Source organism: Carcharhinus amblyrhynchos, chromosome 8 (genome assembly GCF_965287045.1).
Source record: "Carcharhinus amblyrhynchos chromosome 8, sCarAmb.v2.hapA, whole genome shotgun sequence".
Taxonomy (NCBI): domain Eukaryota; kingdom Metazoa; phylum Chordata; class Chondrichthyes; order Carcharhiniformes; family Carcharhinidae; genus Carcharhinus; species Carcharhinus amblyrhynchos.
In genome coordinates, this window is record NC_137331.1 from 34,374,353 (window position 1) to 34,446,441 (window position 72,089).

Genomic DNA, 72,089 nt, shown 5'->3' on the forward strand with positions numbered 1-72,089 from the left:
CTCACTCACTCAGCGCCCCTCTCCCCAACACCCTCCCTGTCACTGACTCACTCACTCTCTCTCTCAGCAGCCCCTCTCCCCAACACCCTCCCACTCACTCACTCACTCATTCAGCAGCCCCTCTCCCCAACACCCTCCCACTCACACACTCACTCACTCAGCGCCCCTCTCCCCAACACCCTCCCTGTCACTGACTCACTCACTCTCTCTCTCAGCAGCCCCTCTCCCCAACACCTCAGTCCCACTCACTGAGCAATCCCTCTTCCCAATTCCCTCCCTGTCTGCCACTCAGTCACTCACTCAGCAGCCCTTCTTCCCAATACTCCAGCCCCACTCAGGAATCCTTCTTCCCAACCCCCTCCCTTTCACTCACTCACTCAGCAACCTCTCACCTCAGCACCCCCCCTCGCCCCCACCCACACACACACACACACACCCCCACAGGAGCCCTTTTTCCAAAACCCCACTCAATTCTTTGTATCTTTGCGAGATGGCAGTATGAGGGTGGCCAAGCAGGATGTGCGCACCCAGCTGTCCTCTCCCCTGTGTACCAAGCAGCTGCATCTCCCACTGGGCAGTGTTTGGGCCAACAGTGGTTGCTCGTACATCACTGCCCGACCGTCACTCACATACTGTCTGTCCCCTTTCCTACTGCTCTTCCAACCAGGGGTTGTTTCTATCTCTTGTGTTTGCAGCCAATAGGCACTCACCAATGAGCCAATTAGCAGCAAGCACAGGAGACAAACAAGCTGTGATAGGAGGAGCAGGGTGGAGAGTGGTGAGTGACACATCAGCCTGAGCACCAGGGCCTCTTGCGTTTGGGAACCCCAGGACTATGGAGGAGAGGAAACATTCTCATCTCCAAAAATCCATGCTGACACAAACAAAAGTATCCCAGTCACATCTGCCGTACACCACTTTGGGAACCACTTCTCTAGATAGCTTTTTTTTAAATTAAGAAAGCTTAAAGAAACTCTGTTTATTGTTGTGGTTCTGGCCAATTATCTGTCACTATGACGCTGAATTATTTAAAAATAACTGAAGATAATGTAAAGGTGAACTCTTGTGACTTTGATTATAATTAAAAAATGCCTTTGTCCATGACCTGAGTCAGCCTCTGATTGATGACCTAATTTCCAAGGAATATCAATGTGGTCATTGCTCTCACACACTTCTCTTGCCTCAGATATTATTAGAATCAAAAGACTGACATTTAATGTGGTAGTGATTGCATCTCTACCTCAGAGCTGGGAGCTCCAGAATTAAGTCCCACATCAAGCCTTACTGGCCATGGAAGGCGTGCGATCGTAACATAAACATCCTTAGTGAAGCAAAGACATTTCCGACCACTGAGGTTGAATTTGGAGAATTGTTCCATAAGACTCTGGTTGGATCTGGCCTCCTGCTGACAGCCCTGCTCCCCCTCCTCTCTCTTCCAGCAACATGTCCTCATTGTGTGACTCCTCTGTTTGTTCACCCTAGTACCTGGTAGATCATGCAGAGATGCAACCTATCAGACCCATGTTTGGGAGCAAGTGATCTGAGGAGAATCCTTGAAATGAAGACCAAGTCAATAACAGCACAAAACTTCCAAACACCTCTACCAACTCAGCAAGAGCCAGTATTAACCCATCAGTGGTTGATCATCCCTGATCCCCCCATCAGCAGCATGGATGGGGGAATCGTTTCTGACCCATTATGTTCAGCTGCACCAAGTTAAAGCAGGGCACTTGCTGCAGTGTTAAGCTCCAAAATGGCAGTGTTGATATCAAATCAATATTATGCCAAAATTGACGTCATGATCTACCTCCTCTGCATATATCCAGGCACTATTTACTATGCACAATGTGAATTCTTTCTTTCTAACTTTACTCAATTAAAATTGATACATGGCACATTCTAAAAACATTTCGTTTTTGGGCAACTGGATTTGATAGACTTTTTTTTATTATTTGTTGAGGATGTTATTCCAACAGTGCCAGGGATAGAAAGCAATAATACATTTTGTACATGAGTGGTGGGGGTGGAGGTGGGGTGGGTGGGCGGGAGTGCCAAACGGGCATGAAAAAGAGAGAATTGCATTCGTTTTTTGGGTGAGATCCCAGACACAATCTTATGCATTTAGAGAAAAAAACGAGACAAAGTGTGATTCTTGTCGGCAGTGGAATTGGGCAGAGACTATTCATGCTGGGAAGCTGGCTGCTGACATCAAGAGGGCGCCACTGCACATGCGCCAATCTCCCTGTGCACCATCTCTCTCCCCCCTGCACCTCTCAACATCACACCCCTCACCTCCCCCCCCCCCCAATTGGGACCCCTCCCACCTTCTCCCCCGGCTGATTGTTGCCTCCACTCCCCGCCTCCCTGCCAGGCGATCGTAGCCCCAGCAATCTCCAATTGGAAAGTGCACAGCAACCAGCACCCCCCCCCCCCCCCCCACCTCCCCTTTGGCCTGCCCCCATCAAACCACAGCTCTTCCCCTTAGGCTTCATCCCTTAGCAATCCCTTGGTGCCCAGTATTGCAAGAACAGAAAAACTGGGTATGAAGCTGGTTTTCCACCTCTCTTGCAATGTTTCTGGATCACATGCTGATCAATTGGTGGTAAGAACTGGTGAGATCACCCCCAAGAAAATTATTCTTTTTGCATTGGAAATGAGGAATATGTTACATGCAAACATCTCAATATTATTGGATAGATTTCTTGTGTTGTCTATGGCAATGGACCTCACCTTCCTGACAATGTCTTTTTCATGTGGGTTAGCAATGGACAAGCTCTTAGATAATACACTGTCAACTAATCCAATAAGGCGTATGTTTGACACAAGCAAGCTGAAAACATTACAACACCAAATCAACATATTGGATCAGATTATCTGGGCAGTGTCAATGCCACTCACCTTTATGCTGTCCACGAAGATTGCTGTGACCTGACCTTTTCCCAATTTTTCAGCTGGGATCAGAAGCATTGGGGGATTAGTGCATCTGTTCATGGAGAGGACTGTCGAATGCAGGAAAAGATGGATGAAAACTGCACATGTCCCTTTTCACAACAGCAGATGCCTTGAACTCACTATGAAGAAAGAACTGTCCAAAACACATGACCTGCCGCCCAGTTGTAAATTCCAAGCCAATGTATGAGGCCCAGATTAAAAAATAAACAAAACCCCATTTAAACCACTGAAGCAGCAAAAGAAACACTTTTAATCAAACAGCCTGGCAATGAAAAAACCCAGAGCTTCTTAACTGCAGAGAACATATTCTAAAAAAGAACATTACTTAAAGGCCTACTTGTGTCACAATTTTTTTTTACATTATCACTGTATACTCCCTCAAAGGCATACTTGAGAGCACCAACTCATTTCCCTAAAGCTGAACAGAATTTAACAAGGAGTAGAACAAAGAAAAAATACAGCGCAGGAACAGGTCCATACCCGGGATCAACGTAGTGAACTTTCTCTGAACTGCCTCCTTTGCCAATATATCTTTCCTTCAATAAAGGGACCAAAACTGTTCACTGTATTCCAGGTTTGGTCTAACTGGTGTCTTATATAATTTTAGCAAGACTTCCTTATTTTTATACTTCATAAGAACATAAGAACATAAGAAATAGGAGCAGGAGTAGGCCATCTAGCCCTTCGAGCCTGCCCCGCCATTCAATAAGATCATGGCTGATCTGTCGTGGCTCAGTTCCACATTCCCGCCCTCTCCCCATAACCCTTAATCCCCTCTCTTATCAAAAACCCATCAACCCGCGTCTTAAAAATATTTAGCGAGGTAGCCTCCACCACTTCAACGGGCAGAGAATTCCAGAGATTCACCACCCTTTGAGTGAAGAAGTTCCTCCTCAACTCCGTTCTAAACCACCCCCCCTTTATCTTGAGGCTGTGCCCCCTAGTCTTACTGTCCTTTCTGAGCGGGAAGAGTCTCTCTACCTCTATCCTATCCATCCCATTCATCATCTTATATGTCTCAACGAGATCTCCCCTCATTCTTCTAAACTCTAACGAGTACAAGCCTAGTTTATTCAGCCTCTCCTCATAGCTCAACCCCCTCAACTCCGGTATCAGCCTAGTAAACCTCCTCTGCACTCCCTCCAAGGCCAAAATATCCTTGCGTAAGTACGGCGACTGAAACTGCACACAGTACTCCAGCTGCAGCCTCACCAATGCCCTATATAGCCGCAGCAAGACCTCCCTACTTTTATATTCAATCCCCCTCGCTATGAAGGCCAGCATCCCATTTGCCTTCCTGGCCACCTGCTGCACCTGCAAGCTGGGTTTTTGCGACTCATGCACAAGGACCCCGAGGTCCCTCTGCACCGTCGCCTGCTGCAGTTTTTCACCACGTAAGTAATAATCCTTCCTACCTTTATTCTACCAAAGTGGACCACCTCGCACTTGCATGTCTAAGGAAGGATATTCTTGTTTTCCAGGCAAGGAAGGAAAGAAGATTCACTGGATATTGTAGTGCGAGGTAATAGACGAAAAAGCTTTAAATCACAATGGTAATTTATCAAACAACAGCAGCAAAACAATACACATGAGCTCAACTCTGATACCGTTTCTGTGTCTCCGGCTCCCAGGCTTGGAAGGAGGGTACCCCATAGGTCGAGGCTAACACGCTCTTTACCAATAGGTCCTGTGTGGGTCACGTGACTCACAAAAAGGAGCCATACTATCACACTCAGCTAATTCTTGAAATAGGAGGATTGTCCTTTAAGGAGAGATTGAGTAGGCTAGGCCTACGTTAGATATAAAATTCACAAGGGGTTTGGTCAAGGCAGATACTGGGAGGATGTTTCCCTTGGCTGGACATATGCGAACCCACAGAATCATATCATAGAATCATACAATGTCTACAGTCAACCCATCGAATCTGCACCAACAACAATCCCACCCAGTCTTATCCCCATAACCCCTGCATTTACCCTCCTATTACCCCAAATCATCTAGCGTGCACATTCTTTTGAGTGTGGGAGGAGACCAGAGCACCCGTAGGATGCCCACGCAGAGACTGGAGAGTGTGCAAACTCCACACAGACAGTCACCTGAGGCCAGAATTGAACCCAGGTCCCTGGCGCCGTGCTGACCACTGTTCCACCCCATGTAGGAGGACACAGGAGAATTTATATTCTATGGTCCATTAAACCAAGAATGTGGTATGCTTCAGGAAGTTCTCTCTCATTCTGTCCTCCCTCTGCTCCTGCATCCCCTTTAGAAATGTGCACCCCCCTAGAACTAAAGAAAAGTCAGAGTGCCTTCCACTCACTTGGTTTCCTTTACTCTTTGATCTTCCCAGTTCCTGTCCTGACCATCTTCATTTTAAAAGATTGCCAGAGTTTCGTAATTAAAATGATTTTGAAAGCGGGGCATTACCTTTGTGACTGGGACTTGTTTTCCCTGGAGTATAGGAGACTTAGGGATGATCTTATAGAGGTCTATAAAATAATGAGGGGCATCTCATAGTCAACATCTTTTCCCAAAGATGCAGAGTTTAAAACTAGAGGGCAGAGGTTGAAGGTGAGAGGGGAGAGATACAGAAGAGTCCAGAGGGATATTTTTTTCACAGAGAGGGTGGTGAATGTCTGGAACAAGCTGCCAGAGGTAGTAGTGGAGACGGGTACAATTTTGTCTTTTAAAAAGCATTTGGACAGTTACATAGGTAATTTGGGTATAGAGGGATATTGGCCAAACATGGGCAATTGGGATTAGCTTAGTGGTTTAAAAAAAAGGGCAGCATGGACAAGTTGGTCTGAAGGGCCTGTTTCCATGCTGTAAACCACTATGACTTTATCGGTCCATGATTTAAATGTTCAAGCATGACCTCGAGAGGACAAAAAGAAAAAAAAATTTTCAACTGTTTGACCACCAGGTGGTAATAAACATTAACAACTGCTTCTACACCAGATCTTGTGTTCTATTCTGGGTTTTACAAGAACATTATCACTGCAGGATATATTTGCTGATACTTTGGACTCACACTCCTAGGGTAATGATCTGCAATTAAAAAGAAACAAAACAGCATTTACCATGTAAGTGCTCCTTGCTGGCTATATTAAAACTGGGGGAGTGAAACCATTCATTTCTGCATCTGTATTCTTTCCAAGTTTTAAGAATCCCTTCTACTTGAATAAAGTTAAAAGGAATATGTAAATGAACATTTATTAATATTGTTCTAGATATTGTATTGAGAAGAATGGTGATGGGAAAAATGCTCACCTTTACTATGGAGTACATGGATAGCCAATTCTGAAGTTTTTCTATAGGCAGCAAAAAGCAGAGATCTGGTGGTTTCAGTTTCAGTTATCCTGCTCCCTCAGGGGTTATGCTATAATAGTAGGCAGAGTTTAATTCCTGGGAGCAGGCTGAAAGGTGGAGGAGGGTCCTCTTTAATTGGGTGGAAAGGGAGGGGTTGGAGAGTCCGTTGCCCTCCTCGGTGAAATCGGAGTGTGGAAGATTGGTGACAATCTGCCTGGCTGGCGGTCAATTGAGGCCCTGTACGTGATCAATTGCTGGTTACTTAGGGGCCTCATCCCATTACTGCTGCTGGTGGGAGAGAGGCTTAATCTCTAGAGCAGGGTTACTGAGACTGAAACCTCCAGATCTCTGTTTCTTGCTGCCTACATGCAAACTCTGGATTTGGCTGCCAATGTATTCCATAGTAAAGGTGCTGTCTATAAATGGGGCGAGAGTCTCTTATGGCTGGGCATCCATCACTCTCAGACACTGGATTCTAGAACCTAGCCACTCAAAGTGGAATAAAAGCTTTTCCTTTTGTCGCTATTGCTTCTTTTGCCAATTGCCTCAAACCTGTGTCCTCTGCTTCTTAAAACTTCTACTCAAGGGAATGGTTTCTCCCCATCTATTTCGTCCAGTCTCTTCAAGATTTTAATACCTCTAAAAAATCCCCTCTCAATCTTCTAGCCTCCACTTAGAATAGTCCTGGTTTCTCCAATCTACCTGCCCATCAAAAGTTCTGATGTGGAGATGCTGGCGTTGGACTGGGGTAAACACAGTAAAAAGTCTGACAACACCAGGTTTTAGTCCAACCGATTTATTTGATAGTAAACGCACAAGCTTTCGGGTTAGTCCCTTTGTCAGGTGAATGGAGAGTTCTGGCCTCAGACAGAGCATATAAAGCACAGACAGTTTACAGATTACTGATTAGAATGCGCCATCAAAAGTTCCTCATTCCTGGAATCATTCTCATTAATCTTTCCTGCAACCTCTCTAATTTTTCCTAATGTGCAGCACCTGGAACTGGATACAATACTTACAAATGAAGCTGAATCAGTGTTTTACAAAGCTTTAACATAACCTCCTTGCTTTTGTACTCTATTAATAAAGCCCAGAATTATGTACACTTTGTGAACCATTTTCTCAACCTGTCCTGCCACCTCCCACAATTTGTGCACATTTACCTCAGGTACCTCTGCTCTTGCTGCCCCAATTAGAATTTATTTCAGATTGTCTCTCCACATTCTTCCTGCCAAAATGGATCACTTCACATGCCTCCACATTAAATTTCATCTGCCACCTGTTCGCCCATTCCAGCAATGTGTCTGTAGATTTTCCCAAGCTGTGCAAAATTAATTTGTCAAAAATGCTACAGCATTTGCACTTAATTGATTCTCTCCAATAGCAGCAGTGGTAGAGTGTTTAGCACTGCTGCCTCTCAGCACCAAGGATCCTGGTTCAATTTCAGCCTTGGATGACTGTCTGGAGATTGCATGTTCTCCCACAGTCCAAAGGTGTGTGGGTTAGGGGGATTGGTTATGTTAACTTGCCTCTTAGATATGTGGGTTAGATGATAAATGTGTGGGGTTTTAGAGATAGGATGGGCCTGGGTAAGATCTTCTGCTGGTCTGTCTCATAGAGACACCCCAGGTGGTGCAATGCTAATAATCCCTACTTCAATGTCCGTAAAACAAAAGAGACAGTCATTGATTTCAGAAAATGGAGTGGAGGACATGGCCCTGTTTCCATCAATAATGATGAAGTGAAAATGGTTGAGAGTTTCAAGCTTCTAGGTGTTCAATCGTCAACAACCTGTCCTGGGCCCTCCACAACAACACTATAGCTAAAAAAGCCCACCAACTACTTTCTCAGGAGGCTAAGGAAATTTGGCATGTCTGCTACAGCTCGCACCAATTTAACAGATGTACCACAGAAAACATCTTTTTTGAATGTTTCGCAGCTTGGTATGGCTCCTCCTCTGACCAAGATCGCAAGAATCTACAAAAGATTGTGAATGTGCCCAGTGCATCACACATGCCAGCCATTGAGTCCGTCTACACTTCCCGCTTTCTCGGAAAAGCAGTCGGCATAATCAAGGCCCCCACCCACCCTGGACATACTGTCTTTCACCTTCTTCTGTTGGGAAAAAGATACAAAAGTCTGAGATCATATACCAACTCACTCAAGAACAGCTTCTTCCCTATCAGACTTTTGAATGGGCCTACATATATTCTGATCTTTCTCTACACCCTAGCTATGTCTGTAACACTACATTCTGCACCCTCTCCTTTCCTTCTCCCCATGTACTCTATGAACAGTATGCTTTGTCTGCACAGAGTGCAAGAAACAATACTTTTCACTTTATATTGATACACGTGACAATAATAAATCAAATCAAGTAGCAGTTAAGCCAGTCCACAGTGGTTGGTGTGTAACCACTGTCCAAAACTGCACAGTTAAAGGAATCTAAATGCTCATTACTGGATTCAAACTTTCAGTCACCAATACTATTCCATAATGACGATCACCATCATGATTTTCAGTCTCTGATAAATCAGTCTTATGGGTTCCTTCAAGTGGTCCCTTTGCTCTGGGCAGTTCATTGCATAATGATACTGGGAATCTCACCGAAAATGCCAATTAACCATGCCCTGTGCATTTTCTGCATTTAGACACGAACAGTCACCATCCCAGGTACACTTTTTATCCCAACCTTCAAACTAGCTAGGGTTATGAACATTTTCAACCCTCCTGTCATGAACCCTATCTCTGTTTTGAAGTTTCCATCCAATGTTTGACTGACCTTGAAACTGTGCCATTATTGAATCCTCGATCCTTTGTTTCATAATGTTTTTCTGTACGTTTGTCAAGACAGCGATTGGGAATGACTGTTTTCTAGAAAGGGCTGCAGCCATTTGATCCCGGAAAGAATCTTTACCCCAGTTAGTATTATCAACATAGTAACTTAAACATCAATATGGATTCCAGAATTTCCAGTTTAAATCTCCATTGTCTCTTGCAATATTTATCCAATCCATGATATATTCTTCAGTGGACTAATCTTCAGATTTCCTCAACATATTCAAGATTTTCCAGGCTCCATATGCTTCCTAAAGCTTATTCTTTTTGTAAAACTTATCCAAGAATTGTCACGAAAGGTCCAATCCCTCTTTTTGATCCTGGTCATCCACTTTCTGAAAATACCTTAATCCTGATCTTACTTTTGGTACAGTAAGAAGTCTCACAACACCAGACTAAAGTCCAACAGGTTTATTTGGAATCACAAACTTTCAGAGCACTGCTCCTTCATCAGGTTAAGTTGGTGTTGCGAGACTTCTTATTGTGCCCATCCCAGTCCAATGCCGGCATCTCCACATCATTACTTTATGTGGTAAGGATAATGCTAATGCCATACCTGGCTTCTTCTGGGGTATGGGAGTAAACTGGGTTCACATTTCGTCTTCAGCTTTCCATCGCTGATATGTTTCAGAGTCAGAGAAAAATTGGTGAATGGTCAAAAGGCACAAGTCAGGAGCAATTTTGCACTGTTCTTCTACCATTCCGCAACTTAATTTATCAGCAGCAGTGTACTTGGGTTCCTCAGAGGTCTGAGACAAAATGCTTCACATACAGTGAAGTCAGTCAGTCATCAAACTTTAGGTTCAGTCTGTCCTACCATTGTTACTCACAATAAATGGTTGTGGTGGAAGAATCACTTCACACTGGTCTTTAGGTTCCAGTTGCTTTATTACAAGCCTCTACTTCAGACATACAAGAAACTGAACTCCTAAAGTGTTGCAACTGTTTCTATTTATAACACAATCGATGTTATAGGTTTTACTGGCAATTCTCTTAATGAGGTGATTACCACATTGTCATTAGTATTACATTGACAAGTTCATACTTTGGTTTAATTCTCATGCCTTAATGGATGCACTTTGAGAGCCTTTTCCTCTCAGTCTGGTGACTACAACCTTGGACTTGGTTCTATGTTTACGGCCATAGTGACACACACATTTGGATTGAAACTCGGATGTTAACAAGGGCAAGAGATATCAGGGAGCGCCCAGAGTCTGGTGAATTTCGAAAGAAGTCTTGGTAAATTGCATTTAAGAAGGGTCATTTTCTATTATAATTTTTTTATTCATTCGTGGACATGGACATTCCTGGCTGGGCCAGCACTTATTGCCCATTCCCAGTTGCTCAAAGGCAGTTGAAAATCCACCATATTGCTTTGGCTCTGGAGTCACATGTAGGCCAGACCAGGTAAGGGTGGGATATTACATTCTCTAAAGGACATTAGTGAACCAGCTGGGTTTTTCTGACAATTGGCAATGGTTTCATGGTCATCAGTAGATTCTTAATTCCAGATATTTTTTATTGAATTCAAATTCCACCAGCTGCCATGGCAGGATTCAAACCTGGGTCCCCAGAATCGGGCGGCATGGTGGGACAGTAGATAGCATTGTTACCTCACAGTGCCAGGGACCTGGGTTCGAATCCTGGCTTAAGTTACTGTCTATGTGAAGTTTGCATGTCCTCTTTGTGTCTGCATGGGTTTCCTCCAGGTGCTCCGGTTTCCTCCCACAGTCTAAAGACGCGCTGGTTAGGTTGATTGGCCATGCTAATTTGATCCTAATGTCAAGGGAATTAGCAGGATAAATGTATGGCGTTATGAGGATAGGGTCTGGGTGGGATTGTGGTTGGTGCAGGGTTGATGGGCTGAATGGCCTCTTTCTGTAGTGTAGGATTCTATAATTCTAAACATTAGCTCAGTTTCTGGATTAATAGCCTAGCAATAATACTACTAGGCCAGCAACCTAAAATGCTCATTTGCTATTTAGTAGGATTGACAATGTAAATTTAAAATAATTATAGTTTGCCTGCTTTAAACTTGGCTAATTTATTAGCTGTTGGTAAATGAATTTGAAAACACATTAAAGCTAGTATTTTCATGAATAGTGTTGGGCAAATCAGTGCATTATTAATTAAATTGTCACGAAGTACTTTGGAACTGAAACAGGTCAATTGGCCCATTGATTGCTCTGTATGCCAACTCTTGCTGTTGGTCTATATCCTTTGATACGCCAAGAAACTAACAAAAAAACTATCGATGTCTGTCCTGTAATCTGCACCTTTTTATTCAAGTCCTGAAGATTATAAAGAGCAATATTCTGTTAGCCTTTTTGATTATTTTCTGCAGTCTATTTACGATATTTTATTAACTGGTGTACATGTGCCCCCTTTTTGGACCACCACTCTTTCTAAATTTCCATGATTCAGAAAGCGTCACATCCTGTTCTTTTTAGGTTCAAAATGGATGACCTCGCATTTGCCTACATTGACATCCATTGCCACAGCTTCTTCCATTCACTTAATGTGTCAAAATATCTTTGTAATTTTAAACTTGCATCTACGCTGCTTAAAATACCGTCTATCTTTGTATCAACGGTAAATTGAATATATTATTTTCCATCCCATCATCTAAGTCTTTATGGAATACAGTGAACAGCTGAGGCTCCAACACAGATATATGTGAGACACCATTTGTCACATCCTACCAATTAGCATACCTGCCCAGTATCTCTAGTCTTTATCCTAAACAGACTCCTAACCAGATCAATAACTTGCCTTCAATTCCATGAGCTTCAACTTTAGTTATGAGAGATTCATCAAGTGTCTTCTGCAAGTCCATATATATTGCATCCATAGACATTCTCAGTTACCGACAGCTAATAAACTGACCAAGTTTAAAACCGGCCAAACCATAATTATTTTGGTTACTTCTACAAAAGATTCAATCAATTTTATCAGGTATAACCTACCCTTTACAAATCCATGCTGGCTCTCTCTGATTGGCAGAATATTTATGCTTAAGAACATAAGAACATGAGAAATAGGAGCAGGAGTAGGCCATCTAGCCCTTCGAGCCTGCCCCGCCATTCAATAAGATCATGGCTGATCTGAAGTGGATCAGTTCCACATTCCCGCTCTCTCCCCGTAACCCTTAATTCCCTTGTCTATCAGAAACCTATCTACCGGTGACTTAAATATATTTAGCGAGGTAGTTTCCACCGCTTCAACAGGCAGAGAATTCCAGAGATTCACCACCCTTTGAGTGAAGAAGTTCCTTCTCAACTCCGATCAAAACTGCGCCCCCCCCTTATCTTGTGGCTGTGCCCTCTAGTCCTGCTATCCTTTCTAAGCGGGAAGAATCTCTCTACCTCTACCCTATCCATCGCCTTCATTATCTTAAATGTCTCTATAAGATCCCCCCCTCATCCTTCTAAACTCCAAGTTAGAAGGATGCTTAGTCATGCTATCCTTAATCTAATAGTTTAATTTAATCTTCTGGGTCCAGTATCATTCTGATGTACCCTATCTAAAGCCAATACATTCTTCCTGAAGTGTTGGATTACTGAGTACAGTACTCCAGATAAGGTCCGACCAGTATAACGTTCTGTATAATGGAAACAAATGAAGAGTAATTCACCTCCTGATTCCTGAAAGGCTGTCCACCATTTACAAGTCAGGAGTGTCTTGGAATATTGGTCTAATTGCAGCTCCAACAGCACACAAGATCAACACCATCCAGAACAAAGCAGCTACTTGATGGGCATCCCATCCACAACCTTAAATACTCATTCCCTTCATCACTGATGTACAGTGGCTGCAGTGTGCACCATCTACAAGATGCACTGCAGCAACTCACCAAGGCTCCTTTGATGGCATCTTTCAAATCCCTGTCCTCAATCGCCTAGAAAGACAAGAGCAGCGGACACAAGGGAACACCACCACCTGCAAGTCTCCGTCCAAGCCATTCACCATCCGTTCATTGTGGAAGGGTCAAAATCTCTCCCTAACCGCATGGTGGGTGTATCTACACCAGAGGGACTGTAGCCATCCAAAAAGGTGGTGGTCAAGAGCAATTATGGATGGGCAATAAATGCTGGCTTAGTTAGCAATACCCACATCCCATGAATGAATAAAAAACTTTCTCCCCTTTGTAATCCAGCCCCTTGAAATGAAGACCAACATTCCAAAAGCCTTTTTGATTTTTTTTTGCACCTGTTTATTAGTAAGTGATTTGTCCACTTGGATTCCCAAATATATTTCCTCCTAGAGTCTCCCTACAAAATACAAGGATTTATCTTCCTCAGGTTCAGAGTGGAAAACCTCACACTCACACAGAAATGAAAATGTGTAATTGTGTCAGTTCCATGTGATGACATTATGATGAAAATGATACAATGTTATTCTCGCTCAAGTAAGGTTTCCAAACCTTTTTAATCAGAGACTTTAATCTTTTGAAGATAGAGAACCAGAGTAACACAGTAACAACGAAATGGTGGCTTTCCCAAAAACGATCTTATACAAACTAGCACTGCACTAGAGGAGGATGAAACAAGACAAAACATGCCCAGGGTTTGCTGAGATGGAGAACATAGAGTGGTAACTAGCATACACGTCTGGATTTCTTGCACAATCCAGGTAGGTTTTTCAGCTCCTGCTATGAGCCACCTGAGCAATTTTGATTGTTTTACATTTCTTAACAGTGTCATTATTTTCATTTGTCTGAACCACTTACTTTGCTAATCAGGATTGTTCAACCAAACAGATTCGGGGCGACAGTGAAAACAGTCACCTAGTGTAAAGACCACAAATCAGCAGAAACATTCCATGGAAACAGTGCTGGTACTAGAGAGGGAATGTGTTTGGTCATGTTCTATCGGCAGCATTTCAGCTTTTAGGCAATTAATAGAATCCACAGAATCATAGAACTACTACAATGCAGAAGGACGCCGTTCAGTCCATTGTGTTAACACCAACCCTTCAACAGAGCAACTTACCCAGGCCCATCCCGTAACCCCACCTATTTATCCAGTTAATCACCTTAACATACACATCTTGGGATACGAAGGGGCAATTTAGCATGGCTAATCCACCTAACTTGCTCTCTTTGGACTGTGGGAGGAAACTGGAGCACCCGGAGGAAACCTACGCAGACACAGGAAGAATGTAAACTTCACACAGACAGTGACCCAAGGCAGGAATTGAACCCAGGTCCCTGGAGCTGTGAAGCAGCAGTGCTAACCACTGTGCTACTGTGCCGCTCTTTTGAATTGTCACTTGACAATTCATTTTTGCATTTGTTTCGTATCTGAAGGGTTTCGACAGAGAAGCCAATGTTTTTACTATCAGGGAGGTTGGTAATCAGAAGATTAGGATTATTGTCAAAAGAAACAGAGGTATGATGAGGTCAACAATTTGATTTGTAATGAGTTATGATCAGGAGTAATGTTTAGAAAAGATTGGATATATTCCTGAAAGGGAGAATGAAGTGTTATGAGGAAAGAGCAGGGAAGTGGGACCAATTGGATCATTCTTTCAAAGGGCATCACAAACATGATGGGTCAAATGGCCTTTGTCTATCTATCACATGTGCTAAAGGATACTGAACTTCAAAACATATCTTATACAAATCATACTCCTAGTGCAAAGCATTGCCTGTCAGGCTACAGTTTTGTAAAAATATCACCACGCTGCTCGGTAATTTTGCTTAGTGCTGTTCAAAGTAGCTGAGCTCGTAGGCCAAGAAAAGAGATTGCATTTCTTGGTGCATTGTGCAGAATGAAACAGAAATGTTGCTGAGATAAGGAACAGTTATGAAATAGAATTGGACACACAGGGGTGTGAGCCTTACAATAACTCTAGGGATAGACATTGCATAAAGAACTCCCTCTATTTACAGAATGCAATACCCCTTTTGAGTGATGGAGAAAACCAGAAGGTTCATGCTATACTCTGGCTCTGCTGCATTCCCTAACCAGGAGCATTGAGGAATCCTGTGCAGAGCATGGCTCCTGCCCCATTCTGTGATGCACAAGCTCTCACGTTTTAAGTCCTACATTTTGGTGTGCGTGAGACTTGACCCCAAGCTATGACTGTAACACTACATTCTTCATCCTTTGCTTTCCTTCTCTATGAACAAGATACTTACAACATCAAATTAAAGCCCAACAGGTTTGTTTCGAATCATGAGCTTTCAGAGTGCTGGCCACTCACCTGATGAAGGAGCAACACTCAGAAAGCTCGTGATTCCAGATAAACCTGTTGGACTTTAACATGGTGTTGTGAGACTTCTTACAGCGCCCACCCCAGTCCAACGCCGGCATCTCCACATCAATGTTATACTTCGTCTGGATAGCGTGCAAGAAACAATAATTTTCACCGTATGCTAATATGTGACAATGATAAATCAAATCAAAACTCATAATAGCACATTATATATATTTAATTGATCAATATATTGCAATGAAATGTCTAATTGTAAGTTAGATAGAATTTAAAAGATCTGCACCATGCTAATCAGGTATAACTGTGGGTTTTGACATTATACATTCGAAGGAAAGGCTGTCTTAATAGAGTTTGACACAAACTGCATGTGTTATTTTTAACAACTGACTTCTTTCTTGCATTAGGTTTATATATTTACAGTGCAAGACTGATTGTTTTACAAGAGAACAGGGAATGGCACCAGCTAGGTGATTCCAGATCAGAGAATGTGCAGCATTAAAATACCTGCTGATAAGATGTACAGGACCCATATTTTCTTCACCTTGCTCAGATATTGTGTGTGCCTGGATGTTATGAATTAGCAGTAGCAATTATTTGCGATCCCTACATAACACAAAAAACAGACAGCCTTACAGCGCCTAATCTGCCATTGATCTGCCCTCTGGTATGTGTTGGTTAGACTTACCCACACAAGATATATCAAGATAAATGAGGCTCTTTTTCATTCGGCAGGATGTCAGATAAAGATGCCTTTTCTTCTCTCACATGTTGGTCAGATCCAGGGAGTGCATGTTCTCCGATTCCTCACCTGATAACACAGTGGCAGTACCGCAAGCAAACGGAGTGCAACGGCTCAAAAATTCTTAGCTAGCTACATCCACTTTCTCAACGACAACTAGGGATGTGCATTAAGTGCTGGCCTCAGCAGCGACCCTCACATCCTCTGAAGAAGGAACCCCATGTATTTTGTTTTAAATTGTGCAGGTATATAGGGACCCTGGTAATGAAATGTTGTCCTTTGACATCCAAAAGTTTTGCTTCCATGTAAAGACAATGGGGAGAGAAACATAGAAACTAGAAGCAGGGATAGGTCATTCAGCCCCTTGAGCTTACTCCACCATTCGGTTTGATCATGGCTGATCACCAAACTCAATATCCTGATTCCCCCTTCCTCCCATATCCCTTGATCCATTTAGCCCCAAGATCTAATTTCTTCTTGAAATCACACAACATTTTGGCCTTAACTACTTTCTGTGGTTGTGAGTTCCATACATTCACCACCCTCCGGGTGAAGAAATTTCTCTTCAGTTCAGTTCTAAAAGGTTATCCCCTTATCCTCAAACTGACCCCTAGTTCTGGACTCCCCCATCATTGGAAACATTCTTTCTGAATCTGCTCTGTTTAACCCTGTTAGAATTTTATAAGCTGCAATGAGACCCCCCCCCCAACTCTTCTAAACTCCAGTGAATTTAATCTTAACTGACTTAGTCTCTCTTCATATGATGGATCAGCCATCCCAGGAATCAGCCTGGTAAACCTTAGCTGTACTCCCTCTATAGCAAAGATGTGCTTCCAATCTTTTTGGCCAAGCAAATAAGCAAGGACATCCTTCCTCAGATAAGGAGACCAAAACTGCACACAATGCTCCACACCCAATTCACTAATTGAAATGTAAAATTAGGTTGCTGTTCAGGGGGAAATCAAGGATCCAATATTGACATCCAAGGACTGAATGATGCCGTCGACTGCATTGGCCATGTTAGCATAACGCCCCATGCAATTTGACACACTGCCCAATTAAAATAACCATGAAGGCACAGCAACTGGACACAAGAGTTGCTCCTAAAATCGTGTCCCACTCCCATTTGATATTAGTGCAGCTTAGACAATATTATAATTTCAACAAGAACATGCTGGCAGTGTCCAAGCAGTGCCTGTGATGAGTGGAACACATCAGCAATAAGGTGGCTGGGGGAACACAAGGGGATAGATTGCTCAGCGTGGGCTGAGCTAGTGGCTGGCAGCCTTGCAGAGCGCGCCCCCGCGCCCTGAGCCTGGGAGCGCGTGCACGGGAGGCGCGCGCCACGCCCTGGGGGCGCGCACTGACTTGCATAGGAGCAAGGGCAAGTAGGCTAAGGCAGGATAACAGTCTGCGAGAACATTGAGTGCAGCGCTGCAAGTCAGAGAGTCTTAGAAAGAAAGGAAGAGAGAGAGACTGAGGGAGTGTAGGGAGGGAAATGATTTGAGTGTTCAACTTATTGGCTAAGAAAGCAGGCAGGGGTGGGGAGAAAGTCATCTACACATCAGATAGATGCACATTGACTTACAAACTGAACAGGTACCAAAAGTATATGAGAGAGAGAGAGACACACACACCAGGTCACAAGTGACAGGGATGCAGAGTGACTGGGAATAAAGTGATCAGAGACAGCGATAGAGATACAAGCGACTCCACAACTCTCTCCCAGCGATAGAGCAGCAAGCAAAGTATCTTTACGTGGGAATCAGTGAGCCAGCATCTCAGCAGTGCAACTTGTCTTGAACAGGTGAGTGTGTAACGCTCTGAAAAGATTTTGCCTTCAATGGTTTTTATGAATGTTTTAAATTAAGTAAGCACGAAAGCCTGTGATATTTATTCAAGTATCAATTGCTGGCTTTGCTTTAAGGAACATTTATTATTTAATTAATTGCCGTGCAAATTAGAATTGTTACATTTAGTTACCTTGTATTGGCTACTAAGAATACATAGATTATTTTCTTTTGTAAATATTATTTTTGCTACAAGGGCTCTATGCTTATTTTAAATACACTTCGGCTAGCATGTTGACAGCGTTTATCATTTTGCCAGTATCAATTGCACATAACTCTTGTCAACTGTTAGATTAACAACAACTGAAATTCGGATTGATACTTCTTAAGTGCTGTTGCTATAGTTGAAGTAATGTTGGTTGTAAGCTTGCATGGTTAGGGGAAATCAATTCTAGTAAATTGATATCGGATGAATTTAGTTCACATTTGACAGATTTCTTCCTGTTGCTGCTGGAAGACTTATTTAGTTATGCAAGCCAGCCTTTTCCGACCAGTGCAGCTGGAAATTGAAGTGTGTTGTTTTCAGAGTGTTTTATACCAACTGTATGGAAAGCCTTTTTTTAACATGTGGTTTTGACTAAAGTTGTCTGGATGTGTTTTAGGATATAATTATCACTTATATGTAATTGTAATAGTCCAGCAGACTTGATTCATTGAACTAATTGTTTGGGGAAAGTCATGCAATTCTTCCATCCAGGCTGGGAGACTTTAGTGGACACTGTTTTGTGGGCTCCCCGTTGGATGCCATGGTCTCTATGCATCTCTCAGTACCTGATTTCTGGTGCCGTCAACTCTGTACCAAAAATGGGTGCAGAGCTGCCTAATAAATGCTGACCCTAATTCCATATGTTTAAAATCTCATTCGTGGGGCTGGGTCTGAAGCCTCGTGGCCCGCTAAGCTCTTTCCCCTCCACCTCCACCTCCATCAGGAATATTCCACTCTGATGGAGTTTACTACAGCGTCCCATTTGCAGGAAGCTGGTGGTCTGACCTCACTTGTGCGAAGGGGGGCAATCGAGGCCCCCCGGAGGGTCAGGTGTCGGGGCAGGGTGTCCCCTGGGCATTGCGACCTTGCCTGGGCCCCCTGGTCTGGCAGTCAGTGTGGGGGGGGAGATCTGGAGATTGGGGTAGGGGTTGGTGGGCGGTTGAGGCTGGCCCAGGCATGTTTGGGGGGACCAACAATCAAACCATGGGGGAGTCGCGTGGCTAGTGTTGTAAGGTTACATCTTCGACCAGCACTTGAGGTGGCCAGCAATTGGGAGGCTGGCAGACAGGGGCCACTGCGGATGTGCCGATCTCATGCTGCTGCCTGTTCAGTGGGAATAGACCTGCCCATTGGTTTCTGGAGTGAATCACGCTAGTGCATAAAATGTAGGAGATTCATTTTGAAACTCCTGCTGAAAAAAACAGCAGGATTTACTCCAGTTTTTATGCTAATCCAACACTTAGAGTTCTTTTGGGAGAATCGCCCCTATGGTGTGTATAAAGAGAATGTGGTAGATGGATGTATGAATTTTCAGAAAGTATTTTATGAGGTGCCACATGAAAGACTTATTGCAAAAAATGTGCATGGCATTAAAGGAATATAGCCTTATGGATAGAAAAATGGCTTTGGTGGTGTTTCAGGGTACTAGGTACTAGTATGTCTGAGCGATCTCTGTGGATACCTCTTTGCTTTTCCATTTACATGCATAATTTAGGTGCCTATCAAGTGCAATTGTACCAAAGCTCACAAACAATTATATTAGGGAGCTTTGTGAAATGTGAGGAAGGGTGCAGAAAGATATAAATTGATGGCAATTGCAGTTTGTGACAAATATATTTTGGGTGGTAAAGGATAAAGCCCCAAGCTGTAAGATTATTAGCCAAGAGATTTAGGACTGTGGATACATATATCCTTAAAGTTGAATGTACATTCAGTGAAAAGGCAAATAGGATTCTGGGTTTTATAATGGGGGCATTAACACTGAAGCTTCAAAATCTTGCTGACTTTGTGAAAGACATTAGTTAGACCAAAGCTGGAATTATGTGCAGTTTAGTACTCCTTTACATAAAGCATGCTACAAACATGGCAAGGGTAAGAAATGTGAAGAATGACATGAAGAAAAGGTCTATTTTTATGGGACTAGAGACGAAGGAATCTTTTAACTGTTTTTGAAATTATGGAAAGCTTTGTAATGGTGAGCAATTAAGGTGTGTTTAGAGTGATAATTACCACTAAAAAATTGAAGGAGAGGTGAGGGGATATTGTGATGACAAAGAGAATTAATAGTATGAAATTAGGTTTTGTAAAAGGAAGCCATATTTTCATATTGTTGGTTCATTTCTTTAAGGGGAGGTGTGAGGATACTGTGCTTTAAAAGATGTATTTATGTTATGTTTCTTGTGAGGGGTTTTTAAAATTGAGCCCTGTAACCCAGTGCCAATTTGTCTGGGTGCCAGACAGCTCACATGCTGAGACTGTGTGCAGTTCTGGTCACCTCACTATAAGAAGAATGTGGAAGCATTGCAGAGAGTGCAGAGGAGATTTACTAGGATGCCGTCTGGTTTGGAGGGTAGGTCTTATGAGGAAAGGCTGAAGGAGATGGGGCTTTGCTCTTTAGAGTGGAGGACGATGAGAGGCGACTTAATAGAAGTTTATAAGATGATGAGGGGGATAGATAGAGTGGACGTGCAGAGACTATTTTCTTGGGTGGATGTAGCTGTTACTAGGGGGCATAACTTTAAGGTTCATGATGGGAGATATAGAAAGGATGTCCGAGGTAGGTTCTTCACACAGAGAGTGGTCGGGGTGTGGAATGCACTGCCTACTGTGATAGTGGAGTCGGACACTTTAGGAACTTTCAAGCGGTTATTAGATAGACGCATTGAGCACACCAGAATGATAGGGAGTGGGATAGCTTGATCTTGGGTTTGGACATAGCTCGGCACAACATCGAGGGCTGAAGGGCCTGTACTGTGCTGTACTGTTCTGTGTTTCTCTGTTTAATACGGGCTAATGATTGATTTTGGCTTGGGACGTTTGTTTTAACCTGAGTTAATGCATTTTTGTTTATTTGTTTTTGTTTCTTCCCCTGGGACTTCACAGTAGGGTTTTAATTAGGTTGATTGACAGAATCATGTGCTTACAGGGAAAAGCTGGGTTCTAAAAGAAGCAAAAGGTGTCCTTCCCTCTCCAGAGGCTGCTATGACCTGCTAGGAGAAATTGGTCTTTCTCTCTCTCTCTCCCTCACACCAGAGCATTCTGGAGACTTGTGGATAGGCAGCACATAAGTCTGTATGTTGCTTACTGATTTCAAAGGGGAGTTTAAGTCTATAAGTCTATTGCTGGAATTGTAACTAATAGAGATAGGCTAGCAGTTAAGAGTTGTATTTTGCTATGTTTAAGTATTTCAATTGATAAAAGTATAAGTTAAATTGTATTAAATAAAGTTTGTTTAAATAAAAGCTTCCTAGTGTGTCAATAATAACACCTGGAGTGAAACACCCTTTCCTCACATTAATGCCAAAATAGAAAAAAACGATTGAGGTCAAAGTATCCCATAACATACTTTGGTATTTCTGATCCATACTTTAACAATATTCTCTTCACAGAAAATGATATTGGAGCGTAGATGGCTTTCCCGTATACAAAGACTGTCACATCATTTCAAAGAGAACTAGATAACTAATTGAATAGGAAGGAAGTGAAAGGATATAGGAAAGTAGAATTGGAGTTAATGGGATATACATTAGTCCAGGCTCAAACCAAGAAATCCAAGCTTATCCTGAAATTGGACCTCAGGTCACATCCGCATCATGTGTGTCCGTACAGACAAACCAACCCACAAGTTTCAGGCATCTGGCAGGAGACAGATTCAACACCCCATTCTGTGACTTTCCAGCATTCCTCTGCACATCTCTCCTCAGATCAACACAACTTGCAGCTGCCCTCGTTCCCCTCTCTGGAGGCAACTTACATTGCCATCTATGAAGCCAGCACTCATTCTTCGCCTCTTGCATATGTGCGTAACAGCCCCCTTCATAAATGATTTCCTTCCCTCTTCATGCTGGAACCCTGACCCAGCATCGGTTTCTGGGACTTTTCTGCCCTGCTCTCCCCAGCCTGACGGGAATAGTAACCCCAGTTGCCTGGGAAGATTCTGCCCATATGTACTGTTGTAATAACCGACACACAGCAAGGTCACACAAAGAGCAATTTGTGACCGCACCATTTGTTTGAATGATGTTGATTGAGAGTTGAATGTTGGCCAGAACACCAAGGAGAACTCCCCTGCTCGTCTTTGAACAATGCCTTGGGATCTTTTACATCCAGCTGAGAGGACCAGTGGGGCCTTGGTTTAATCTCTGATCTGAAAGACAGCACCTCCCTTGGTAGAGCGCTGGAGTATCAGCCTAGATTTTAGTACACAGGTCTGTGAAGTGGGACCTGAATTCACAACCTTCTGACTCTGAGAGTGTGCTATCACTGACAAAGGAATGGTACAGGAGGGACAAAATGTGCTGTGATTTCTATGATTTTAGTTTTGCCCAATTATCATCAGTTTGGCTTTTACGTCAAATTTATATAACAATATTGATGTAAAATGTAATTGTAGTCAATATTTACTTATTCTAATATAAAGGCACATGTATACTGTATAATATTTAAGTAAAGGACTGAATGACAGGTAGTTTTCTTTGTTCCCAGGGATAACTTTGGTTGGAACAAATAGGTTGCTATTTAACCTTATTTTTCTTTCAACCATCAGCCACTGGTGCCCACGCACCTAAGTCATGGGGTGGCACAGTGGTTAGTGCCTCACAGTGCCAGGGATCTGGGTTCAGTTCTGGCCTTGGGTGACCATCTTTGCACATTCTCCCTCTATTTGTGTGGGTTTCCTCTGGTGCTCCGGTTTCCTCCCACTGTGCAAAGATGTGCATGTTAGGATGATAGGCCACACTAAATTGCCCCTTAGCATTAGGGGGGTAGTAGGGTGTTACGGGGATTGGGCCTGGATGGGATTGTTGTTGGTGCAGGCTTGATGGGCCGAATGGCCTCCTTCTGCACTGTAGGGATTCTATGATATCTCCTCTACTGATTGCAATATGACTTGATTCTGCTGTAGGGAATTAAGATACTTGTTACTGCTCCTCAAGCCTTAATGAAAAACATGAAGACAACAACTGGTTGTTTGGAAAGTGAAGGCTGCTCGGAAACGTTTTCAGGTTTTACTTAATTGGTCTTAGCAAGCTGTTGAATGTTTTTTTGAAAAAAATATGTTTAAGTATTTCAACATACATTTCTTGGCAGTAGAAAACTGCCTTTTTGCAGCCCACACTTAAGATGTAATCTTACCCAGGACCTAATGAGTGGAAAATCAAGGAATGTGTGGTCAAAGTTGCTGATGTACCATCCCAGCAGCTTAGATTCTGCTCCAGGAGTGCACATGCATACAATTGTTCATTCAAGTATATTTTTCGTGAATCCCGTACGTTGTGCAGAAGATCGTGCCTGCAAAGGAACCAGATATATAAGTGCATTCACTCCCTTTTTAAGTAGGAATTTATAGTAGAAGGTGTGGGAGGAAACTTTGAACAGGAAAAGGCAGAAATTAGCATGGGCTCGCCAGAAAATACAGCAGTTTTCACAAACCATGAAGCCTGAAGATCACTAGAAATTTTTCCTAGAGCCTCTTTTTTTAATATTCTTTCATGGAATGTGGTATCGCTGGCAAGACCAACATTTATTATCTGTCCCAAATTGCCCTCCAATGTAATGTGAGCCACCTTCTTGAACTGCTGCAATTCCACTGGTGTAGATACACCACAGTGCTTTTAGGAAGAGAACTCCAGGATCTTGACCCAGTGGCAATGAAAGAATGGCTAGTTCCGAGTCAGGATGGGTGTGTAGATCAGAAGGGAAACTTGCAGGTAGTGGTATTTCCATGCACCTGCTGCCCTTGTCCCTTTATGTGGGAGAGGTTGTGGGTTTGGAAGGTGCTGTTGGAGGAGCCTTGATGAGTTGCTGCATTGCCCCTTGGATATAGTACACTGCTGCTGCTGCTGTGTGTCGGTGGTGGACAGAGTGAATGTTTCAGCTGGTGGATTGGGTGCCGATCAAGCGGGTTGCTTTGCTCTGGATGGTGGTCAGCTTCTTAACTGTTGGAGCTGCACTCATCCAGGCAAATGAAGAGTATTCTGTCATACACCTGACTTAATCCTTGTACATGGTGAACTTTGAGTCAAGAGTTGAGTTGATCATCCTCAGACTTCCCAGTCTCTGACCTGTAGCCACAGTATTTATATCCAGTACAGTTTTTGGATGTTGATAGTGTGGAATTCAGTGACAGTAATTCCATTGGATGTCGAGGGGAGATGGTTAGATTCTCTTTTGTTGGAGATGGCCATTGCCTGACACATGTATCATGTGAATGTTATTTACCATTTATCAGCCCAAGCCAGAGTTTTGCCCTGGTCTTGCTGCATCTGGACATGGGCTGCTTCCATATCTCAGGAGTTGTGAATGGCACTGGACACTGAGCAATTGTTAGCATACAACCCGACTCTGTCCTTGTGAAGGAGTGAGGCCATTGTTGGAACAGCTGAGGGTGGTTGGTCCAAGGGCACTACCCTGAGGAACTCCTGCAGTCGTGCCCTGCGACTGAAATGATTGGCCTCTAATGACCACAACCATCTTCCTTTGTGCTAGATCTAACTCCAACCAGTGGAGAGTTTCCACTCTGATCTCAATGACTCTCCAATTTGTTTAGGACTTCTTGATGCCACACTTGGTCAAATGCTGCCTTAATGCCAAAGGCAGTTACTCTCAGCTCACCTCTTGAATTCAGCTTTTTTGGGCATGTTTGCTCTAAGGTTGTAATGAGGTCATAAGCTGAGTGGCCCTGGCAGAATCCAAACTGAGCATCAGTGGGCAGGTTACTGCTGTGTAGGTGTTGCTTGATAGCACTGCCGACGACATCTTCCATCAATTTTCGGATAATTGAGATGGTAATTTGCCTTTTGTGGATAGGACATACCTTGGAAACTTTCCACATTGTTGGATAGATGCAAGTATTGTAGCTGTACTGGAAGAATTTAGCCAGGGGCTTGGCTAGTTCTGGAGCACAAGTCTTCAGTACTATTGGTGGAATGTTGTCAGCCATTGCAATTTCCAGTGTCTTCAACCATTTCTTGATATCGTGTGGAGTGAAGATTGGCATTTATGATGCTGGGGACTCAGGAGGAGGCTGAAATGAATCATCTATTCAGCACTTCTGGCTGAAGTTGGGTGCAAATTCTTCTGCCTTGTCTTTTGTATTGACAGTCTGGGATTTTCTATCATTGAGGATGGGGATACTGCACCTGTTGTTTAATTATCCATCACCATTCACGACAAGATGTGGTGGGACTACAGACCTCAGATCTGATCGGTTGGGTGTTGGACTGCTTACTTTTTTCTATCTGCTCAATTGAAGTAAACTACAAGTGCTGGTCATGCCTCCATGGGCTGCTAAGGATTCACAATGGGGCAAATAATTTCTGGCCATCTGCCACACTGGCGCAACTCAAGTCAATTTTTACTTCAATGTGTCAGAAAAGAGCAACACTTGGGTTTTTTGGTTAAATGCCAGATGAGGAATTTTGGAAAAGGGAATGGAAAAGTGTGAAGATAAAAAAAAAATGTCTACAGGAGTCGTTCCCAATCAGTATCTCTGTCGAGGTCCCCCAAGTGTGCCACAAAAAATGATTCAGAATGATTAAGGATTCATGTAATAAAATTAAACTTTGTCTTCAGCTCTCTGGTTGGCACCTCCAAGACTCAATGATGGTTCCAGCGCAAAGGTCGGCTGGGAAAGAGCTGCACATACGTGGTTTAGCTTTTTTACTTTGTTCAGATCCATGTACACGACCAACGGGACTTGAAGTTGAAGACAAAGGTCCCATGTGCTTTCACAAAAAGCAAAAACTCAGAAGGGCACGAAAACACTGGGAGAAGCGAGGGAGACAAAGATACAAATTAGCATACGCTGTTCTGAAAATAACAATTTTGAAACCATGCCAATAACTTGCGCCTATAGTTTTGTTTAACGAATGCCTAGATATGAGACTAGCATTAAGCTCAGACATAGAATCCCTACAGTGCAGAAGGAGACCATTTGGCCCATCGAGTTTGCACCAATCACAATCCCATCCTGGCCACATCCTCATGCCCCACATACTTACCTTGCTAATCCCTCTGACACTAAGGGGCAATTTAGCATGGCCAATCAACCTAACCTGCACATCTTTGGACTGTGGGAGGAAACTGGAGCACCCAGAGGAAACCCATGTAGACACAGGGAGAATGTACAGACTTCACACAGATAGTGACCTGAGGCTGGAATTGAACCCGGTCCCTGGTGCTGTGAGGCAGCAGAGCTAACCACTGTGCCATCATGCTGCTCAGGACTTCTGTCCTGCACTTCAGGTTTATTTTTAAATCATATTACCACTTTTATTTCTCATATTTCATTTTTCTACCTGAGCTAACAGTACTAAAAATATTCATACAAAATGCTGCAGATGCTGGAAATCTGACAATAAGAAAAAATGCTGGATCAACTCAGATAATAAGGCAGCTTCAATGGCAAGAAATGTTGATGACCATTTCAAAATACTAAATCTTGTGTGAACTGGATAGGAAATCAAGGTTCCCTTTACACAGTTTATATTTATATTGTATTGTTTGCATTCTTCCAAATCAATGGCCCAGATTTTGCCATAACTGGAACTGAAGCTATCAGCGCTCAGCATTATTATGGCGGAAATCAAAACTTTTGGCATACACACATGCACAGTAAACCCAAGTTTCCTAATTCCCCCTTGAATTTCTGCCTGCATCACATTTCTCCCTGACAGCGACTGCAGGCTGAAATTTGCCCCAAAAAAGTATTTCGCTGGAGGACAGTTCGAGAAAGTAGGAGGTGTGCTCCAAAATTTTTTATAGTATACCGTGACACACACATAGTTGGGAACCACTAGTCCACTGGAAATGTGGATTGAGTATGATAAAGTTTGCTGGTTAACACATTCTTTGTTTTGACAAAGCTGACCCTAGCCATCTTGTTCTCATTCGGATCTCCCATCGCAGTGGTGATCTGCCCCGAGGTATGTGAACCTGTTCGCTTGTTTCAGGGCTTGTCCACTTACTTCAATTTTCAGCTTCTGTGTTAATTCTCTGTTTATCACCATTGCCTTGGTCTTCTTTACATTGATTATTAATCCATATTCCACATTTACTGCTTTTGCTTTGTTCTTCTACATTAAAGATGCACCAATACACACAGGCTGCTAAAAATCCATTTCATTGAGAGCACAGTAATTGCAAAATATAGTACAGAATTCAATGGGTCAAATATCTTCCTTCAATGCAGGTAGGACTCTAAGAAATGCCATAGAGTTCATAGAGCAGTATTAGTTCAGAGGACCAGCAGGATAGTGGAAATAAGGGGCTGAATGGCCTACTCCTGCTCCTATTTCTTACAATCTTATTATTACATGATTTGGATTTTACTTCCTCATTAAGGAGAAGTCAGACTTACAAGATGTGCTGAGATCTGCGAAGTTCAACAATGAAATAATTGTTCTTCTTTGCCCTATAGGCACAATGAAGTCATGCATATTACAAGCTTTGGTGATCTGTTTGTCATCTCATTTGTTTACTGGGGCTGTACAGGATGAAAACGTAAGAGCAGGTAAGAACTCTATGTAATATGTCAGCACATGTCCTTCTCTAAGGCCGGCAAATGGGGAGCAACATGGTGCTGACATATTACATATCATTGTCTGTCATTTATATGATGGTCGGCGCAATCATCGCTTGGATGACAATGACCTGAGGCCGGATTTGAACCCACATCCCTGGTGCTGTGAGGTAACAGTGCTAACCACGGTGCTACTGTATCACTTCAAAGCAAATGTGTGATATCCTCCACCATGAAGTTGCTATTTTATCATAGAATCATAGAACCATAGAATCTCTACAGGGCAGAAGGAGGCCATTTGGCCCATCAAGTCTGTACTGACCACAGTCCCATCCAGGCCTTATTCCCGTAGCCCCATGTATTTATCCTAGATAGTCCCCCGATACTAAGAGGCAATTTAGCATGGCCAATCCACCTAACCCTCATATCTTTGGAGTATGAGAGGAAACCCACTCAGACATTCCCGAGGCTGGAATTGAATCCGGGTTCCTGGCGCTGTGAGGCAGCAGCGCTAACCACTGTGCCGCGATGTTGTAACTTTTTGAATAAACTCTTAGCTTTCTCCCCCTGTCAATAGGATGTCGAACGGCAGTCAATGATTTGGTTTTCATCATGGATGGATCTTGGAGTGTAGGATTCAACAATTTTGAAACAGCAAAAATGTGGCTTGTTAATGTCACCAGTGGGTTTGACATTGGGCCTGAATACACACAAGTGGCGGTTATCCAGTACAGTGACAGTCCTCGTTTGGAGATTGCATTTGGCCAATTCTTGACCAATAAAGAACTCGTGGCTGGAATAGAGAGTATTCAGTACCTTGGCGGAAATACACAAACGGGCCGCGCTATTAAGTTCGCAACGGAGACAGTTTTCCCTTCTTCGCAAAGAAATAAGACAGCTAAAAACCAGATTGCCGTCGTGGTCACAGATGGAAAGTCTCAGGACGATGTTGTTGATGCTTCTGTTGAAGCGCGTGCAGACAAAGTCATCTTGTTCGCTGTCGGCGTCGGGTCAGAAATAACAGAATCGGAACTTCAAATGATCGGTAACAAGCCCTCCACCACCTATGTTATATTTGCTGAAGATTATGAAACTATAGACCGCATTAAGGAAGCAATGCAGCAGAAGATATGTGAAGGTAAGCATTTACTTGCCTTTAACTATTGGTGGCCTTGTCGTAAGCGATCACGTCCCGATACAATGGCCAGAATTCTCCGATTTCATACGTCAGGCCTCCGCTGCTAGCGAGAATGGAGAATTTGGTGCTCAGCCAAATCTCCATTCACAGCAGGGGGACTGGAGAATTCCAGCCGCGGGACTGGAGAATCCCAACCGCGGGCAAGGTTGAGGAATTCCAGCCAACATTTTGCATTCCAATTTCGTGCCTGTAAGTTACTGGAAATCGCAGAGCCTTCCCCAGTTTTTTGAGCAACTGGATATTGCTGCCAAGAAGCTAAATGTTTCATTACTAAGCAGCAAAGAATTGATATTGTGTAGTTTAATTTATTTAAATTGTACTTCCCATGAGCTAGTCATGCAGTGACATTGTAATAGAGAACCTCGCAGCGAAGAGTGTCCCATGATCTTGGATGGAGGAAGTTGTATGATGGTAAAGGCTGAAATTCTCCAGCTGTTCACCTCTCGTCCTTGCAAGCAAGGACAGAGAACTTGGTGCTCAGAGAATTCTGGCAGAAAGCCAGAAAATTCTGGCCAATGTGTCTATAGGGGATGATGGGAAAAACTCAACAATAAACAGCTACTGCACCTATCAATAAAGCGTTGAAAATAGGAATTAATATACGTGGGGTTTTATCCAGTGACACCTCTGAAAACTTGCTGGAAATCTTATTTGGTTCTTTTAGTGATTCTCTGCATTGCTTTCCAACAGTGGCTGCAAACACAGATTCATTTACTTATGTTGCATTGAGTGAAATAACATATCTTTAGGAAAGGTTTCTTTGAGTTCCCTGAGAAGGAATGAATTGGAAATTCCTCCTGCTGTCTTCATTTTCCAGAAACATAAACAGGGACAATTCTTCTGAATTACTATTTGGTTTCTTCCTGTTTTTTTATATTCATTCGTGGTACGTGGGCGTAGCTGGCTGGTCAGCATTTATTGCCCATCCCTAGTTGCCCTTGAGAAGGTAGTGGTGAGTTGCTTTCTTGAATTGCAGTCCACGTGCTGTGAGTTGACCCAAAATGCCATTAGGGAGAGAATTCCATGATTTTGACCCAGCAGCTCTGAAGGAATGGCAATATATTTCCAAGGATGATGAGTGGCTTGGAGGGGAACTTGCAGGTAGTTGTGTTCCCATGCATCTGCTACCCTTGTCCTTCTGGATGGACATGTTTGTGGGTTTGGAAGGTGCTGTCTAAGGACCTTTGGTGAATTGCTGCAGTGCATCTTGTAGATAGTACACACTGCTGCCACTGAGTGTCAGTGGTGGAGAGATTGAATGTTTGTAGATGTGGTGTCAATCACGCGGGCTGCTTTGTCCTGGGTAGTGTCAAGCCTCTTGAGTGCTGTCGGAGCTGTACCTATCCAGGCAAGTAGGAGTATTCCATCACACTTCTGACTTGTACCTTGTAGATAGTGGATAGGTTTTGTGGAGTCAGGAGGTGAGTTACTTGTTGCAGTATTCCCAGCCTCTAACCTGCTCTTGCAGCCATTGTGAGTCCAGTTGAGTTTCTGGTCAATGGCAACCTCAAGGATGTTGACAGTGGGGGATTCAGTGATGGTAATACCACTGAATGTCAAGGGGTGGTGGTTAGAGTGTCTCTTATTGGTGATGATCATTGCCTGGCATTTGCGTGACGTGAATGTTACTTGCCACTTGTCAGCCCCAGCCTGGATATTGTCCAGATTCTGTTGCATTTGAACATGGGCTGCTTCAGTACCTGAGGAGTCCCGAGTGGTGCTGAACATTGTGCAATCATCCATTATCACTAGATTTCCTCCCATTGCTTCAGATTTATTTCAGGCAAGTGATTTTACATTAGTGATTCTCTCATGGAGCACTGAATGGCTTTTGCAGAAAATGAGCAGTTCAGATCCAGTGCCATAAGTGTCTGGAGTATGAAGACTTCTTGGGTAGTAACCTCACAGGAAAGTCCAGACTAGATAACTGCACTGGAGTGAGCCACACAGAAACATGCAGAAGGTTGAAATTTCTAGACATGCATCTATGGTAAAGGTATTTATTGCTCATTAAATTCAACACTAATTATTTCTGAATAATGGGTCCAGCGTTAAAACCAGTCCACATGAAGGGACTGCTGGGGCATTGCTGACAATGCAGCATTGCCCCAAGATAAAGGCAAAATACTGCGGATGCTGGAATCTAAAACAAAAACAGAAAATGCTGGAAAATCTCAGCAGGTCTGACAGCATCTATGAAGAGAGAATAGAGCCAACGCTTTGAGTCTGGATAATGCTTCGTCAGAGCTCTATTCTCTTTCCACAGATGCTATCAAACTTGCTGAGATTTTTCAGCATTGCCTCAGGACTGCTTTGATCTGTGTCAGTCTACATTGCGTTCAGGTACTGCAATAAGACTTGAAATCAGAATCTTCTGACAGCTTTTGTGTTATGACTGAGCCAAATTCACAGTTTGATTCAAACTATCATTGTTGTCACAGCCGCTGAAACTGACAATCCCCACACATGCTCAACCCAGCAGTTACAATGACTGGGGTAAAAGACCAGTTTGTAATTCTGAAAGACACATTGACACCCTATGGATTGTGGGTTGATGCAGTGCCTTGGCAAATGCCTTAGTGTCTAGAAATAATACTAGCCAGGATTTGGCATTTCTCAGTGTCTACGTTATTGGACAATCTATGCTTCTGAATGTAGCCTTTTATTGCTGAGGTGGTGGATTCTGAGCCCGAAGTGTGTCTGATGACAATATGGCTTTCTTCCTGCTACCTTTCTCTTATGGTCTTCGTTTGGGCTACTCTTCTTCACTTAGGAGAAGATATTTCTCAAATACTTTAAAAGATATTGCAGCCAGAAATTCTAATGGTGAAAATCTCACCCTTACACTTCAGGGATTTCTTTTTGGGAGACACCCCAGAATGTAGGATAGATCTTCCGGGCTTACTGCAACCAAGTCGAGAAAAGAACATGGGTTGGGTGTGATTCTATGAACTATGAGATTCCAAGCAATTCATGTTCCCGTTCATTAATCATCGGTTCATTTTGAGACTGAAGTGATTCAAATTTTCTGCTGGCTTTCTTTCCCTGCTTTGTGACATGTTTTCCTCCGATTAATATTCACTGATGTGAAAGCAGCAAATTTCCATGCCTCCGCTCCCCGTGCCCTTGTCTGTGACAGGGTTGCTGATCTTCCCAGATTACTGATGCTGTCTGACTTACCTGGTGAACCCAGTCTTTTACGCTTTTGGTGAGATGATAAAGGAATTGACCAATTTCACTGTCAGAGGATCAGACAAGTCTAGGGGGGTTGGTGGGTGGGTTGAGAGAGCAGAGAAGCCAACACTCAGATGAGATGGCAGGGGAGATCAGAGTACTCTCAGGGCAAGGAGTTAGAAATGGGTTAACAGACCTTCCAGTTAAGCCCTAATTTGATGTCAATTATTCAATAGAAGTCACTGATATATAGAGGGGCCACAGGTGGTGTTAGTTATTGGTGGAGGATTGTGTGGACTTGGATCAAGGAAATAAAGGTATTTTATGAAGAAGCAGAATTTGTCTCTTTTACTCTGCAACAATTGAGAGGTTTAAACACAAAGGAACCTTTCAATTTGCTTTTAAGTTTTAACTTATTAAAGATTATTTAATAATGTCACAAGTTGGCTTACATTAACACTGCTAAGAAGTTACTGTGAAAATCCCCAAGTCGCTGTACTCCAGCAGCTGTTCGGGTACACTGAGGGAGAATTAAGCACAGCCAATGCACCTAACCAGCACGTGGGAGGAAACTGGAGTGCCCAGAGGAAACCCATACAGACATGGGGAGAAGGTGCAGATTCCGCACAGAGAATGACCCAAACCCAGGAATCGAACCTGGGTCCCTGGTGCTGCGAGGCAGCAGTGCTAACCACTATGCCTAAATTAAGTATCTCCGTGTAAAACTGCCCCTTAAGATCATGTAAAGGAATAAAGGTAGGTATATGGGGGTTAGAATAGTCATCCAGGACAGACAGAACAGGCTCTAAACGGCTAGCCCTTGATCTGAATTGTAAGTTCTTGTCCGATCTCTCAAATGCACAGTTAAATCAAGTGAACTGGGGAATAATGGTGTCCTTAAATCCAGTCTTGGCATGCAGATAAAGTGCTTAATATAAACTTGGCTTGATTTGTAAGGGTTCTTTTGTTGAGTAACCCAGGTTTCTTCCTGATGTCAAGGATTGTAGGGTGGATAGGAAACATATAGTATCTGTGTGATCCATTTCTTTAACTGTTTAATTGTGATGTATTCTGTGCCAGAGAGTACAGGAGGAAATCATATTAATATTCTGGATCCTGCACAGAAACCACAACTGCACATAACCACCCTTGCTGTGATTGAAAGAAGCATGCAAAAATAACTTTTTTATTCTAGAAAGAAACACCCCAGAAGAGTTATTGAGGAATTTATTTTCAGTTTTGTTGAAACTTTGGACAGAATACACTTTATTTTCAAATGTTCCTGGAGGCTGTGTGGTAATCTGTCAAATATCAAATCAAGTAAAGAAATATTTTAAATAATTAGTAATGAAGACAAGCAGTTGAAAATAGACGTGTCAGTCCCGAGGAAGTTCACAAGAATGATCACTGGAATGAAGGCTTTGTCATATGAGGAGTGGTTGAGGACTCTGGATGTATACTTGATAGAGCTTAGAAGGATGAGGGGGGATCTAATTAAAACTTGCAGATAATACTGAGAGGCCTAAACAGAATGGACATGGAGAGGATACTTTCACTAGTGGGAGAGACTAGAACCTGAGGGCACAAACTCAGAGTTAAGAGCGTTCCTTTAAAACTGAGATGAGGAAGAATTTCTTCAGCCAGAGGGTAGTGAATCTGTGGAACTCATTCCACAGAGAGGCATGGAGGCCAGGTCATTGAGTGTCTTTAAGACAGAGAGAGATAGGTTCTTGATCAATAAGGGGATCAAAGGTTATGGGGAGAAGGCAGGAGAATGAGAATCATGTTAATACGATCGAATGACAGAGCAGACTCAATGGGCTGAATGGCCCAATTCTGCTTCTATATCTTATGGTTTTTTTAGCAGACACAGTGAAGGTAATAAATGGGATCTATAACAACCAAATGATTTACCCTAGTGGGTTGCCAGCATTAATTGTACAAATAAATTTTTCTAATTCTGCCACAGTTGGAGACCTGCTGAAAAGATGGCTGTTCTTTTATGGTCCTGTTTAATTATACCGTATAAAATAAATATCAATGCACAGCTCTTTCCCAATTCAGCCTTCAAGAAGATTTGAGTATAGGAGCAAGGATATCTTACTGCAGACGCATAAGGCCCTTGTGAGATCACACCTGGGGTATTGCCTGCAGTTTTGGTCTCCTTGACTAAGAAGTAATATTCTTGCCATAGAGGGAGTGCAGCAAAGATTCGTCACAGATTCCTGGAATGGGAGGAGGGATTGGGTTGACTGGGCCTGTATTCACTTGAGTTTAGAAGAATGAGACGGGATTTAATTGAAATATAAAATACTGATGGGGCTGGATAGACTGGATGCAAGGATGGTGTTTCCCCTGGCTGGGTGGTGGTCTAGAACAAGGAGTCACAGTCTCAGGATACGGAGTTGGCCACTTAAGACTGAGATGAGGAGAGAATGGGGAACCTGTGGAATTCTCTACAACAGAAGGCTGTGGTGGCCAAGTGTCTAAATATATTTAAGAAGGAAATAGATTCCTAGACCCAGGAGGCATGGAGAGAGAGTAGGAGTATGGCATTGAGAAAGCATCAGCCATGATCATATTGAATGGTGGAGCAAGCTTGAGGGGCTGAATGGCCTACTCCTGCATGTATTTTTTTATGTGATCTTTCTTCTTGATTTGGGCTGACATTGCGAGTACAGTACTGGGGGAGTTCTGCATTTTTGGGGTGTCGCCTTTTAGGTGTGATCTTAAACTGAGCCCTCATCAGCCTTCTGAGGTGGATGCAAAAAACCCCTGGCAATATTTTGGAGAAGAGCAAGGGAGAGCTGTCCCTGGTCTCCTGGCCAATACTTATCCATGATGTGGAGATGCCAGCGTTGGACTGGGGTAAACACAGTAAGAAGTCTCTCAACACCAGGTTAAAATCCAACAGGTTTATTTGTTGGAGAGCCCCGAAAGCTAGTGGTGTTTGCTACCAAATAAACCTGTTGGACTTTAACCTAGTTTGTGAGACTTCTTACAATATTTATCCCTCAATACACACAACACAAAACAGTTAACTGATTATTAACATGTTTCTGTCTGTGGGAGCTTGATGTTGCTTGCTTGCTGCTACAGCTCGAGGGACATGTGTTCGATTCTCAGATTGGGGTTAATGTCTGTGTGGAGTTTGCATGGAGTTCTCTCCATGTCTGCGTGAGTTTCCTCTGGGTGCTCTAGTTTCCTCCCACAGTCCGAAAGATGTACTGGTCAGGTGCATTGGCCGTGCTAAATTCTCCCTCGTTGTACCTGAGCAGGTGCCGGAGTGTGGCTACTAGGGGATTTTCACATAAATTCATTACAGTGTTAGTGTAAGCCTACTTGTCACACTAATAAACTTTTTTTAAAAAAAAAAGGGTGAGTGAAATTTTAAGTTGAAGGAAGAAAGAAAGCAATCTGCCTCTTTCTTAAACAGTGCTTTTCATATGACCTTGTGATGTCCAATAGTGCCTTACAGCCAGTTAAGTACTTTTGGATAGTTGTCACTATTGTTAGATTGGAAAATGTTCCAGCCAACTTGCATATAACAAGTTCCCACAAATGGCAGTGGAATAAATGATTGGATGATCTCTTTTTATTTGAGATGTTGAGGGGGAAATGTTAGCCACCACACTTAAGAGTACTTGCCATCTCTTTGAAAAGTGCCATGGAAAGCCTTTAAAGTTCAGTCAGGAAACAGGTGAGCTGCTGAAAGAACAGATGATTTAAAACTTCAGAACAAAGTACAAATGAACAAGTTATGGCTCCAGTTGCCAAACCTCTTAGACTGCCCAGATTGAAAAATGACACTTGGAGTATTGGGCCTCATTTCCATTGTAAGTGGCCAACTTCAAGCCCATGGCGAATGGGCATGTGACTGCAGGCCAGTGGAAGTTGTGGGTGGCCATTGGCTGTCCACCAGCATTGAGGGTGGTGTTGTTACAGGCGGGCGACCCCCCACCCCTCCCCAAATACCTACCGAAGCCAGAAACAGTTCAAACAGGGGAGACTTGACTTTCCACCCAGATGGCCTCAACGGAATTTAGAATTCCAATTCTGAACGGTCTTTCATCTTCCAAAGCTCGTCTCACTTGACATAACCTGAAAACAAAGCTGTGTGTTGTGATACCATCTGAATCAGAACACATCCTTTAAGAAAAAGGCCCCACTTTGAGGAATGGGTTCAGGTTGAAGATGGTGGAATCCAAGTCAGATATTGATGGCTAAATCACTTGGTTCATTTTAACTGCTTATCCATCTGACTTCTTCTGAACTGAGAGGGTTGAAAATTAACCTTGTTATTTAAAGAGTATAATAATTTTTCATTTATTTCCTGTTGCCGTGATTTGGGGGCCTATCTTTTGCAGCTAAATTATTCTTTTCTCCAAGAAGATCTCTTTCGTTGCACTGAGATTTTTCTTACAAACCTTTGAAATTGTGGCTGATAAGATGCTACAATAGTTTCCTTTACTCTTTGAGGAGCTCTGGCTATTGTACTTTCCCTGGGAAACCTATCAAAGGCTCATTTGGTTAACAATAGTTGATTTTATGTGGTTTTACTGAGATTATGAGCTGCCATTGGGATTCAGTAGCTCGATGGCGCTAGTTGGAGCATTTCAATTCTTCTGGATCCACAAAAAATTCCGTCTCCAAAAATTCTAAGCATTTACCAGCCGCAGGTGGTCTCTTTAGGGGATCACTGGTAAGGCCATTCACCACCTAGTACGAATGGCCAGAGCATGAGTGGTGGTGGGGTTCTGCCTACTTGTATCTGAATTAAGAGTGGCATATTGGCACAGTGCTTTTTATTTATTCATGGGTCATGGGCATCGCCGGCTGGCCAGCATTTATTGCCCATTCCTATTTGCCCTTGAGGAGGTGGTGGTGAGTTGCCTTCTTGAAACACTGATACAACAGAATGTTTCGCTCAGCCATTTCAGAGGGGTAGTTGTGAATCAACCATGTTTCTGTGGTTCTGAAGTCACATTTAAGCCAGACCAGGTAAGAACAGCAGATTTCCTTCCCTAAAAGATATTAGTGAACAAGAAAGGTTTTTCTGACAATTGGTGATGGTTTCATGGTCATCATTAGATACTTAACTCCATATTTTTTTAAATTGAATTCAAATTTCACCAGCTACCCTGGCAAGATTCAAGCCCAGGTCCCCAGAGCTTCAGCTATTTCAAGATTAATAGTCAAGCAATAGTACCAGTAGGCCATTGCCTTCCAGATGTATCTGCTGCCTCAGCACCAGGGACCCAGTTCAATTTCGGCCTTGGGTCACTATCTGTGTGGAGTTTGCACGTTCTCCCCGTGTCTGCGTGAGTTTCCTCTGGGTGCTCCGGTTTCCCCCACAGTCTAAATATGTAAAGGATAGGTGGATTGGTTAGACTAAATTACCCCTTCGTGTAAGGGAGATTAGCAGGGTAAATACATGGGGTTACAGGGATAGGACCCGGATGGGATTGTAGTCAGCGCAGGCTCGATGGGCCAAATGGTCGCCTCCTGCACTGTAGGTATTTAAGATTCTAATATTACAAATGGAATCCTACAAAAGAGAGTTAATCTGGGTTTCCGTCAGACACTTCCTTAACTGTCAGCTACAGCAAAAATCAGAAGTTAACTGGAGCCAGAACTTGTCACCACCTGGGCAAGATAGAATCATAGAATTCTTACAGTGCAGAAGTTACTATTGAATTCTATGGTAATTCCTGTAAAAGAAGACAACATGAACGTGACATCGGGAAAGCAAAGTGCATATAAATCTAAAGTTAAACTACAAAGTGTGCATTCAAAATACGAAGGTAGCTCCTGCACATAAACAACTATTATCTTCACTGTTTGATTATGTCCATCAGAATCGGTATGTCCCACAAGAATCCCTGTCGCAGCGCGTGACGAGAAAGGTTTCGAACTGATGATTGGCTTTAACATACCACAAAAAGCACAGGAAATATCCGGATCATTGACGACAGAAGCAGGTTTCCTATTCACGTCTCAAACAGATGCGACAGAGAACACCAGGTACGACTCACAGTTGAAGATCTTTGCCTCAACATATTCCACTTCACAAAATAATTGAGAACAAAAAAAAATCAAATTCTTATTATAGTAAGGCAAAAATTCCCCATGAGATGAAGGTTTCCACTGGGCGAATGAGGTACACTTTGGCCAGAACCTTGCTTTAATGCATTTAACTGCAATGTTATCACCATATTAGAACTGACCCTGAGGAAACCCCCACATTTTTTTAAATTCTTAGATCTCTGCACATCTTGCAACTTGACCAATAAGCTTCTGAACAGTCAGTAAAAATTGTGCTGATGATTTAAAACAAAAGCTTTTATTGCAAAATAGGCAAGTTATAATTTTGCAGGATCTATAATATTCAAAGAAAAAGTTGACTTCTTCACGGAAAGCATTATCTGTAGAGATAGTTAAAAAGGAAATTGTGTTATACAGAACATCTACCACGCTATCTCCATGGGAAGTCTGAACCTTGTGATGAGAGGTTCATGCACAATTGAATCTTTTGAAAAGCATTACTACTTTGCCAAGAAGTGTTATCCTGAGATCAGAATTCCTTTGGCCCTAAATAGAAAATTTAATCTGTAAATTTTTATGGCCATTTCTTTGGCAATTAGATCTGAAATGACAGTGGAAGATATGGAATCAAAATTTGCATCCGACATCAAAACTCTGGAATTCTAAAATGTACTCACATCACTACAAAATTAGTAAAAATTGATGTTATACCAATGAGCATTTAGTTTAATTTAGTCATCCATTGGGACATAGGCGTTGCTGTCTGGCCAACATTTTTTGCCCATCCCTAGTTGCCCAAGAGCAATTGAGAGTCAACTACACATTGCTCTGGCTGTGGAGGTACACGTAGGCTAGATAAGGATGGCAGATTTCCTTCCCCAAAGGACATTAGTGAACCAGATGTTTTTTTTTTCAACAATCGACAATGGTCTCATCAATAGATTCTTAATTCCAGATTTCTTTTTATATTGAATTCAAATTCCACCATCTGCTGTGGCTGGATTGGAATCCGGGTCCCCAGAACATTAGCTGAGTTTCTGGATTAATAGAATAGTGATAATACCATTGGGTCATCTCTCCTAAGGACTGATAAAAGTGAGTTTTAGTCCTTGGATTGATGTTGCGTTTAAATATAATTTTTGCCCATTTTATACTTCCCGCATGATTTGCTTTCCAATTATGGATAGGAAAATCAGGTAGAGTCTAAAAGGAGCTTCTAATTTATGATCTCTTGTGCCCAACCGGTTAGGTTGTGGTGTTATCCCCGGTAACGTTTCATTAGGAACTGGAAACAGATATTAAATGGTTTGTTTTATTAAAATACAGTACACTGGTCAGAGATTACGCAGTCAGTGGCCATGATTATGTCAGCAGCCTTGCAGATATCACTTCCTACTGAAAAAGGGGCTGTTTCTTTTATTTATTCATGGGACTTGGGCGTCGCTGGCTGGCCAGCATTTATTTCCCATCCCTAGTTGCCTGAGGGCAGTTGAGAGTCAACCACATTGCTGTGGCTCTGGAGTCACATGTAGGTCAGACCAGATAAAGGACAGCAGATTTCCTTCCCTAAAGGACATTAGTGAATTAGGTGGGTTTTTCTGACAATCAACAATAGTTTCACAGTCATCAGCAGATTCTTAATTCCAGATTTTTTTTATTCAATTCAAATTCCACCACCTGCCATGGTGGGATTCGAACTGGGTCCCCAGTACATTAGCTGAGTTTTTGGATGAATCGTCTCGCGATAATACCACTAGGCCATCGTCTCTCCTTTTGCACCTTTGGTGTTGATTAGTGTGCCTGCTTGTAATTTCATCTGATCATAAAACAGCCTTCTGGTGTGGTTTGGCAGTGAAGCCACGACCTCTTCCAGTTTGAACCTAAATTACTGAGTTGGCATTCGGAGAGTTCCTTCATGTGAAATACATCTCCCATTCGTTGACTGAAATAAGTGAAGGCTGACATTAGTTTTGGGTGAATTCACACCCCACCCAAGTTTCTTTTTCATTAGCACACATGTCGTTTATATGAAAGTGTTGCACCACTTTAAAATTGATAGCTTCATGAGAGGAGAGCCCCTTTCCACTTGCGGGCGATAAGTTGCCAGTTAATTGTAATTTGTGATGAGTCGCTGGGCAACTGGCGCTGTATTGATTGGTTTCACTATTTGGGAAGGAATTCCTCCATTTTTTTCTAAATAGGCTAAAGATGATTTTTCTTCAATTTATTTTATATTTGCTACATGGTTGCATTGCTAGCAGTTCAGTGTATAGTATGGTATCACCCATAAGTGGAAATGAGCTCTCTCATGAAGCTATCAAGGTCTCTTTTAAAGGGGTGCAGCACTTTCATACAAACCACATATGTGCTAATGAAAAAGAAACTGGATAGGGTGTGAATGCACCCAAAACTAATGTCACCCTTCATATATTTTAGTCAATGAATGGGAGATGTATTTCAGTGGGATTGATTGAGGAGATATACAGATGTTAGCCTTGTTTATCAGCTCCAAGGAAACCTGTTTCCCTCACAGCACTGAGGGATAAGGTGCACATTTTCCAGTGGACCATGCAAAAGCCAAAAAGTGCGCAAGGCAAGTCTAACTTACAGTGGATGCTCTGCTGCAACAAAACTACATTTGGATTTCGGTGAAGTTGAAGAGGACTAGGGGGCACAGCCTCAAGATAAAGGGGAGGCGGTTTAGAACGGAGTTGAGGAGGAACTTCTTCACTCAAAGGGTGGTGAATCTCTGGAATTCTCTGCCCGTTGAAGTGGTGGAGGCTGCCTCGCTAAATATTTTTAAGAAGCGGGTTGATGGGTTCTTGATAAGAGAGGGGATTAAGGGTTATGGGGAGAGGGCGGGAAAGTGGAACTGAGCCACAACAGATCAGCCATGATCTTATTGAATGGCGGGGCAGGCTCGAAGGGCTAGATGGCCTACTCCTGCTCCTATTTCTTATGTTCTTATGAATTTAGGAATGCAGAAACAAGTTATGGTCAGCACAATGGCTGGCACTGCTGCCTCACAGTGCCAGAGACCTATGTTCAATTCCAGCCTCAGGTGACTGTGAGTTTGCACGTTCTCCCCGTGTCTGCGTGGGTTTTCTCCAGACGCTCCGGTTTCCTCCCACAGGTTGATTGGCCATGCAAAATTGTCCCCTTAGTGTCCCAAGATGTGTAGTTTAGATGGATTAGCTATGGTAAATGTGGGGGGGTTACAAGATTAGGGAAGGGGGGAGGACCTGGATAGAATACCCTGTCAGAGAATTGGTGCAAAATGGCCTCCTCCTGCACTGTAGGGATTTGCTAGAACAGAAAAATATTTATTAAAGTTCTTGGATTGCTTATGGCAGATGCCCATGAAAAATACACGTATATAATTCTGAAATCAGAGCCCACATCTTCCTTTGTTGGCTTGTTAATGGAATATAATCTTATTATTCATGTGTTTCCAGAGACATATTTCCAGAAGGTCTACCTCCTTCTTATGTATTTGTTGCCACCCTACGTTTACAAAGCCCAACAAACAAGCAGAAATTTGACCTGTGGAGAATCCTATCCAAAGAAGGAATTATTCAGGCAGCTGTCACGATTGATGGTAAACAGCAGACCGTGTTCTTTACTACTACCAGTCTGGTCAATGAGATCCAGACAGTGGCATTTAAAGATGGCAAGCTACAGGTTGGTGCTCTAACTATATCTGTCTTAATGCTTTCTATAATATGTCTTTAAACTCCACATTAAATGGATCATACCAAGCAAGGTTCTGGAAAGTTAACATGGGGATCTTAATTTTGTTGCGGCGTTTGAATGTTTGTGAACAAATTTGGCAATTAACTATTAAATTGTCCATTTTGAGCGTGGCCCACTATGAATTTTGATCCCTTGCGCACATACAGAAAGCAGGAAATTTTGTTGCCACTATTTTACTTTATGAAGATTTTTTGTAATAATGAGTGATCAAGTTGCAAACCTTTAGGCAATGACCACATACCTTGCTTGATTATATTTGGAATAAGTGTAGGCCATAAAGAACTATTGCCCCACTCATAGAATCCTACAGTGCAGAAGGAGATCAATTGGCCCAATGAGTCTGCACCAACAATAATCCCACCCAGACCCTATCCCCATATATTTACCTTAGCTAGTCCCCCTGACACTATGACCATGCTAAATTAGCCCTATCAATGTAGCCCACTCATCTTTGGACTGCTGGTGGAAACCAGAGCACTCAGAGGAAACCCACGCAGAGAATATGTAAACTTCACACAGATGGTGATCCAAGCTGGGAATTGAGCCTGGGTCCCTGATGCTGTGAGGCAATAGTGCTAACCACTGTGCCACCGTGCCATCCCACTCCTGCAGTGACTCCAGATGTAAGCATAGGGTGTACGAACCATGAGCTTGGCAGAAGCTTGCTGCCTCATCTTCCCTACTGCCTCCAAGCTCTCTTGTGCAATGATATCCAGAGTCATTTCCTCTAAGAGAAAGCATATTGCAATTGTTGAGACCTCCTTCACTTTGTGCCTATGGTCAGCACTGCTGCCTCACAGTGCCAGAGACTCGGTTCGATGCCCAGCTTGAATGACTGTGTGGAGTTTGCACATTCTCCCCATGTCTGTGTGGGTTTCCTCCAGGTGCTCCGATTTCCTCCCTTAATCCAAAAATGTGCGGATTAGGTGGATTGGCCGTACTAAATTGCTCCTTTGTGTAGGGGGAGCTAGCTTGGGTAAATGCATGGGTTTGTGGGGATAGGGCTTGCGTGGGATTGTGGTCGGTGCAGACTGATGGGCTGTACTGTAGGATTCTATGATCTATTTCTATGATCTATTCTCTGGTGTTTTGTGCTGTCTTGTCATTCAGGAATTATTGTAGTCTTCTTATGCTATAAGTGGAAGGAGCAAGATTGAGCAAATTGCTCAACCTAAAGCCCATCGTTTCTGCTAATGAATGAACACAACTGTTGTGTTCTGTTATCGTGTTAAGATGAGAAGATTTTGAAAATGTGAGTTCGTCAAGACTTTTGCTTGCACTTTGCGGCTTGAATATTTGTCAGTTGGTATGAATGGTTAGCAATAAAAGAGCTGGAATGCTTTAAGAGTACTTGCTATGAGCAGCAACTCAATGGGCAGCATTTATGTAGCTATTTGCCTTTAAATGTTCTAATGTCAATTTAACTGTTTGCAACATTCCTTAATTTCCCACCAACTTTTGACAATGTTTTAGTCCAGGGCCCCTAGGGATCAGGAACGCTATTTGGGTAATAAGTTACAGCAATCACAGCAAGTTGTCTGAACCGCAAGTCAGTAAGCATACCAACTACATCCTTTCTCTTGCTTCATTACTGCCATTTAATTGAAAAGAATTTTAAAAAAAAATTGTACATGGGTGTTGCTGGCTGGGACAGCATTTATTGCCTGTCCCTCATTGCCCTTGAACTGAATGGCTTATTAGGCCATTCCAGGGGACAAAGTCAACCACATAGTTATGGGTCTGGCATTACATGTAGGCCAGACTGGGTAAGGACGTCAGATTTCCTTCCCTAAAGGACATCAGTGAACCAGATGGGATTTTTATGACAATTGGCATTGGTCAGCATTAGATTTTTACTCCAGACTTTCACAGAATTTAAACTTCAGCATCTGCGACGATGGGATTTGAACGCAAGTCCCTAGATTATTATCCTGGATCTCTGGATTACTAGTCCAGTGACAATACCATTACACCCCCTAGCTAATACATGGGGCTAACTCATGCAGGTTTGAAAAACAAGCATGGCTAATTAATAAACATTTCCTCTCATCTCATAAGCAACGTTGCTATGTGAATAGCTTTTGATTTATATCATGGATTAACAGAATACCATTGGCCCTGGTGCACAAACTGCAACTCTCCATTATTTGACGGGGTGGATTAGGTGTAGTGTAGTTGGCATTTTCGTGTGTTGTTTAATAATTGGGGAACATTGGCTGGGGATTGTGCAGGGCACAATATGCCAGGGTGAAAAACGTCGGTTTCTTGATGGCAGGATCGTGGAATCTTGACTGCCATGGCCTTTCCCACTGAGCCTCATTGGGAACTAGATTTGTATCTCATGCACGCAGATTAAAACGCCCAATTGACCAGAATCGCCCACCTGGGGAAATCTTTTGCGCTGCCAGCAGGAATTCATACTGCTCTGATTCACCAGCGGACAAACCTGGCGAGAGAGTAAAGATTACTTAGCTGGGGAGCTAGGGCACTGAGGACCACACAATTCTGGAGACCTTCACAAAGTGTATGTGCAATGATTGTACACTCGTGTTACCACTGTTTATACTTCTCAGAAACAGAAAAATAGGATCAGGAGTAGTCCAGGAGGGACATAGAAAGGGTGAACAGTTGGAAGCTTTTTCCCAGGGCAGAAATGACAATCACAAGGGGGCACAAGCTCAAGGTAAGGGTGGGGGGGGAAGGTTCAGTGGGAAATTGCGGGAATGTTTTTTACACAGAGTGTGGTGGGGGCCTGGAATACACTGCCAAGTGAGGTGGTGGAGGCAGACACCTTAGCCACATTGAAGACTTATCTGCATAGGCACATGAACAGACAAGGTTTAGAGGAATGAATACAGGCAGTTGGTCTAGATAGGATAACGTGGTCGGCGCAGGCTTGGTGGGCCAAAGGGCCCGTTCCTGTGCTGTACTGTTCTTTGTTGTATTTGGCCCTCGAGTTTGCTTCACCATTCAATATCATTGCTGATTTTCTGTCTCAACAACATACTCCCACACTCTCCCCATATCTCTTGACGTTCTTAGGGTCTAGAAATCTACTTCCTTCTTATATGTGGTCTTTGCAGCCGCCTTGTAGTAGAGAATGCCACAGGTTCACCAACCTCTGAGTGAAGACATTTCTTCTTATCTCAGTCCTAAATGGCCTCCTCCATATCCTGAGACTGTGATCCCTTGGCCTGGACATTCCCCAGCCAGAGCAAACAATATCTCTGCAACCGGTCTGTCCAGCTCTGTCTACCTAACTAGAGCCCCCCTCATTCTTCTAAATTCCAGTCAATACAGGCCCAGTTGACCCAGTTTTTCCTCATTATGACAATCCTGCCATTCCAGGAATCAGTCTGGTGAACATTCACTGCACTCCCTCTATGGCAAGTGTATACTTTCTTAGACCAGAACTGCACAGAATACTTCAGATGTAGTCTTGCCAAGGCCCTGTACAGCTGCAGTAAAGCATCCCTGCTCTTGTACTATGGAGTTGCTTTCCTAACTGCTTGCTGCACCTGCGTGCTCGCTTTCAGTGATTGGTGGACAAGGACTCCCTTTGTACATCAACATTTCCTAATCTACCACTATTTAAATAACGCTCTGCCGTTCTGTTTCTTCAAATGAAGTGGATAACTTCGCACTTATCCCCATTATATGTATGTTCCCACTCATTCAACTTGTCTAAATCACCCTGAAGCCTCTTAACATCTTCCTCACCACTCACATTCCCAGCAAGCTTGGAAATACTACTTCTGTTTCCCTCACCCAAGTCATTGATCTATATTGTGAATAATTGGGGTTTAAGCACTAATAAGAACATAAGAACATAAGAAATAGCAGCAGGAGTAGGCCATCTAGCCCTTCGAGCCTGCCCCGCCATTCAATAAGATCATGGCTGATCTGTCGTGGCTCAGTTCCACATTCCCGCCCTCTCCCCATAATCCTTAATCCCCTCGCTTATCAAAAACCCATCAACCCACGTCTTAAAAATATTTAGTGAGGCAGCCTCCACCACTTCAACGGGCAGAGAATTCCAGAGATTCACCACCCTTTGAGTGAAGAAGTTCCTCCTCAACTCCGTTCTAAACCGCCCCCCCCTTTATCTTGAGGCTGTGCCCCCTAGTCCTACTGTCCTTTCTGAGCGGGAAGAGTCTCTCCACCTCTATCCTATCCATCCCATTCATCATCTTATACATCTCAATGAGATCTCCCCTCATTCTTCTAAACTCTAACGAGTACAAGCCTAGTTTATTCAGCCTCTCCTCATAGCTCAATCCCCTCAACTCCTTTATCAGCCTAGTAAACCTCCTCTGCACTCCCTCCAAGGCTGACCCCATTATCACCAGCTGCCACTCTTCATTTTTCTTAACCTACCACTATGGCATGGCACTTTCCCGACATCCATACCAGAGATTACCACAAGGAGGCAGCCTGCTAATCACTATGCCCTGTGGTCACTGATGACTTTGGCAGGAGTACTCTGGGCCGAGGTCTTGAGGGTGCTGGTCCTCTGTGGGTCTCCTCCTTTGGAGTAGATGCACCCCATCGGTCTCAGAGGCTGGAACTGATGGGATCCCAGCCCAAGGGAGTCGGAACGCATGGATAACCTTAGTGTCCTGGGTCAAAGCCCCAGAGATGTCAGCCTGATAGTCCACTTTGCTTTGGATTTCCATAGGGCCATCCCTGACTCTGAAAAGAAGGGATATCTGGAGGGAGATCAAGGTACCTCATGCCCGTCTTCTCACAGGATAAGCTTACTCAAGGTTAAAATGATGGACTGCCTGTCTGAGTGCATGTCCAGCAGAAATTCTGCATTCACGGTCTCTGTAGCCTCCACCATCCTCCCCATGGAGACCTCCATATACCCACACGCAAGAGCCATGACATCAGATAGCACACAGATGTGCTCCTCCACCTCTCAGGCCACTCTGAGGTCTCGGCCATCTCCTCCAGATGTTCCCCTGCATCTCTTTGATACTCCAGCATCTTCTCCATGACAGCTTCTAGAGACTCACTATCCGACTCTGACTTAGCCAGGCCTCTTCTCTGCTGGAGATGCTGGCTGCCTCCTCCTGCTGTGGACGTGTGTCTGTGAGGTGACCCCATCCCCTCACACCCCCCAGAGTGAAAGCCTGAGCCTAACCTAGACAAATAACCCACAAAGATGTGTCTCTGGGCTGAAGGAGGGTGCAGGTGACTACTGTCCCACCCAGTGGCCCCCTTCCCCCTCCACCCAGTGGCCCCCTTCCCCCTCCACCCAGTGGCCCCCTTCCCCCTCCACCCAGTGGCCCCCTTCCCCCCACCGACCCAGTAGCCAGATATGATGGCAGCCTGCACGACTTCCTGCCTGCTCCACCTGGAGATTCAGACAACAAAGAACAGCACAAGAACAGGCCCTTCGGCCCTCCAAGCCTGTGCCAATCATGATGCTCTAACTAAACGTTCTGCCCTTACGTGGTCTGTATCCCACTATTCCCTCCCTATTCATGTACCCATCCAGGTGCCTCTTAAATGTTGCTAATATGTCTGCTTCCACCACCTCCTCTGGCAGTATGTACCAGGCACCCATGAGAAACTTCCCCTACGCATCACCCTTAAACTTTCCCCCCCTCACCTTAAACCTGTGCCTCCTTGCAATTGACTTCTATCCTGGGAAAAAGCCTCTGACTATCCACTACATCTACGCCTCCCATAATTTTGTAAACCTCTCTCGGGTCTCCCCTCAGCTTCCTTCTTTCCAGTGAGTACAATCCTAGTTTATTCAACCTCTCCTTATAGCCAACACACTCGAGACTAGGCAACATCCTGGTGAACCTTCTTTGCACTCCCTCTCCAGAGTTGTGAATGGTGTGCATGCATAATTAATTAGGCAGGAAGCACGCGTGACGGCCTGTCCCACTTGTTGGTGGCAATGATTCTGGATTTGCGCTCCCGTGGGAAGGGAAAATTCCGGCCATTGAGATTTTCTTTGCCTCTGACCTGGTGACCAGGTTTAGGTGCTGGGAGCCTAAAGTGAGAAAATGTTCTGTTCCCAGCTCTGATACCCTTTCCCCTCCACCCTCCAATACCATCACTAATGGACCATTTCACCATTGAAATGAAACCGTAGAAGAGCTTCCAAAATTTTAACCAAAAATAAGTCTACTCTGTGGAAAATGTAGAAACACAGACCTGTGTTTCTTGGCATCAGGAATAAAAGAACGTTACTTAAAATATATTGGTTAAAGCGCTTGAAATTTTTGACAATAATCTTATTTAATTCAAGATTGATTTGCCAGTGAGGATAAAGTGATGGCTGTTGGTACATTTTGTACATTATCAAAGTGCATGTGTGTGTCAGACCAGTGACCTGTGCCAGGAATAATTAGCTGTAGAAAGAAACAGAACTGACCTATGCACGAGAAAGGGTTGAGAGGGAGATATGTGAAAGAAAACTATCGTCCATTTATAAATTCAACTCATGAAAAATAATCAAGTGTTTTGCTGACGTTGAATGGAAGAATCTCTACAGTGCAGAAGGGAGCCATTCCGCCCATCGACTATGCACCCACTCTTACCCGGGCATACCCCATAATCGCACAGAAAGATAATCCACTGCAGCATTGAAACTGAATCTAATCCTTTGCGAAGTTCTCAAAAATGAGTGCTAGGAATACTTTCTTTCAAGCTTTTACTACCCTTGTAAAATGGATGAAAGGAAATGGGGGAGAAATTCTTGTTGAGGGATAGTCAGCATTGCAGAGTGTAGGAAGTGAATGCAGAGCCCTGAATCTCAATTCAGTCCTGACAATGCGCGCACATGTACATGCAGAAGGATTCTGGAGTGTTACGAACTGTGATTTTTTTTTTATTATTCAATAGGAATTGTTTGATGAAGATTGGCATCAGTTAAAGTTGCTGGTACTGGAAATGGAAGTCACCTGCTTTTTAGATGATGTAAAAATTCAGAGCAGACGCCTCGAGCAAGTCATTCCCATATTCATAAATGGGAAAACCCAGGTGGCTAAACATGTGAAAAGAGAGACAACTGCACCTGTAAGTGAAAGTTCTCCGTATGTCACCGTATGAGTTTGACGTTTATTTGTTAGTGTCACAAGTAAGCTTACATTAACATGGCAATGAAGTTACAGTGAAAGCACCCCTAGTCACCACACTCCGGCACCTGCTCAGGTACACTGAGGGAGAATTTAGCATGACCAATGCACCTAACTCAGCACATCTTTTGGACTGTGGGATGAAACCGGAGCATTTGGAGGCAACCCACACAGACATGGAGAGAATGTGCAGACTCCACACAGACAGTGATCCAAGCTGGGAATCAAACCCGGGTCCCTGGTGCCATGAGGCAACAATGCTAACCACTGTGCCACCGTGCTGCCCCTGTTTAGTGCAAATTAATGACTTTCAGATATTATGGTTGGAATCCTGTAGCCTTGGGACCAGAAATTTGTCTGAAGTCAACAGGCCTTTCGCTGGTCTATCAAATATTCCGTCCCACCTGCACCAATTCTTGTGGCAGGTGGGACCAGAAAATTTAGGCCTATTGTCTCATTTTGTATCAGAAGTCATTCTTTTCATTATTCAAGGAGATTATGTACCAAACTCGGATGCTCAGTATGTATTCACTGCTTTGATAGAAGTCAAGGAGGATAAGGGTACTTTTGATGTTTTATTTGGACTGCTTGTCCAAGAAATTAGTTGTGCTGTCCTTAGAGCACTGGTCCAGTTTTTGTGTTAGATTCAACTCTACTTGAAGGAATTGTTTAAAGATTGGAATAGAAATTAACATTATTACAAAAATAAATACTTTGGTGCTGGAAATGTAAGGTGGGATTTTTTTGGGTGGCAAGGGCAGGCTGCCCTAGGTCTCACCTGACCTCTCAAAATTGCAGGCAGGATAGAGATATGTTAGGAGGCCACCCTGGAAATTTTGCATGCTACCCCATCTGCAAATTCACCAGCAGGGAGCCATTTTAATTCTGCCCCTGAAATAAAACCATAAAATTCTAGAAATAACTCAAGAGGTCAGGCAGCATCTATGGAGTGAGAAACAGGGCTCATGTTTCAGGTCTGTGACCTCTTCTCAGAAAATTCAGCAATGTGATAGGCTTTGAGATAGAGAAAGAGGGAAAGATGGGACCAAGAACTAAAGGGAGCCTCTATAAGAGGGCAGAAAGCAGGAGAGGTTAAATGACAAGATTTCACTGTCAATAGGAAGTGGTAATGAGCAAAAAAGTGGTAAAGGTGAGTCTAGAGGAGGTATGAATGGCAGGACAACTGCCGTCCAAATGCATAGTAGCTAAAATAATACATCAATGAAGACAAAGTAGAAATGGTCGAGAACTTCAAGTTTCTAGGTGTCCAGATCACCAACAACCTGTCCTGGTGCCCCCATGCTGACACTATTGTTAAGAAAATTCACCAATGCCTCTACTTTCTCAGAGGCTAAGGAAATTTCACATGTCCACTCCGACTCTCTCCAATTTTCACAGATACGCCATAGAAAGTGTTCTTTCCGGATGTATCACAGCTTGATATGGTTCCCGCGCTAACCAAGACCTCAAGAAACTACAAAGGGTCATGAACGAACGCCAGTCCCACTACTCAAACCAGCCTCCCATCCATTGACTGCGCTGATACTCCTCGCTGCCTCAGAAAAGCAGTCAGCATAATGAAGGACCATCTCCACCCTGGACATACTCTTCAACCTTCTTCCGTTGGGAAAAAATACAGAAGTCTGAGGTCACGTACCAACCAACTCAAGATCAGCTTCTTCCCTGCTGCCATCAGACTTTTGAATGGACTTACCTTGCATTAAGTTGATCTTTCTCTACACCCTAGCTATGACTTGAACACTACATTCTTCACTCTCTTCTTTCCTTCTTTATGAACAGTGTGCTTTGTCTGTATGGTGTGCAAGAAACAATACTAATAAATGTGACAATAATAAACCAAATCAAACAAAATAGAAGACCAATCCATCAAAATCATGAAAAAAAAAGGGGAAGAGGCTATGATTTGAAATTATTGAACAGAATAATTAGTCTAGAAGGCTGTAAAATGCCCAGTAGAAAATAAGGTGCGGCATCTTGAGCTTATGTTGAGCTCCATTGGAATACTGCAGCAGGCCAAGGACAGAGAGTCAGAGTGGGAGGAAGGTGGATAATTAAAATGACTGATGACTGGATACTCTGGGTCACATTTGAGGACTGACTGGAGGTGTCCTGCAAAACGATTATCCAGACTGCCTTTAGCCTTTTCCGCTGCAGAGGAGACCACATTGTGAGTAGAAAACTGAAAGCAATACTGTAAGCATCACTGAATCCCCCACTGTCAACATCTGTGGGGTTACCATTGACCAGAAACTCAACTGGACTCGCCACGTGAACACTGTGCTACGAGAGCAAGTCAGGGACTAGGAATACTGTGGTAAGTAACTCACGTCCTGACTCCCCAAAGCTTATCCACCATCTACAAGACACAAGTCAAGAGTGTGATGGAATACTCCCCACTTGCCTGGATGGGTGCAGCTCCAACAACATTCAAGAAGCTTGACAGCATGCAGGACAAAGCAACACGCTTGATTGAAAACACATCTACAAGTATCCACTCTGTCCACCACCAACACTCAGTAGCAGCAATGTGAACATAAGCACATAAGAAATAGGAGCAGGAGTAGGCCATCTAGCCCTTCGAGCCTGCCCCGCCATTCAATAAGATCATGGCTGATCTGAAGTGGATCAGTTCCACTTTCCCGCTTTCTCCCCATAACCCTTAATTCCCTTGCCTACCAAAAACCTATCTACCCGTGTCTTAAATATATTTAGCGAGGTAGCCTCCACCGCTTCAACGGACAGAGAATTCCAGAGATTCACCACCCTTTGAGTGAAGAAGTTCCCCCTCAACTCCGTTCTAAACTGCCCCTCCTTATCTTGAGGCTGTGCCCTCTAGTCCTGCTGTCCTTTTTGAGCGGGAAGAATCTCTCTACCTTCACCCTATCCATCCCCTTCATTATCTTATATGTCTCTATAAGATCCCCCCTCATCCTTCTAAACTTCAACGAGTACAGACCCAGTCTATTCAGCCTCTCTTCATAGTCCAACCCCCTCATTTCCGGTATCAGCCTAGCGAACTCCTCTGCACTCCCTCCAAGGCCAAAATATCCTTGCGCAAGTGCGGTGACCAAAACTGCACACAGTACTCCAGCTGCGGCCTCACCAGTGCCCTGTACAGTTGCAGCAAGACCTCCCTGCTTTTATATTCTATCCCCCTCGCTATAAAAGCCAGCATCCCATTTGCCTTCTTGATCACCTGCTACACCTGCTGACTGGGATTTTGCGACTCATGCACAAGGACCCCCAGGTCCCTCTGCACCGTAGCATGCTGCAGCTTTTCGCCCTTTAAATAGTAATCCCTCCTACTATTATTCCTGCCAAAGTGGATAACCTCACACTTGCTAACATTGTACTCCATCTGCCAGGTCCTCGCCCACTCGCTCAGCCTATCTAGATCCCTCTGCAGACTTTCCACACCCTCTGCACAATTTGCTTTTCCACTTATCTTCGTGTCATCAGCAAATTTCGACACCCTACACTCAGCCCCCTCCTCCAGATCATCTATATAAATGGTAAATAGCTGAGGCCCCAGCACCGATCCTTGCAGCACTCCACTGCTTGCCAATCAGAATAGCACCCATTGATACCAACTCTCTGCCTCTTATTAGACAACCAATCCTCTATCCACGCTAACAACTTACCCCCAATTCCATGCCCCCTAACCTTCTGAAGCAACCTTTTGTGCGGCACCTTATCAAACGCCTTTTGAAAATCGAGAAACACCACATCCACCGGTTCCCCTCTGTCTACCGCACTAGTCACATCCTCATAGAATGAGGTTATCTACAAGATGTGTTATCTACAAGATGCACTGCAGCAATTCATCAAAGATCCTTAGACACACCTTCCAAACCTATGACTACTTCCATCTAGAAGGATAAGGGCAACAGGTACATGGGAATGCTACCTCCAAGCCATTCACCATCCTGACTTGGAAATATATCACCATTTCTTTGCAATTGTTGGGTCAAAATCTTGGAATTCCACCCCTAACGGCATTGTGGGTCAACCTACAGCACGTGAAGTGCAGTGATTCAAGAAGACAGCTCACCACCACCACCTCAAGGGCAACTAGGGATGGGCAATAAATGCTGGCTGGCCAGCCAGCGATGCCCGTGTTCCACGAATGAATGAAAAAAAGAGAAAATGGCAAGAAAAGCTGGAAAGTTTTGACAAAGGGCCATCTGGACTCGAAACATCAGCTCTTTTCTCTCCTTACAGATGCTGCCAGAACTGCTGAGATTTTCCAGCATTTTCTCTTTTGGTTTCAGATTTCAGCATCTGCAGTAATTTGCTTTTATACTGTAAACTGAAAGCAGCATTAAGTGGTTACTAAAAGCTAGAAATGATTTTCAGTGGAGGAAAGCACTGTTAATTTTTTTTAAAAGCCTTTTCTTCAATTTTCCTTCTCCTTTGTGAAGTTTTTGGGTTCCATAAACTCTATCAGATGAAAGCATAGAAGGACTTGCTGGACCGAATGTTTTGTTTTAAAATCCTATTCCTGAGGTTTCCTTTGTTTCCCATGAATTCTGCCAAGCTTTCCGAAGTGCTGTCGACTCGTTTCTCAAACGAAGTGATTCTAGTCCAGGTTTGAGTTAGTAACTTTGTGTCTCCCTTGGCCAAACCAATTTAAGAATCTTAAGTGGAGCCAGTTCACTGAGACCAGCTGAAGTCTTTTGTTTTTGGTGCTTTGCCAGCTCTCCCTCTCTCTGGCAGAACCTTGTTCCATATGTTCATCAAAGATAGGAATGGTTAAGCTTGTGGTGTTCAGCACTTAGGTTACCAATAGGAAACATAAGCCAAAAAGTGTAAGGGAAGACCTTGCCAGTTTTAAATTGCTTACTAATAGAAAGATTAACAGTCAAATTTTAACTTGACTCTCTCAATCTTTTCCATCCCTTTTGTAGCCTGGCAGCTCCTTGCCAGCTGCTCTGATGGATTGAAACTGGCATCCCGACGTTGTGTTTTGTTTTTTGCTGAACATGGTAGAATTGGAGTTTTTTTTAAATTCTTATTTGACGTAGCTATCCTCATGATTTCTGTTCCCAATAACCCCAATATAAAAGACTATCTCAAAATAGAAAGAAGCCCCTTGGGTTGACTACATTAGTATGCTTGATGAATAGTGCATTCACCCAGAATTCATCTATAAACCTGGCAGTTCATGTCAGCGTACATGGTTATGCCAATGGGAAGCTGGGCAGTATAACAGGAAATGTGTCTTAGTGCACCACTCCCAATCCCATAGTGCTACAAACTGGAGGCCAAAACAGATTAACCGAACTGTTTGCTTTCGGCTAGACTTGGGGGTAATTGATTTCATTATTCCATGAATGGAAATGGAATTCTTACTTTGTGAAGGCTGGCTGTGACTTAGAGGATTGGATCATATGGGTTCAGGCATGTTTCCCTGGAAGCCTATCTAATATCTATTTTGAAACAATTATTGGTGTACTCACTAATTGTCAGGGAAGATAGCGTTCAGGGAGTGTTCCCAGAGAGACCAAAGTTTCCTCTTTCAGTATTATTTTTGAAAAACCTGCAGACATAAGTAGGGCACTTACATTCAGTGCCCTGCAAACAGAAAATAATTATTGACTTTGGAAAGAGAATTTGATATGACTGGACAATGGGCAACTCAGTGGTACAGTAGTGAGCACTGCTACCTCACAGCACCAGGTACCCAGGTTCGATTCCGATCTCAGTTGACTATGTGGAGTTTGGATGTTCTCCTTGCATCTTCATGAGATTTCTCCAGTTCCAGTTTTCTCCCACAGTCCAGAAATGAGTGAGTTAGGATGATTGCCTGTGCTAAATTGCCCCTTAGTGTCAGGGGACTAGCAGGGTAAATACGTGAGGTTATGGGGATAAGGCCTGGGTGGCATTGTGGTTGGTGCAGGCTTGATGGATTGATTGGCCGCCTCCTGCACTGTAGGGATTCTATGACAGATCCAGGGTGCCTTACAATACATCCCCCTTGCATCCACCCGCCACCTTGCTTTGCAAAGAAGCCAGACCATTGAAGGAGGAAGATGCTCACCAACATATCAAGGCTCGATCAGGACATGAGCACTGGCGCACAATTACCATGTGGCACCTTGCTACTCACTGGTGCTCCAGAGCATGGTGAGCCAACTGTGTCTTCAACATTTCCTTCACCACCATCAGTGTCCACATTTTTAATGTTAGTGAATCTGAACAATCACAAAGACTGAGCATGTATCCATGGGATTGGGGGTGCTGTCTCACTCCCCCTCCTCCGCCTCCCCAATGAGTACACTAAAAATGTATTGACAAAACTGGGTGAAGTATCAATGTTGGGATCATGGTGCTGTCCCTTGGTACTTCTGTTGTTTTCAGACATGTGGCATTGAACGTCCTATTGCTTCTCTGTGATTCTCGACTGTAATGGACAAATGTGTCCTCAGGCTGCAAGCTTCGATTGGCCTGGAATGTCCCCAGGTAGTGTACATGAGCTAATCAGAAACTGATTGGTATTGCCAGCTTTAAGCTACATTGCCCAATTCTTAGCACTCCAGGGATGGCCAACAACAATGCTTCATTAAATAAATAGTCCTTCCTCAACAGATTGCAGTTAGACTGGCTTTTTCCACTCATTACTGTCCAAATCTACAGCAGTCTTTGTGCTAACTGAAAACTTTTCCTTCCTTGTGCTATTACAGATGCTTAGCTCTTTTCTAATTGCAACTGACTTTGAAGATTCGATGCTCCTCTCTTTACACATTGGTTGACCAGTTTTGAGATCAGAATTTCCTGTTGTGCAGTTACATTTGAGGCAGCAATATCATGGTGAAACCTCTAGGAATACATTCTGTTAGTAACTTATCAGAGCTAATAATGTAGCTGTGAACTGGACATGAAAAGTTTTTTTCCAAATGGCTCAGGCTGTCTTTGAACTTGTCAAAATCTTAATAAAACCCACGTTCGTGATTGAGTCATCTTTATAAATAAATAATTATTTCTCTACACCGTAAAGCCCTATCTGGGGACTAAGTGCTGTGGGGAAGTGGGAACGTCGAGCGTTTCCTGCTGCAGTATCTTCTGGCCTGGACCTCAGTAATTATATAAGAAGTCTCACAACACCAGGTTAAAGTCCAACAGGTTTATTTGGAATCATGAGCTTTCGGACCACTACTGATAGCAAAGTTCCGCATGTATGAGGACAGCCTCACACCAGTCTCCAGCGGATTTTCCGGCCTGTCACAGTGGTCATCAGCTTCAGATCCCACTATAAATACATACAGGCATAAAAACCAAATTATTGGGCCTTACACCGAATTCTCCCCACCAATTAAACCTGTTGTCAGAGCATGGGAAAACTATGATCTAAGTATGGTCCTTGTTATGGACTCTACTCAACATGAACTGCGCATGGTTCCGCCCTAGCTGGTGAGGTTACAGACATGCCTTGAGTAAGCAACCATCTTCTGTGGCAAGGAACATTGTTACGAAACAAAAACAGAAAATGCTGGAAAATCCCAGCAGGCCTGACAGCACCTATGTCGAGAGAACAGAACCAACGTTTCAACCCTGGATGACCCTTCTTCAGAGTTACATCCTGCTGCATTTTGATTTAATCTTAACATGGTTATAAAATTGATGCTTAATCATGTTATTGGAAGGAGGTATCTATCCCCTGTGTCAAAATATAAATACGTTTTGCGTAGAGGGTGCATTAAGGTGCAAAAACTGGGAAAAACAATGCATTCTCTAATACCAATATTATGTTCAATGTCACATGTCTGAAAGAGAACAGAAGCAAAGGACAACACACTGACAAAAGATCTTGACAGTTCATTCAGTTTCTTGAATATACTGGGGGTGAGTTTCTGTGGGCTCCCTCCCCTTATCCTCTGAATGCAAGTAATTTTGCAGTCTTTGTAATTGTTTTTGTAATGGGCAGCACTGGCTAGGCCAGCATTTATAGCCCATCCCTGGTTGCTCTTGAGAAGGTGATGGTGAGCAGCCTTCTTGAAGCACTGAAATTCATGAGACTTTGTAGCGATTGATACAACTGAGTGGCTTGCTAGGCCATTTCAGAGGGCAGTTGAGACTCAACCACATTGCTGTGTCCCTGGAGTCTGATGTAGTTCAGATAGGTAAAGACAGATTTCTTTGCCTAAAGGACATCAGTGAACCAGATAGGTTTTCCTGACAATGGTTTCATGGTCATCAGTAGTTCTTAATTTCAATACAAATTCAGTTGTTCCGACTAATTAACAGTTGACTATCTGTATTCATAATAATCTATTAGTTGATATTATAAAAGTCATTTAAATGCTAGCCGTCATCAATTGGGGCTTTGCACTGAGCTGACCCACACAACCCAGTGATAACAGTGAATCTGCTCACTTGTTTTCTTCATGACTAATGTTTGAATTTTCCTGAAACAGATCGAAATCCAGAAGCTCAGACTCTACTGTGATCCACAGCAAAGTGATCGTGAGACTGCCTGTGAAATTCCTTCCGTGGTGAGTAACTAATGTCATTAGCCACAGTCCACGGACGGCCGTGGCCAACTTCCTCCATTGGAGAGAGATAATTGATTATGTTTAGCCTGAGGGGCACCACTCAACAGATGAGGGCAAGGTGAGGAGTCAGGCATCACCAAAGCTGTTGTGGCTATTGAACTTATGATGTTAACGTTGTTTTGCATCACACTCTAGCCTCCAATGGCCAACTTAACTAACCATTCACCACCCCCCACTCCACCCCCCTCCCCCTCAACTGCAGTGAATAAGATTGATCTTTTAAGTTCTAAGCCTGGCAAACTCTTTTAATATACACTTAATGTTTTCATATTGAATGCGTTGTTGGAATATATGACTGTAAACTTTACAAATACCTTTTCAATAAAAATTGTAGCACAGTGGTTAGCACTGCTGCCTCACAGCACCAGGAATCCAGGCTCAATTCCGGCCTCGGTGACTGTCTATGTGGACTCTGTACGTTCTCCTCGTGTCTGTGTCGTTTTCCTCTGGGTGCTTGGTTTCCTCACAGTGCAAAGATGTGCAGGTTAGGTGAATTGGCTGTGCTAAATGTGTGGGGTTACAGGGATAGGGCGGGGAGAGTTTATTAAAGTGTATTTATTAGTCACAAGTAGGGCTTACACTAACAGTGCAATGAAGTAACTGAGAATCCCCTAGTTGCCACACTCTGGCACCTGTTCGGCTACACTGAGGGAGAATTTAGCACGGCCAGTGCACCTAACCCGCACGTCTTTCAGACTGTGGGAGGAAACTGGAGCACCTGGAGGAAGCTCATGCAGGGCCTGGGTACGATGCTCTGTCAGAGAGTCGGTGCAGACCTGATGGGCCAGATGGTCTCTTCTGCACTGTAGGGATTCTATGGAAAAGGAAGATTCGCTAAATGCAGGACGGAGCAACTCAGCTGTTTATTTAGTTCTTAGAAGATGCTAGGCACATATTGATGAAATATAAGTCTAAAGCCTATTTCCTACGATAGCAGATAAGCATTCGACAGTTGGTGTTGAGGTCTTTTTTATTTTTTCATCGGCAGTAACCTTTCAAACGTGATCATACCTTTGGGAAAAATATTGGAAGAAAATACTTCAGCCATGGCCACACAACTGACTGATGTCAATTGATTTACATTTTTGGCATGTATTTCTTATTTGAACTTCTCTATGAAAACCCATCTGGTTCACTAATGTCCTTTAGGAAAGGAAATCTGCCAAACTCACTCGGCCTGGCCTACATGTGGCTCCAATTAAATGGGATGGGTAACAAATGCTGGCGTTGTCAGTGATGCCCACATTCAATAAAAGGAAAATGAATCATGGGTGATCATCCAACTCACGAACCTGAATTAGTGAAATCCCCGCAGGAGGCAATATTTACAGATTTCTTGAATTTACATAAACTTCTATGTTTTACACCCTAATGTTGTTATTTTGCAATTAGTGAATGCAAATCTCCTAAGCCAAATTATAGCCTCCTCATCTACTGTGATTAAGGTGATTAGTCTGCTACTTAGTCTGGAGACTTTGGTGGCACGGTGGTTAGCATTGCTGCCTCACAGCATCAGGGACCTGGGTTCGATTCCCGGTTTGGGTCCTTGTCTGTGTGGAGTTTGCACGTTTCCCTTTATCTGCATGGGTTTCCTCTGGGTGCTCTGGTTTCCTCCCACAATGCAAAGGTTAGGTTGATTGGCCATGCTAATTTGCCTATTAGTGTCAGGGGACTAGCAGGGTAAATATGTGTCGCGGGAATAGAGCTTGGATGGCTAAAAGAGAAAATGCTGGAAAATTTCAGCAAGTCTGGCAGCATCTGTATGGAGAGAAAAGAGCTGACGTTTCGAGTCCAGATGACCTTTTGACAAAGCAGTTTGATTTCAGATTCCAGCATCTGTAGTAATTTGTTTTTATCCTAGAGCTTGGATGGGATTGTTGTTGGTGCAGGCTCAGTGGCTTCATTCTGCACTGTAGGGATTCTGTGAAGTGCATGAGGAGTTTGTACTGAATTAGGGTTAGGGTGCAGCACCTTGTGCAACCCACTTCCACACTAGGATCCTAACCCTAACCCAGTGGTGGTGGCTGCACAGTGGCCTGTGCTGAATCTGTTCAGCAAGGACCACACTTGGGTAGTTCAAAGCCTCCCATTCAACAGATGGGGTTTATTACAGGGAACTTGTTTGTGATTTCCTGTGTTTCCCATTCCTTGATTCCAAAGGATAATTTTGTTGAGGAAGGGTTCTCTATATGGGGTGCTCGGGTAGTAGATGGGTTAAAAGGTCAGCATGGAGTGATGAGGTATAGCATGGATGGCTTTAACCAGCTTGTGGGTTTTCATCAATCGGTGGATGTATGTGTGGGGGGAGGGATGTTTGCGAGGACAGGAATCTAGGAGAGGAGTGTTAAGTGGAGGTGGTGAGTTCTGATGCATTCAACTGAATGTCAACAAGATGTGCGTGAGATGACTTTGCCAGACAGGGGCGGAGTAGGATTCTTGTGGGAGGGAAATAAAATGAATCAAGCCTTGAAGACTGTGTCGAACTCCAAGAAAAGTTGTCATTCCACGTGCACGAGGGAGAGCTGGACGCCGGCCTGAAATCTCAGGTTGCCTGCAAGTCCTTCTCTGTGCCTAGTAGATTAGTACAGGTTAATCTGCTTTTTTGAGTCATAAAAGTTTATATTAGCTTATTAATTCCTCGAGTTGAATACAAGATGGTTCTTCTAATGCAGACTGCATTGTTCAGTACAACTTCGTTAATCACCTCTTGGACAGTTCCATTTACCCGATTATAAAGTCAAAGTGTTGCATTTGCCCAATCAATTTGCACTGGTGTGTTAATCGATCCCCTTGCGCTAGATGATCATGTTTTACAGAAGACTATACCCTCCCTACACTATATGGAGCCTGGCTGTCTTAATGTCGGTTCTCCCATTGCTGTGATAATTCGGAACGATCTTCTGTACATCAGAAGTTGATAGCGTGCATTAATTGTTATCTGTCGGCAAAGCAGGCCTCTAGCTGTCTATGTTAACCCTTTCCTTTTGTCTGGCTCTCTGGACTTGCTCTATGTAGCCCTGCATGTATTATACTGAAATTAAATAAAATATGAATGGACATATAAATTCAAATATAAAAGGCATGATTCCCAATATTGCCCTACAACAACTGCCCCTAATGGCTCTTGTCATACTCAAGAAAGCCACTAACAGAATTGGTGTTCTTGTACCCTTTTGTATTCTAAACTATACCTTGTGGATATCGTTGTCTGTTCTCATGGAAGTTCTCCTGCCTTGGTCATTGTTGAGGACACAGTACTGGATCCTTTGGGTGGCTAGGCCTCCATCATGGAAAGTGTCCTAAATCACCCTGCTGAGAGTAACAGCCATGAGCTTCCCCCTATCCTGAATGCTAAGGGCTGCTAATGGGGTATGTTGAAGGAAAGTCTGAGTTTTACCCATTTTCTGCTGTAGGCAGCACATAAATGTGGTCCATACCAGCATTATGCCCGTACCAACAGTCATCCTTATTCTAATTATCTCCTACCCATCTGTTAATTGGTTGCCTGCTGACCCTGGAATGAATATATTCCACCAATGTTGTGTCCTGGAGAAACCCACCCGGGCAACATTCTGGATAGTTAAGTCCACCTGGACCCTTCCCTTAATTATCTGATCTGTTGTTTGCCTGACATACTCCTGAGGTGAGCTCTGTTGCTTGGTGCATGGCCTGTCAGATTATTCTGCCTGGTGTTTTGTCAACGTACAGTGAGTCATCCCACCAGGCCCCAAATAGGTAGCCTGACGTTCGTGTGGGAAAGTGACATTCCCCCATTGTTAAAGAGTCTGTCACTTGCAGACGGAAGCTATGGCTGCTGCCACACAGGAGGCCCTCGCATGATTATCTCTGTCTCGCATGTGATGAAATACCACTGTGTCAGGCTGACCTGTGTGGTTTTAAAAGCTTCTTCTAATGGCAAAACATTGACTATTACTTTGCTGTTATTTGACAAGGTTTCAAGGGTCCAACAGGCGCACACTATGTAATATGCTGACTCTGAACAGCACTCCACAGTGCTCATGCATGCCAGGTGACTTTGATGTGCTATATCTCCCCTGGATCCAGTCCAGTAAACCCAGCCTTCCTGCACTGTTTCCAGTGACTCAAACTGATAGCTGTCCCTAAAGGCTTCTTTGGATGGGTTCTCCTGTATGATTGCCAGAATAGATTTTATCTCTTCCACGACTGGCCCGCCCCCTGGTCTTGTGACCACCAGTTCATGGCTGTCTGTGTGTATGTTAAGGAGGCTTACTTTGTATAGGGGCAGTGGATAAGCGCTGTGGGATAGTCCTGAATCTCAAATCCTCGTGGTCAGTCTGAATACTATCAATCGAATCTCCTGCAAGAGTATCACAGGCTCTCCCCTTTGCTTGTGCTTGGGTGGTGTTAATTATACCCGCAGATACCTTGTCCAAGGCCTGCAGGAGCCCCTCTCAGTGTAAGCCTATGGCAGTCAGTGCATACTGGGTCCCAAAGGTCTCCGCAGTCGCTTCCACGTATGTTAGAGTTGAACTGAGCTTTAGTCTCTGATCATTCACGTAAATATGCAATTCCTTTCTGGGCATTGGCATTGTTAAGGTGTAACACACTGGATATGGTTTCAGAGGGATTCAGTGTGAGATGCCATTTGCTGCAATATTTTGTCAACATTGTAAGTGTCTAGTCCAGACAGCAGAAGGGTGGAACTTTGGTTGGCACAATAGATGTCATCAATATAGATTAACTTGCAGGGCATGGTTATCGGTATATCATTGTGTCTATGTTGAACAGTGTTAGGACCAGCACTTGTAGTTTGTTGGCCAATGTCTTTGTAAAATTGTCGATTGTCGGAAAAACCCATCTGGTTTATTAATGTCCTTTAGGGAAAGAAATCTGCCATCTCGCCTACATGTGATTCCAGAGCCGCAGCAGTATGGTTGACGCTCAACTGTCCTCTGAAATGGCCGAGCAAGCCACTCAGTTTCAAGGGCAAGTTGGGGATGGGCAATAAATGCTGGTCAACCAGCGATACCCATGTCCCACAAATGAATTAAAAAAACCCTCATTGCATGAGTTGTAACTGTGTTGTTATTGGCATACTAAGTCATAACTGCTGCTGAAAAATCTCTCTGCCCTGAAATATTGTTTATGGAATGTCAAACTTCTCCAAAATACCTTTTTAATTTTTTTTTACAGTTAGTTCATGATATTTCGGCTTGTATCTTAATCCTATATCCACATTCCAATCTTTAGTTTGCACTCTGTAAAATTATTTAAAAGTGAAGACTTGTTGGGGCATTTTATTTCCTGGTTTGCTGTCTGTGAGAATTCTTCGTTGTGATTGGCTTGCTTGATGAGATGGCTGTGGCTGCATGCTGGAAAATTAATCTGTACTTAAAATAAAAACTAAAACCAGATTATGTTTAGAATGTGGCTCTCCCAACTTTGATGTGGAGATGCCGGCGTTGGACTGGGGTAAACACAGTAAAAAGTCTGACAACACCAGGCTTAAGTCCAACCGATTTATTTGATAGTAAACTCACTAGCTTTCGGGTTAGCCCCTTCATCAGGTGAATGGAGAGTTCTGGCCTCAGACAGAGCATATAAAGCACAGACAGTTTACAGATTACTGATTAGAATGCGAATCTTTACACCTAACCTGCTGTTCAAGTCTTAATGTGGATGACAATGTGAATGGAAGGACCACTGATCACAGGTTAAAGAGATGTGTGTTGTCTCCAGACAGCACAGTGAGTGAGGTTTTGCAAACCCAGGCAAGTCACGGGGGTTAGAGATAGTGCAACATGAACTCTTGTTGAGACTGTCCTCATGTGTGCAGAACTTGGCTATCAGTCTCTGCTCAGCGACTCTGCGCTGTCGTGTGTCGTGAAGGCCGCCTTGGAGAACGCTTACCCGAAGGTCAGAGGCTGAATGCCCGTGACCACTGAAGTGTTCGCCAACAGGAAGGGAACAGTCTTGCCTGGTGATTGTTGAGCGATGTTCATTCATCCGTTGTCGTAGCGCCTGTGTGGTCTCCCCAATGTACCATGCTTCAGGACACCCTTTCTTGCAACGTATCAGGTAGACAATGTTGGCCGAGTTGCAAGAGTATTTACCGTGTACCTGGTGGATGGTATTCTCACGTGTGATGATGTCATCCGTGTCGATGATCCGGCATGTCTTGCAGAGGTTGCTGTGGCAGGGTTGTGTGGTATTGTGGTCACTGTTCTCCTGAAGGCTGGGTAGTTTGCTGCGAACAATGGTCTGTTTGAGGTTGTTCGGTTGTCTGAAAGCAAGAAGTGGGGGTGTGGGGATGCCCCTGGCGAGATGTTCGTCTTCATCGATGATATATTGAAGACTCCGGAGAAGATGTCGTAGCTTCTCCGCTCCGGGGAAGTACTGGACGACGAAGGGTACTCTGTCCACTGTGTCTCGTGTTTGTCTTCTGAGGAGATTGGTGCGGTTTTTTGCTGTGGCGCATCGGAACTGCCGATCTATGAGTCGAGCGCCATATCTTGTTCTTACGAGGGCATCTTTCAGCGTCTGGAGGTGTCTGTCACGATCCTCCTCATCTGAGCAAATCCTGTGTATACGGAGGGCTTGTCCATAGGGGATGGCTTCTTTAACATGTTTAGGGTGGAAGCTGGAGAAGTGGAGCATTGTGAGATTGTCTGTGGGCTTGCGGTACAGTGAGGTGCTGAGGTGACCATCCTTGATGGAGATGCGTGTGTCCAAGAATGCAACTGATTCTGGGGAATAGTCCATGGTGAGTCTGATGGTGGGGTGGAATTTGTTGATATCATCATATAGTTGTTTCAGTGATTGTTCACCATGAGGCCAAAGGAAGAAAATGTCATTGATGTATCTAGTGTATAGCATCGGTTGAAGATTCTGTGCGGTGAAGAAGTCTTGTTCGAACCTGTGCATGAAGATGTTGGCATATTGAAGTGCGAATTTGGTCCCCATGGCTGTTCCGTGTGTCTGGATGAAAAACTGGTTGTTGAAGGTGAAGACATTGTGGTCCAGGATAAAGCAGATGAGTTGTAAAATTGCATCTGGAAACAAACACGGGACACAGTGGACAGAGTACCCTTCGTCGTCCAGTACTTCCCCGGAGCAGAGAAGCTACGACATCTTCTCCGGAGTCTTCAACATATCATTGATGAAGATGAACATCTCGCCAGGGCCATCCCCACACCCCCACTCCTTGCTTTCAGACAACCACAAAACTTCAAACAGACCATTGTTCGCAGCAAACTACCCAGCCTTCAGGAGAACAGCGACCACAATACCACACGACCCTGTCACAGCAACCTCTGCAAGACATGTCGGATCATCGACACGGATGACATCATCACACATGAGAATACCATCCACCAGGTACACGGTAAATACTCTTGCAACTCGGCCAACGTTGTCTACCTGATACGTTGCAAGAAAGGATGTCCCGAAGCATGGTACATTGGGGAGACCTAAACTATTCCAATATTATCCCTATGTCTGTCCAATGACCATTTGAATGCCCTTAAAGTGGAAGATAGTGGACAACGGATGAATGAACATCGCTCGACAATCACCAGGCAAGACTGTTCCCTTCCTGTTGGCGAATACTTCAGTGGTCACAGGCATTCAGCCTCTGACCTTCAGGTAAGCATTCTCCAAGGCGGCCTTCACGACACACGACAGCGCAGAGTCGCTGAGCAGAGACTGATAGCCAAGTTCTGCACACATGAGGACGGTCTCAACAAGGGTTCATGTCACACTATCTGTAACCCCCGTGACTTGCCTGGGTTTGCAAAACCTCACTTACTGTACTGTCTGGAGACAATACGCATCTCTTTAACCTGTGATCAGTGCTCCTTCCACTCACATTGTCAGCCACTTTAAGACATGAACAGCAGGTTAGGTGTAAAGATTCGCATTCTAATCAGTAATCTGTAAACTGTCTGTGCTTTATATGCTCTGTCTGAGGCCAGAACTCTCCATTCACCTGATGAAGGGGCTAACCCAAAAGCTAGTGAGTTTACTATCAAATAAATCGGTTGGACTTAAACCTGGTGTTGTCAGACTTTTTACTGTCTCCAAACTTTCCCAGAATTGGATGCTTAAGACCTGCTCTGCTGGGCAGGACATATTACTTATATGGCTGACAGGCAGACACATGAAGTTGATAGACTGTATTTCAGTGTAACATGTCCTGCATTCTGCTTGATTGGCATATCCAAGTGGCAGATAGACTAATGCTCTTTTTTTTAATTCATTTGTGGGATGTGGACCTCCCTGGCAGTTATTGCCCTTCCCGAATTGCCCTTGGATTGTGTGGCTTGCTAATCTATTTAGGAGTCAACCGCATTGCTGTGGATCTGGCCAGACCAAAGGATGTTAGTGAACCAGATGGTTTTCTTTTACAACAATTGACAATGGTTTCATGGTCATCATTAGATACAGAATTCTGATTCCACTATCTTCCACTTTAAGGGCATTCAAATGGTCATTGGACAGACATAGGGATAATATTGGAATAGTTTAGGTTAGGTTAGAGGGTCATTAGATTGGTTCCACTGGTCAGTGCAACACTGAGGGCCGAAGGGCCTGTACTGCGATGTAATATTCTATGTTCTATCTGGCATGACCGCAGGTCCCAGAGCATGATGCTGGATCACTAGTCCAGTAATAATACCACTGCCTCCCCAATACATATTTATGTATAAGTTTTAGGGGGTATTAACCCAACAATTATCAGTTAGTTCTACCTAAGTTGCTCCTTCTTCGAAGAAGCAATTTCCTTGTAATTTAACTGAAGTATATTTGCACATTCGTTGATAAATCTCCCTGACAATGCAGAAGCCTTAATTACCAGTGAATAGATTACTGGTTGGAAGCACTGAAGGGCGGCACGGTGGCACAGTTGGGTGACTGTGTGAAGTTTGCATGTTCTCCCTTTGCTCCAATTTCCCCCCTCAGTCCAAAGATGTGTGGTTTAGCTGGATTGACCATGCTAAATTAACCCTTGGTGTCAGGGGGACTAGCTAGTGCAAATGGGGATAGGGCAAATGAGGTCAGTGCAGACTCAATGGGCCAAATGGCCTCCTTCTGCACTGCAGGGATTCTATGTTCCGCCGGTGATGCCTTTGCAAGGTCCAACATCAGTGAGCTGTCTGCAATAATTCTTGCTCACCAGCTCGGGGAAAAACAGCAGCATGTTTATATCCAGGTAAAGGCTATGCAGAGGCATGCTGCCTCACAGCTGCAGCCAGATCCAGAGAAAGTTCTGGAACAGCAAGCTCTGTTTATCAGTGTGATCCCCCAGCTTCCTCGTTGGTTCTCTGGATCATGTGACCCCCTACTCTGCAGTTTGATCCTTAAAAACAATCACTGCACTCTCCCCAGCCAATCTTCCCAGCAATGAGGCTTTAATCACTGAAGACCAGCTCTGTTGGTGAGATATGTTGTTTTATGTACCTGATACCAGACACCCAAAGCAACTGCTTTACTCGAGTTCAGTCAAGGTAGGTGACTCTCAGGAGGATAGTACTTTGAGGGATGTCCTCAGAGCATCGCTGAAGAGGTCAAACATCCCCACTGACTCATGGGAGATCCAGGCTTCTGACTGACTAAAATGGTGAAGACTTATTCGGAAAGACACTGAATGCACAGAGAAACTTCGTCAGGAATAGGCAGAGGCAAAGTCATAGAGCATAGAGGTTTACTGCATGGAAACATGCCTTTTGGCCCAACTTGGTCATGCCACCTTTTTTTAACCACTAAGCTGGTCCCCATTGGCTGCATTTGGCCCATATCCCTCTATACCCATCTTACCCATGTAACTGTCTAAACGTTTCTTAAAAGACAAAATTGTATCTGTCTCTACTACTGATTCCAGACACACACCACCCTCTGTGTGAAAAAGTTGTCCCTCTGGACCCTTTTATATCTCTCCCCTCTCACGTTAGTTGAAGTGTCAGAGGGAGTGCACAAACCTCCAAACAACCCATCTACCCAACCTTCCAAGCACCACCTGCCCTGTATGTGGCAGAATCTGCCGGTTGCATACTGGACTTATTGGCCATCTCTTGGAACCCATCACAGTGGAGGGGAAGCAAGTCATCCTCCATTGTGAGATGCCCAAGGAAAAGAAATGGAATTTAATGTTACAGACTTAGGATGGAATTTTCACGTCCCTTCTGCCCCGGGAATCATAGCAGGCAGAGGTGGACCATATAAAGGTCCGTTGACCTCAGACAGGAATTCCTGGCCTTGGGGACAGTACGGCCAAAATCCTGTCCTTGATATTTTAACAATATTGTGTGCACAACGGAACTGTATCACTGTTCCTTCATCACCTCTGGGTCAAAGTCCTGGGACTCTGTATTTAGCAGTAGAGCAAGTGTGTCCACAAGGTGCAAGTCAGGAGTGTTCTGGAATACTTCCTACTTGCCTGGGTGGGTGCAGTTCCAGTAACACTCAAGAAGCTTGACGCCATCCAGGACAAAGCACCCGTTTTATTGGTACCCAATGGAGGAAGTGATACAAGCATCCACTCCCTCCATCACCTATACTGAGTTGCAGCAGTGTGTACTATCTACAAGATGCACTGCTTCAATTCATCAAAGATCCTTAGAGAGCACCTACCGAACCCACGACCATTTCCATCTGGAAGGACAAGGACAGTAGGTACATGGGAACACCACCACCTGCAATTTCCTCTCCAAGCCACTTACCATCTTGACTCAGAAATATATCGCCGTTCCTTCGCAGTCGCTGGGTCAACCCACAGCACATGGACTGCAGTGATTCAAGAAGGCAACTCCCCATCACTTTCTCAAGGGCAACTAGGGATGGGCAATAAAAGCTGGCCAGCCAACGACGCCCATGTCTCATGAATGAACAAAAAGTCACCCTACTGATAGTAGAGGTTCAAGAAGATGACTCCCCACCACCTTCCCAAGGGCAAATCAGGATGAGTAATAAACGCTAGCCTTTTTAGCAATACTCACTTCCCATGAACAAATAAAACATCTTTTGAAGATTTGGCAAAAAAAACCTGTTTCCATTAGCTTTTCAATACTTCCCAATTCTTAACCAGAGGAATTTGGCTAATTGCACAGTGGACCATTAGAAAGATGATGGGTATATTGCCAGTGCAGACTCCATGGGCTGAATGGACTCCTCTGCATTCTGTCCTATTCCATAACTTCACATACCCAGGCTCCACAATTCCCAGCAATCTGTCACAAGATGCGGAAATCAGTATACACATTGCAAAAGCTGCAGCTGTTATGTCCAAGCCGAGTACGAGTGTGTGGAACAACAGCAACCTGACTGAGGGCACCAGACTGTGAGTTAAGCAAGCCTGTGTCCTCAGTTCACTCCTCCGTAGAGGTGAGACTTGGACAGCATATGATAGGCAGGAGAAAAGGCTGAATGCTTTTTCTCCAGGGTATGGAAAAGATTGAATGACATTTCCAAACACCAGTCAATCTTCATCGTGATGACGTGGTTATCACATTCAGTTATTGATTGGTGCAGTTTGCTGATCAGAGTGATTTCAAATGGCTAATTTTTAGAATCAGTCAAAACAACATGGATATGATAGCATGAATACTCAAACTACTTCCTTTCATAACTTCCTTTCCCCATTGTCGGAGAAGATGCAGGTAAAAGTGAACAAGAAATGATAAAATCTTCAGCTGGCACAGGTATTTAAAACAAACGTTGGATAAAGCTGGATAATTGGTAACAGAATTTAAATTTGTTTGGCATTTCTCAACTTCAAGAATTACTCAACAATAGGTTGAGGGAGCTAGGGCTTCTCTCTTTAGAGTGGAGGAGGATGAGAAGCGACTTAATAGAGGTTTGTAAGATGATGAAGGGGATAGATAGAGTGGATGATCAGAGACTATTTCCTTGGGCGGATGTGGCTGTTACTAGGGGGCTTAACTATAAGGTTCATGTTGGGAGATAGAGGAGGGATGTCCGAGGTAGTTTCTTCACTCAGAGTGATTAGGGTGTGGAATGCACTGCCTGCTGTGATAGTGGAGTCGGACGCTTTGGGAACTTTCAAGCAGTTATTGGATAGGCACATAGAACACACCAGAATGATGGGGAGTGGGATAGCTTGATCTTGGGTTCGGACAAAACTCAGCACAGCAACGGCACAACAGTACGTGCTGTACTGTTCTAAGTTCTGTGTTCCCTTTTAATTTGTACTGTCTGGAGATGCTGTACATTACCATATATTTAATATTTTAAGTTTATTTATTAGTGTCACAGTGTTACGTTAACACTGAAGTTACTGTGAAAATCCTCTTGTCGCCACACTCCGGCACCTGTTCGGGTACACTGAGGGTGAATTTAGCATGGCCAATGAACCTAACCAGCGTGTCTTTTGGATTATAAGAGGAAGCCCATGCAGACAAGGGGAGAATGTGCAGACTCCACATAGCCAGTAACCCAAGCTGGCAATCACACCTAACTGCCTGGTGCTATGAGCAAGCACTGTGTCACTGATATATATCCAGAAACACATTATGGTGAGTTGGAAAGCACACTATTGCCTGGTTACATAGCAGCCTCTTGTCTTGTAAGTCAATGATTTGTGTTGAGATGGCCAACTCTGTGTTAAACAACGCCTGGTGTGGCTTGGGAGCCCCTTTCCAGCAGGCAGTCTTTGCAACAGCTGCAGTAGAGGAAGACAGTGGATTGGGAAGGTGCACAATTAGATGGTCTCTGCTTTCTCTGGGCCCTCTTCTCAGCCAGCAGAGCTTTTTGTTTCTGCTTGTCTCATCCAATACCTTTCTAAACAGTCAGCTCCAGAGGTCACAGCTGTCGGCCATCAGTTTCCAGAGTCACATCTGTCATCATATCTTGCTTTCAGATGTCATAGAACATAGAAGATAGAATATAGAACATAGAACATTACAGCACAAACAGGCCCTTCGGCCCACAAGTTGCACCGATCACGTACCTACCTACCAGGCCTATCTATAACCATCAATCCCATTAAATCCCATGTACTAATCCAGAAGTCTTAAAAGACCCCAACGAGTTCGCCTCCACCACCACCGACGGCAGCTGATTCCACTCACTCACCACCCTGTGAGTGAAAAACTTACCCCTGGCATCTCCTCTGTACCTATTCCCCAGCATCTTAAACCTGTGTCCTCTTGTAGCAACCATTTCAGCTCTGGGAAATAGCCTCTGAGAATCCACCCTATCTATACCTCTCAACATCTTATAAACCACTATCAGGTCACCTCACATCCTTCATCTCTCCAGGGAGAAAAGACCTAGCTCCCTCAACTTGTCCTCATAAGGCATGCCACCCAATCCAGGCAACATCCTTAAATCTCCTCTGCACCCTCTCAACAGCTCCCACATCCTTCTTGTAAGTGAGGCAACCAGAACTGAGCACAGTACTCCAAGTGGGGTCTGTCAAGGGTCTTATAAAGTTGCTGCATTATCTCCCGACTCCTAAACTCAATCCCTCGATTAATGAAGGCTAGTACACCATACGCCTTCTTGATCACATCCTCCACCTGCGAGGCGGATTTAAGAGTTCTATGGACTCTTCGAGTAGAGGAGGTCACGATCCAGGGGACAGTTTATTGTTCACTAAGTCTTCAGGTTAAAAATCCGTCATCCATCTGATGGACATGACTGAACAATGCAAACGTTGTTGGCTTAGCAATGAGTGTATGCTAGTGGAATTAGCCAATTCCAAGTCCTCTGGTGACCTTGTCTTGTCCAGGGATGCTGCAGTATGCCTGAGATAGCAAAGGTGATGAGCATTCAGCCTTTTCTTCTGCCTACCAAATGCTGTCCAAGTCTCACCACTACGGAGGAGTGCACTGAGGACACAGGCTTGGTTAACTCTCAGTCTGGTGCTCTGTCAGGTTGCCATTGTTCCACGCACTCTTATTCAGCTTGGAAATAACAGCTGCAGCTTTTGCAATGTGTATGTTGATTTCCGCATTATGTGACAGATTGCTGGGAATTGTGGAGCCTAGATATGTGAAGTTATGGAATAGAATAGAATTTCTAAATGCAGAGGAGGCCATTTGGCCCATGGAGCCAGTACTGACAACAATCCCACCCCATCCCCGTAATCGCACACATTTACCCTGACACTAAGGGACAATTTGCTGTGGCCAATCCACCTAACCTGTACATCTTTAGATTGTGGGAGGAAGCTGGAGCACCCAGAGGAAACCCATGTAGACACTGGGAGAATGTGCAAACTCCACACAGTCGCCCAAGGCCCGAATTGAACCCAGGTCCCTGGCACTGAGATAGCAGTGCTAACCACTGTGCCACCATGCCACCAACAACTTATGACAACCTCCAAATCGTATTGTCAGTGAATTCAACAATCAGCCATGATGAAAATGAATGGTGGAGGAGGTTTGAAGGGCCGAATGGCCTATCCCTGCTTCTAGTTTTTATATGGCAGTATAGCAACATCCTAGGTCATGACACTTGGGGATTTCACAGTAACTTTATTGCAGTGTTAATGTAAGCCTTACTTGTGATTAATATATAAACTTTAACTTGTCTTCTGGGTACTGATGTTGAACTGAACTCTTTACAGACACAGAGCCAGTTTGCCATTGCAGGTGTGGAACTCCCCAATAAGCGACTT

General features: G+C 43.8%; 1 protein-coding gene across 1 annotated transcript; it reads left to right on the plus strand.

Moving 5' to 3' along the window:
- Window positions 1-13,669: 13,669 nt before the first annotated feature.
- LOC145346938 (collagen alpha-1(XXI) chain-like) lies at window positions 13,670-57,421 on the plus strand. Its single transcript, XM_080194815.1, has 7 exons — window positions 13,670-13,728; window positions 27,528-27,620; window positions 28,207-28,767; window positions 37,860-38,025; window positions 41,502-41,727; window positions 48,664-48,837; window positions 57,332-57,421. Exons 2-7 carry the CDS (start codon window positions 27,533-27,535, stop codon window positions 57,419-57,421), a joined length of 1,305 nt encoding a protein of 434 aa, XP_080050941.1. The 5' UTR covers window positions 13,670-13,728; window positions 27,528-27,532.
- The last annotated feature ends 14,668 nt before the right edge of the window (window positions 57,422-72,089 follow it).

Coding starts and splice junctions, on each gene's coding strand:
- LOC145346938 (XM_080194815.1), top strand. CDS start 27,533: ATGAAGTCATGCATATTACAAGCTTTGGTGATCTGTTTGTCATCTCAT. Junction 27,621..28,206: donor GGATGAAAACGTAAGAGCAG/GTAAGAACTCTA, acceptor CCCTGTCAATAG/GATGTCGAACGGCAGTCAAT. Junction 41,728..48,663: donor TTAAAGATGGCAAGCTACAG/GTTGGTGCTCTA, acceptor ATTATTCAATAG/GAATTGTTTGATGAAGATTG.